Raw genomic sequence first — 57,916 nt, 5'->3', positions numbered from 1 at the left:
AGTATCTCAAATTTTAAGTTTTAGAGAGAGAAAATATCATAAAACTTCAAAGAGAGAAACTATATCAAATTTTAGATAGAGAAAATGCTTAAAATTTTTAGAGAGAGAAATTAGTTGAAAAATTTAGATAGAGAAACTATCTCAAATTTTAAGTTTTAAAGAAAGAAAGTATGTTAAAAGTTTAGAGAGAGAAACTACTTGAAAATTTTAGAGATAGAAACTATCTCAAATTTTATGTTTTAGAGAGATAAAATATCTTAAAATTTCAGAGAAAGAAACTATATCAAATTTTAGATAGAGAAAGTACTTAAATTTTTTAGAAAGAGAAACTATTTAAAAAAAAATAGATTGAGAAACTATATCAAATTTTAAGTTTTAGAGAGAGAAAGTATGTAAAAAATTGAGAGAAAAAAACTACCTGAAAATTTTAGAGCGAGAAACTATCTCAAAATTTAAGTTTTAGAGAGAGAAAACATCTTAAAATTTTAGACAAGGTAACTACATCAAATTTTAGAGTGAGAAAGTACTTAAAATTTCTTAAAGAGAGAAACTATCTTAAAAGTTTTTGAAAGAAACTATCTCAAATTTTAAGTTTTAGATAGAGAAATTACCTTAAAATTTTAGATAGAGAAACTATATTATATTTTAGAGAAAGAAACTACTTGAAATTGTTTAGAGAGAGAAACTATATCAAATTTTAAGTTTTAGAGAGAGAAAGTATCTCAAAATTTTAGAGAAAAACTATATCAAATTTTAGAGAGATAAACTATATCAAATTATTTAGATAGAGAAACTATCTCAAAAATTTAGAGAGAAAAAAAAGATTTGTATTTCCAAAAAAAAGTTATTCTAGGCAATCCAAACAGGGAATTTGCATTTTCTTGATTTCTACCGTAATCTATCCAAAGAGCATACACGATATTCCAAGAAATGTCAATTCTAATAATCCATAAATCTCAATACTAGGATTGACTTTTCCCCAATGATCTAAACGGGCCCGTTTAGCTCCTTGGATTCAAATTTCTAGAAGTCACTTTTCTGGGAAAAGTTGGGCCAATCGTGTTTGGTTCACTTAGAATTGACATTTCCATTGGAATTGAGATTTTCATGGGATTCCTTAATGCTTATTTTAAACCTAAATTTTGGAAATCTCAATTGACAATTCATGGAAATGATTTTGCTCTTGAAGAATAAAAAATATCAAAATTTTAGAGAGGGAAACTATCTCAAATTTTAGAGAGAGAAAGTATAAAAAATTTTTTAGAGAGAGAAATTATTTCAAATATTAAGTAGAGAGAATAAGTATATTAAAATTTTAGAGAGAGAAACTACATTAATTTTTGAGAGAGGAACTGCTTAAATTTTTGGAGAGAACTATCTCAAAACATTTAGAGAGAAATTATCTCAAACTTTAATATTTAGAGAGAGCATATTAAAATTTTAGAAATTAGAAACTATATAAAATTTTAGAAAGAAAACTACCTGAAATTTTTTAGAAAGATAAATTATCTTAAATTTTAAGTTTTAGAAAAAGAACATACCTTTAAACTTTAGAGGGAGAAACAATATCAAATTTTAGATAGAGAAAGTACTTGGAATTTTTAGAGAGAGAAACCATTTAAAAAATTTTAGATAGAAAAACAATCTCAAATTTTAAGTTTTAGGGAGAGAAAGTACAGTAAAATTCTAGAAAGAGAAACCACTTGAAAATTTTAGAAAGAAAAACTACCTCAAATTTTAAGTTTTGGAGAGAAAATATTTTAAAACTTTAGAGAGATAAACTATATCAAATTTTAGATAGAAAAAGTACTTAAAATTTTTAGAGAGAGAAACTATTTAAAAAGTTTTAGATAGAGAAACTATCTCAAAATTTAAATTTGAGAGAGAGAGTATATTAAAATTTTAGATAGAGAAGCTACATGAAAGTTTTAGAGAGAGAAACTCTTAAAATTTAAGTTTTAGAGAGAGAGCATCTTAAAATTTGAGAGAGAGTAACTATATCAAATTTTATAGTGAGAAAGTACCTAAAATTTCTTAGAGAGAAACTATCTTAAAACTTTTAGAAAGAGACTATATCAAGTTTTAAGTTTTAGATAGCGAAAGTACCTTAAAATTCTAAAGTGAGAAACTATATCATTTTAGAGAGAGAAACTACTTGAAATTGTTTAGAGGGAGAAACTATCTCAAAATTTTTATAGAGAGAAACTATCTCAAATTTTAAGTTTTAAAGAGAAAAAGTATCTCAAAATTTTAGAGATACGAAGTATATAAATTATTTAGAGAGAAAATATTTCAAATTTTAAGTTTTTGAAAGAGTATTAAACTTTTAGAAAAATTTTTGGAGCTCAAAATTTTTAGAGAGAGAATATTTCATATTTAAGTTTTTGAGATAGAGTATTAAAATTTTAGAAATTGTTTAGAGAGAAACTATCTCAAATTTTTGAGAGAGAGAGAGAGAGAGAAATGATTTGCATTTCCCAGAAAAATATATTTTGCATTTTTTTGATTTCTATCAAATTCAATCCAAACAACATACACCAGATTCCAGGAAATATCAATTCTAGTAAATCTCAATTCCCGTATTGACTTTTCCTAGGATTGAAGAATCCAGAGATCCAAACGGGCCTTAGCATAACACAATTTTTAATTGTTTTCACCTACTCAATAAAATTTGAATCTTTTATGGGATCCAAAGATCGTATTAGATGAAATCAAAAAATGAAAACTGAGGTTTTCTTTTTAATTTTAACTCAATTTTCTAATTTGATTTCAGTGGTTTTTCATTATGGTTTTGATTTATAGCCCCATTAAATGAAATAAAAAAAAAGTTTTGATTTTTTTTGTCACCCCTAAATTTGACTTTTTTTCTCAATTTTTAAAAATTTTTAATACCGTGGCGCCCCATCCGAGTCTTGAGACAGTCGATCCAACTCAGAACCGGGTTGGTGACTGAATCAACCCACCTATCCAACTCCTAAACCTTGTTTGGCAATTCAGTGATAAGAATTGAAGTTAAGAAGTAGTGCAGCAACTGTCAACAACTAACCACTCAAGTTCAAGCCAAATTCCAATCTACAATGTATCTTCGTGGATGGTGTGTCAATTATACACATAAACCTTATGAAAAACATAAAATGAAGTATAAACAAGATGACATTGGGGTTGCTTCCAGTATTAGAAGTATAAGAATAATATAATACCTCCCTCATACTAATAAAAATGTGTATTTAATGATAAATGGAAATCTGTCCAGGTTCATCGTTGATTGCTAGTCTTAAGAATTATTATTAGGTATTTATGATACTATATGCATAAAGATTGGAAAGAAACATTCTTAAAGGAAAAAAAAACCAAAGTCCAGGTATGAGAGCTCTAAAATCTAAGACAAAACAATAGATAAAAAGAAAAAGAAAGATGAAGCCAAAAGCATATTTAAGGAACCAGTGCATACTAAAGAAACCATAAAAAGAAAGTAGAACTTAAACAGAATAACTAGGTCCTGCAGTTAGGAGGCAGAAAAGAGTCAACATGGGTTATAAGGATTAATTGAGGACTCATGGGAAAGAGTTGGGAGGATTAATTCAGCTCTCTCTCTCTTCTCTGATTTATCGGTTGCCATATCCAAGCTTTATGTTTAGTTATTTTTGTTGGATATGATGATATGTACAAATCACCATTACCACCATAAGACAATCCCTTATTATGTAGGATAGAGATTGAGATTGATTAACTACCCAAAAAAAATTGAGATTGATATTGATAAGTTTTCTAAATATGTTCGAAAATCTATTGAAGTTTCCTATTGATTATGGATTTCTAATACATATATAAGGAATTAGCGGTAAATAATATTCATATGCCCTATTTAGAGCCACCATATGGGAAATGGGGTTTCCCGTAGAAAGAGAGGCAGAGTCCTATATTGAAATGCAATGCCTCCACATAAAGAGGAGCAAGCTTCTTAGAGAGAGAAACATCTCCATCGATGCCTCCTATCAAGCTAGAGGCTGGTTCCGTATTGAGAAGCAATTCCCATAGAGATTTTGGGTGCTCTCTCTTTATAGTGAGAGAATCTCTCTTTATAGTGAGAGAAAGTTGGGATCGGTCTCAATGATATCTTCATGGATTGTGGTTACTTGTGGAATGCAAATTGGAGATCTGCGGGTGACATTGGGCGGAGGGGCCAGTCTAAAACAGTTACTTGACAGGGTCTGTTGAGGGTTAAAAAAGTAACTCTGTGTCTCAAAATTTGTGATGTAACTCTTGGCATAGGGGATTTCGGTTTGTCATGCTCGTGAATGTGCCCTTTTGAGGGTAAACTACATAAATATTTATGTTCTTATGGTGTATATGTTTTATGCTTTACTTTTCATGCTCTTATTATGGCTTAGACTCTTACTTCTTTGTTTCTAACCAATTAATTTTAGGATCCTAGTTAGACCTGGATATTAGGGGTTCTTTTTTCGTCATGTAAGAAGGTTTTTAAATCCTAACAGCTTTTATGTACAATGGTGGAAATAGGTACTCTTTGATAGGGTTTTCGTAATCTTTAATGGACCTGGCCTTTCTCTTGGTGCTTCTCTAATGTTTATGAACCGAATGTTGCATCTGAGAAAGATAGTTTTGTTAATTGCCTTGTGATATTATAAGTAGATAACATATTCCATGGTGTGGGACAGGGGATTTTAATCAAACCAGGGGATTTCATGAATCATTAACTGCTAGCAGGATCACTTCGACTGTGGTTGCATTTGATAACTTTATAATGAACAATTGCCAAATGGATTTTAATATCATTGACTCTCTGTATATTTGGACCAACAAATCTGTTACCCAACCACAAATGTCTAAATTAGATCGCTTTCTTGCAACAAATCTCTGGGAAGTAAAATTTCCTCCATGGTGAAAGCATTGCCCCATCTTGCATCGGATCACACCCCTATCATGTTTGACACAGGGTGGGGATGTGTATGGCCCTTACCCTTTCTCTTTCAAAATAATGTGGTCGGAGGAAAGTAGCTTGTGGGAGATAGTAGTGAGCATATGGAATAACACACATAATCAGCTGCAAATTGAAACTTTTGAAGCAGACGCTCAAGGAATGGGGGAATAGTAGGGTTGGAAACCTGACTTCAAACAACATTGAGCTTTTCAATAACATGGAACAAACTAACGGGGGCCTAAATAATGCACAAAAACATGCATGGGAGGGCTTAAGAAATAGTTAGACAACCTCTTAAGAATGGAATAGACATTTTGCTATCAAAATGGATAAAAGAAGGGGACAATAGCACCATATACTTTCATGCAATTACAAACTCATGAAAAAGATCAAACAACCTTAGTGGTTTACAAATTACTAGGGGTTGATCAAGTACAATAACGCTATGGAAGAAGAAATTATCCTTCATGATCGGAAAGCACCTACTTATGAATCTCCTTTTCCTTTTAATCTTAAATGTGTCCCTTTCAAGACACTCCTACAAAATTCTGCTAGGACATTAGAGGAGGAGTTTGCCATGGAAGAACTCAAGAAAACCGTTTTTAACCTACCTAGAGATAAAGCCCTAGGGCTTGATGGCTTCCCCCTAACCTTCTACCAAGACTTTTGGGATGTTGTCACAGAAGATTTGATGCAATGTGTTCAACAATTCTATCATGATAGGGTGGTATTCAAAACCATAAAGTCTACGTTCTTCACTTGGTCCCAAAAAAGATAACTTGGAATCCCTATAAGATATTGAAAAAAGTTTATATAAAATTAGAGCCCACCAAAAAAATTCCACTAGAAGAGGTCGTTTCGAAGCCTAAATATCCTCAAATTGATCATCTTGACACCAACATGCATGGACAATAGAAAAAAAATGGATTTCAAGTTTTGCAAATAGTGCATATTATAACGCATTTTTGTACCGTCAATTTCAAGATTTTCAAATTTTCATAGATCTGTTCGATCTACACTATTTTTTAAGCTTTAAATTTTATAATTAAAGATGAATCTTGCTTGGCGGGAGGATGCTTAGGAGTAGTAATTCCACATTTATCTCTCTTATCCCGAAGAAAGATATCATAACAGAAATAGGCGATATTGAGACTATTAGCCTCTTAACAAGTTTTTACAAAATTATTGCTAAAGTCCTTGCTAAAAGATTAAAGGTTGTCCTCTTTTTATTGTTTCTAGAGAACAATATGCCTTCATTCATAACAGAATGATTTCTAATAGCATTCTTGTTGCACGAGAATGTCTCCAGTTTTGGATCTCTTGAGGGGAGGGCAGGGGTTGTAATCAAGTTGGATATGGAAAAGGCATTTGATAAGGTTGATTAGCAAGTTCTCCACGAAATTATGAGATGCATAGGCTTTAATCCAAAATAGATTTCGTGAATCATGGGTTGTTTATCCACAACTTACTTTTCATTCTTATCAATGTCTGCCCTAAAGGTTTCTTCAATGCATCCAGGGGTATTAGACAAGAGGATAATCTATCTCCTTTATTATTCATTTTGGTCACAGAGGGTATTAGCTTGATGCTAAAAAATGTGAAAAGAAATGGAAGATTTTCGGGGTTCCTTGTGGATCCTAATGGGCCTGTTATTTCTCATCTTTAATATGTTGGTGACACTATAGTTTTTTTGTGATGCATATCCTATTCAAATTAAATGTCTTTCCTAAACCACTGTCAGTTGGCTCTAGGACTTAAGATCAATTTCACATCTCATAAAAAAGGGATGAGGAGGTAGGCGTGGTTCTCAAATCTGGAAAGGCATTTACTGTTGTAAAAATATTGTTCCTAGCATTGTCAAATAGGTGGTTGGCAATGGTGAGGATATTTTCTTTTGGTTTGGAGATAAACCTCTCTCGTACCACCAACCTGAACTCTTAGCTAGAGTTTCTTCTCCTACATATAAAATTTCGAAATTAATATCCTCTTCCTCTTAGGGACTGGTTTGGAACCTAACCTGCAACTACAATAGGATGCCGAATTTTGTTATTACCCAGCCTCAAAGTCTTTTGCAGCTAGTTGAAGTGGTTTACATCTCACCTAATAGCTCAAATGAGGTTGTATGGGAAAGTGAGGGTGATAGTCTTTTCACTATAAAGTTAGCTAACAGATTGCTCTTCTTTGATCGTGTCAAATGGTCCAATAGATTTCTCCATGTAGTTTGGAAATGGCATGGCTTATTCCTTTGAAAGTCTTAAGCTTTCTTTTGAGTGGCCTTACAAGAAAGATGTCTTACAGTTGATAATCTTCAAACGAGGGGTAAAATACTACCCATTGTGTGCCTGATGTGTAAGCAAGAGGAAGGGACTGGTTATCACCTCTTCTTACATTGTTCTTTTGCTTCGCAAATTTGGAATTGACCTTTTCAAATTTGGGTTTTTCTCTTATGCTACCAAAAAATCTTATCAGTATTGTTAACCATCTTAACCCTAGTAAGCTTGCTGTCCAAGGGAGTTCTTATTTGGAAGTTCTATGCTACTCTTTAGCAGATTTGGCTTGAACGCAATAGGAGAACCTTTGAGGGAGTCTCTTCGGATTTAGAAAGCATTACGGATAGAATTTTACAAACCCTTTAGGATTGCTTCTTTGTCACCAGTGAAGGCAAAGGAATCTCTCAAGTAGACATCTTTGTTAACTTAAAGAGTTTAAGTGTTAGCTATTCTCCGAACTATTGACCTTGCACCTCCTCCGGAGGGGAGGGCTCTCTCAAACACAATTTTAATGGGAGCACATTTGGCAACTCAGGACTTGCTAGAATTAGAGGTATTTTAAGAAATCATGATGGATCTATAATCTTTTCTTATATTAGCTTTTGTAAAATTACTACGGCTAGCCAAGCTGAGATTTGCTCGCTCCTGCAAGGATTGGAAATCATTGTTAGCGAAGGAATTGTGAGTGTCAATATCGTTGAACGAGACCCCCTCAATGTAAAAAAATGGTGTAAGCAGGAGCAATGGGTCATGTGGTCTCTTCATATCTTTTGTCTAAAAATCTACGATATCAATGCTACCTCTAGGTTATGTATCTCTTTCTCCCATGTCTCGAGAGGCCAATGATGTAGTTGATTGATTAGCCAAATACGGAAGTTCCTTGTCCTTTTTGTCTGTTTCCAATGTCTTATTCCAAATTTACAATCTAATGCTTTTACAACACCCTATCAATAAAAGTCATTGAACTTGTCAAAAAAAAGAAAAAAAGAAAAAAAAAAAGGAAAATGATTTTGAGCTATAAAAGAACTAGAGACTCACTCCAACTTCCAGAACAAGTCTAAATCATTAATGTTGGCGAACGGCCGGATTTAGGATTTTAAAAGCTCAAAATCTTCTCTCTTTTTTTTCTCCGTTTTCTTTTTATGAATAAATCAAAGATGATTTGAAAATCTTCAAATCATCGAAATCTCTCCGACCAAGTCTTTTGCCCAATGCACAGTTTGGTCCACTAGAAGCACCATAGATGAGAATAAAATATCTGTGAGTTTGCAACTGCTCAAGTATCATTGTGGTCCAATTAGATGAGCATGGAAGAAGTGGTAAACATAATTTGAATACTGAAAGAATATGTAACCCAAGGAACCTACATGCTATAGAGTACAAACAAAATTCAATGACATCAATGTTGACATAGTTTACAACTTGATTGTTGTTGGGGGGCGCCTAAAATAAAAGTCTTATGGCCTGTTCCTACGCCAATCATAAGCTAATAGTAGTCTCCCCTATGTGTGTGTGTGTGGTTGGATTGAGGGAGAGGGGGGTTTGAACCTTCAAATTTGTCTCAACTTATGCAACGAAAATCTTAAAAATAATGGAAAAATAATAAAGAAAGGCAAAGTATAATTGGAGTTGTACTTCCAAACCGAAAAATAAGCTGCCGACCCTCGATGGTGACTCCTGTGATGCATGCAAAGCTTTATTCTAAGCTAATTAATAAGGAGGTCGTAATGTGTGCTCTAGTGGGAGCATATGTATATCTACGCCCATAGCTAAAATAATTATTTGGGAGGATTTTTGGATCTACAATTTAAAAGTCGACTTTTAGAATCGTCAGATGAGAATTTAAGAAAGGGAAAAGTTTATATAGAGCCGAGGCTCTAAACAATCAAATTTAAGCCTACCACAAAGAGGTTGTTTTGATGTTTAAATATCTTCAACATCAAGATATATGCATATGAAAAAAAATAGATTTCAAGTTTTGGAAATAATGTATTTTACAATGCATTTTTGGACTGTCAATTTTCAAAATTTTCATAGACCTGTCGATCTACACTGTTTTTTAAGCTTTTGAAGTTTTGAAACTTTATAAATAAATATAAAAATATGTTTTTGAAGCTTTAAGCTTTATAAATAAATATAAAAATATATTTTAAGTCTATCACAAAAGATTTCTAATATTGAAACTACATTTCTCGATACTATTTGCAGGATTGTTTAGAGCCTAGGCTCCATACGAACTACGTTTCTCGACACTATTTGCAGGTAAGGGCTCTAGGCAAACCGCACCCTTTAAGAAAAAACTTTAGTTTTTCATGTCTGCCATCTTCTATGCCTCAGTGGTCCTGCCCCCCTATGCATAACATTTCAATTGTCGTGCCTTGTGCGACGAGTATAACATTTCAACACGTTAATACACTCATCGAAAAAGTTATTAACGTGTCGTTAATAAGTTAATAACATTATCACTCATTAACGTTAATGAGTTATTAGTTATTAACATTAAAGTTATTAACGTGTCATTAACAAAAATTCCTTGCTTTATTATATCGTTAATGGGTATAACGTATAATTCATTAACATTAAAGTTATTAACGTGACGTTAATAGCTTGAAAAAGTTAATAACGTTATCACTCATTAACATTATACCCATAATTTATACTTATCGAAAAATTTATACTTATTAATAAATTTTTTGGATTTTTTTAAGGCCGAATCTGACCGATTCTCGATCCGAAACGCCGATTCATTGATCCAGATGGGTTTTTATGTTGCCAAATCCAGGGCACCGATCCTTTTTTTAAACCACTGGTCTGAATATTGGATAGGACATTATTTTTTCTCGGAAGATATGTATTGTGTATGATTTTTTTTTTAAAGTATGGTTTAGAGTGAGGAGCTTGCATCCTTAAGGTTTTTAGGGTCCTAAAAACACTCTTAAATGGGGTTCACTCGAAAGAATAAATCTAAGTTATGCTCCGGCTGGAATATATAAATCTAAGAAAAAGCTTATACAAGGTTGCAACCGTATATTGTAGAAGTAACGTGCATCTCAAAAACTCCAGTGGAAAGGAGTGTTCTGAAGTTGAAAAACCTTCTACTTGATCATCTCGAGCTTAAGATGTAAGGATATAAAGAAAAAAGGGAATCTCAACTTGAAAAAATAACGCATCTTATTACAACTTATCTAGATCATCTATTTCCAAGATTTTCCGAGTGCTAATAGACATTCTCAATTTGTACCACCTTTAAAATTTTCAATTTTATAATTGGGGTGGAATAAAAATTTTCAAGCCATCATCATAAGATTTTGTGACACTAAAACTATATCTCCAAACAAAATTTACAAGTACGCTTCACTTCTACAGTATGAGGAGGCAGCCCTATGTGAACCTCACCCTAATCTTTATGCTTTGACAATAGAAAGGGTAAAGAAGGGCTTACTTAGCTCAGTCATGTCCCACCAGGCCATATTCTTTATCTCTGAAAGCAACAGGGCTTCCCTCTTGGCTCTGTCCTAAGGGAAGGGAGGTTCTTCCCTTTCTTTACTTCTTTTTGTAGGGTCCCTAATGGTTGTTCAAGTGAGAGATTCTATGGTATCTTCCTTGTTCTGCACCACTTCATAGTAAAGAAAGATTGTGAAAGGACCCTTCTTTTCTTTGTATAGAAACATACAAAACCAGAAACCTCTTTTTTTAAAAAAAAGAAACACAGAAGACATATATATATATATATAAAATGAGAGATTGAGGAAGCTGTAGATGGGGTCTCGGCTCCTTGTTTTTTTGCTCCTCGTCTTTGGCCCCTTTTACCTACTAATTTCTAACAGGACTCTCTCACACACACACAAATGTATTTGTGCCTGTGAGTGTAAACAGTCTCCTGTAGTAAAATTTATCAGAAATTGTATCAAAATAATTCAAGAGATTACGTATTTAAAACTGTACCTATATATTTTGATTTAACATCAAAATTCCCATCAAACTATTCATGTCCAATACTTGAAAAAAGGTTAACTATTCAGTTGTTAAAAAGTTACTTTTGCCAAATTTTGTTTTTTAAATGTTCCTTGTAGTAAACTTTGTTAACCTTCTATCCAAATGGACGTAGCTTTTGCAGTAACGGTGTTAGTAACGATAATGACGAATGTTTTAATGTTCAAGAAACATGAACTATTAAGATTTGCATTGTTTCGAACTTACATATAACTGTATCTGCTAATGGGAAAACAAAATCATTAAATTTTTCTGATATAAAATAGAGTATATTTGAAAATACCAGATATTATAACGCAGTTCGCTGCGGACATAACGGAAGCTCCTTTTGATATGGGTAAGCTCAAATTTCGTACTGGCCGGTGAAGATTTTATGAAACTATGATGATAATACCACCAAAGCTTAGGACTACAGAGGATTGTATATTTTTCTAGGATAGGTTTTTTTCAAGAAAAAACAGATGGATGGGGCTTGTATAATGCATTTTATAGGATTTATGTCACCCACTGGTTTCAAACAAGGAGAAGGCCATAAAGCTCAAATTTGTCAATATTTTGATCATATTGGGTAATTTTGACTCATAATGTAGACCGTCACATATAGCTAGTTCATGGTCCAAGGCTGGGCCTATGCCCGTAATAATTGCTGATATAACCACTATGTAAAGGCTTTTTTGAGCCTTGGCTTCACTTTACATTAATTAAGGACCATATTAGGTCGAGCCAAAAGATTTCGTGCTCTTGCAGCGGAATTAAGGACCATTAAAAGATACGGGAATTTATGGCCTCACTGAGGATACGGTTGTAAATAGAGCAGAATGACAAACCAGGATTTGTGTAGCCAATCTCAATTAAATTGAAAAAAGGCTATGATGATGATTAGGTCGAGCCAATAGATTTAGTGCTCCTACAACGGCATATTGTCTATTTTTTCCTTCATGCAAAACGCAATCTAGGAGGCTAATTTTAGGACCTCAGGGGATGTAACCTCTCATCCTAATGCCTATCTCTAACCTCTCATCCTAATATGAATTTTGTCTTTTTTTTTTTGGGCAAGTCAGCGGGGGAGAAGGCCCTCTACACGTTTTTCATTAACTAAAAGTAGAGAAGATACAAATCCCTATTATAAGGCAAATGAGCCACATCACAAGTTAAAGACAAATAAATGAAATCTGGCCGTCTAATGAAACATCCTAAGATTAATCAAACACTCTAAATTTTCAAAGGATGAGATCAATGTGTTGAAAAATTCAAAATCCGACTTTTCAGTTTTGAAAATAATCATATGATGATTCTGGATGCCAAAATTTCATATGAAAATAAATCCTCACAAGTACATCTTTCACCAAAGGAGCATAGGGGACACATGCAATGCACTAGAATTGTTACTCGTCAACTTCAATCTCACGTAAATTCAAGTCATACCCTATTCATAAATAACAAGTAAATGAAAAGGACCCCTTAGTAGTGGAAGGATTTTTTCAAAGTAGCTCTCTTTCTATGATGGAACGACAAAGAAAGAGAGAGAGCACTATGATTGGAGCATCTATGGCTTAGGTTTTGTTGTGTGGGACCCAAAATTAGTTGCTTGAAATGGACATTCCCATTGTGCTAAAAAGATCCCCCAAATCATGGAGAGGGACCACCATCCAAGTGGTAGTGGACCATGGGACGTGCCACCCCTCAAATGATAAAAAAACATTGGAGTGGGCCCCTGCCCCACCTATAAGCAGCTTACCTTGGAAGTGGGGTGGGGCCATACCTTGGCATTCTTGCTAATGTCCCTGTTCCACGCAAGCCCGACAATGACAACAAAGGCCTTAAGTAGCTTAGCCAAATACAAAATAAACAAGAGTGCGGTTTGTATAGAGCCTAGGTTCTAAACAATCAAAGGCGAAGGAGCACCATAGTCCTTTTTAGTGTTTTAAATCTTGGATCGGTATGGTCGATTGTTCGCTCCATAGTTCCATATCAGATCATTGGGTCGGCAATTTACATCAATCAACTCCATGTCAGACAATTGGGTTGGCAATTTACATTAGTCACTTCCATGTCAGATCATTGGGTCAGCAATTTACATAAGTCTGAGTTGGTCCGAATCCGAATTAGGGGGTGGGGGGAGGGGGGAGTGGGGTGGGGGGGTATGTGGTTTGGCTCGCTAAGAAAGCATTATATAAACTACCTTCTAGGAAGAGGTTCAGGCTTGCATAAGTTCTGATTTGGATCGACGATTCCTGTTTTAAAATGGATTTAAAAGTTGAGGAATTAGCGAGATTTATTGGTGTTTAGATCAGTGAACATGGGGAAGAATGCATATGCTCCAGCACAATGATGATTGGCCAAGCGTTCTTGGGAGTGTAGCTCATTTAAACAGGGGAAATTAATCAAATTGCACATGAGTTATCAACTATATAACATTTCCTCATCCAATAATCTCCAATAATGGACTATTTGAAATTTGATCAAAATAATGATGGGTTTTAATAATTAGATCAAAAAAACAAATGAGATTTTAAATTGCTCAACTCTAGGTCTAATTTGCTGCATCCAATTGAGATGCCTCCAGCTCTAACATGTCTCTAGGCTTTCTTGTTTCTAGCCCCGGCTTTCGAGTTTTAGGTTTGTTATCCAGGAACTTAATCAGAGATACAGTTGAGGCTTAAATTGAGGCTCTGATACCACTTGTTATTAGAATATTAGAATATTTGATACGTAACAAGAACATGTCCCTTTAAAAACATAAATGTTCATGATTCATTAGGATGTTCTAACTCAAAATTATGTGGCACCTCTATGCTTTAATCTTTTTCATTTTCTTCCTTAAAAAAGTTGACTTGTTCCCATTTTCAAAATAAGAGAATTTGGGTCCTTTTCTTATTTGACATTTCCTTCAGTTTACACTTTACAGTTAGCAGGCTTGAGATCAGAGTCACAAGACTTGGCCAAATAAATAAAGGACATCGAAATCCCATAATATTGGGAACCTCATTTAAAGAAAAATAAAATAAAATAAAATAAGGAATTTATTAGGCAGCAGGATATATTGCATAAGACTCGTTGGGTATTGGAGCTGATTAGAGTTAGGTACACCCATGTTATTATAGTAATAAGGTTTCTTCCGATATTTTAGTACATTAATCTTATTAAATTATTTGGGATCTATTTTGAAAGTTTTGAAAGAATTTACTTAGAGAAAAGACGGGTAAAAAGGCATTTCTCATGATGATTGAGGCATGGTTTTGGGCAGTGATATTTTAGTATATTAATCTTATTAAATTATTTGGGATCTATTTTGAAAGTTTTGAAGGAATTTACTTAGAGAAAAGACGGGTAAAAAGGCATTTCTCATGATGATTGAGCCATGGTTTTGGGCCGTGATCTGCACTTGCTTAACGATGAGCTGATGACTCTAAAACCCCCTCATATTTTTTTTTCTTTTTTAAGCTTGTTTAATGAAGTATTTGAAAAATCGAACCTTTAAGCTTGTTTAATGCAGTCTTTGAAAAATTGAACCAGCATCGGAAACCAGCTAGGGTCTGGTTCCGAGTAATGGGTAAAAAAAATCTAAAATAAAATAAAATGAAACGTATATTTAAGGCATGATTAAATAAAACACCTCCAACTGAAGTTGAAAATAAGTTTAAAAAATAGATTTAAAAAAATCGATTTGTGCCCAAGGGTTTTTTTGAAATTTTTAAAAATATGGGAAAAATGTAAAAGTAAGTATTCACCACTAAGACACTTTCCAATCTTTGACAAAATGATAAAATAAAAAATAAAAAATACATTACAAACAAATCTCTTATTTTTTGAGATTTTATATAATTTTTTTTTAAGTTTTTTAAAATACCGGGCCCTATCACCAAAACTGACCAAAACCGAAACTGGCCAATGTCCAATTCCGATCTAACCGGCCGGTTCCGAGGTGAACTAGCCGATATTGTGAACATTAGTTTAATGTAGTGCCTGGTTTTGATCTAACTGGTCGGTTCCGAGTTGAACCGGCTGATATTGCTAACATTGGTTTAATGTAGTGCTTGGTTCCGATCTAACTGGCTGGTTCCGATATTGCGAACACTAGTTTAATGTTTTGTTAGGTACTCTTAAATCCCTACCCCATAAACCCTGATTTTATTTTATTTATTTATAACATTTTATTCTTAAATTCTGAACTGTTAATCTAGCATTCCGACGTAGCTTTGTAGGTGAACAATCCACCCCATGAATCCGGGTTTTAAAACACTACAGTCATCATGCTATGTATGGTTTAACCCACCATTAGAACATTTATTAAACAATTAAACTAGTTTACCACTTGGAATCTTTTTCAAAATTCTTCAGCATCATCTTCATGATAGTGCTTCCTAGCTTTTGACACAAATAACACATGACTTGTTTTTCTCTTGATTTAAAAAAAGGGTATCGTTTCCTTTTATAAGATTGGGAAAGCAGCAGGAGATCATATTCAAATGAACCAATTATTCATACATCAATTCTCCGTTTTATCTCCCTCCTAAAACAAAAGAACAAACAAAAAAAGAGTTGGAACAATGATACTGTCAAACCTCAACAGTAAATCCCACTCAATGAAAGTAAAAAATCCATGAAGATTTGAAAAAGAGAAAGAGGACTTGGCACACCAACTTAATAAAATAAATATCTCATCCTATTTATTTCCTCAAAAGGGAGAATTATAACCCCTTTTTTTTGCAAGAATGACAATTATGTCCCCACACCGATGCGGACACCAACTGTCGAGATCCCCAGCCAAGCACAAGCCTGCTCCGAGCCTCTTCGACTCGAAATCCATCACTGAACAGGCCAACCAAGAGCTTGGCCTGACAGTGATTGAAGAAGGTCACTGGCAGTGGCTTGAACCCCACACTCCCCATCCACTCAGCCCAGCTTCCACCGCGGCCATGCTGTTGATGATGGTAGGCCAGAGAGGCCGCGATTCTCGGCCCCAAGAACACCCTCTCGACCATCGCCCTTGCCCTCCCTTGCTGCGGAAAGCTCGCCTCCAAAGAGTCGTAGACTGCAGAGTAGTGGTGCAGGAGCTCCATAAACCTCGCCTCGAACCCTTCGGTGCTCGACATCATCTCCTCCTCCACCAAGGTCACGACCTTAGGCCCGAGCTCCTTGGCCCCGTTCAAGAATGAGGCCACGGAACCAGGGGTCCTGTATGTCGAGTGTGGTAGGTGAAGTACACAATTGGCCACTAAAGCCTCGCCTTTTACCAGCTTCACTGCATCAGGCCTGAATTTCTCGTCCGGGTCGAGCCTGCACTGGTGGAACGAGAAAGGTTGCCCAATCGAGGCAGCAAAAGCCACAAGCCGACGTCCAGTCTCCTGAACGGTTGCCAGTGCCCGGCGCCCTGACTGCCCTCCACGCGTCACTGCAGTGATCCTCAAGTGCGGCACAGGGGCCGGCCCCTGCGTGCGTGATGACAGTGCCTGCATAAGGGAAGCCCATTGGGCCCCTTCAATGATGTCAAAATCCAACACATGGACTCTTCTCTCTGAGGTCACTGCCTCAAGAATAGCTTGATTGGCAGTGAAATGAGCAAACTTTATGCATGGCGACATATCCTGCAGCAACTGGAATGCTCCCATGAGGTCAGCTTGGGGGTCGGGCCACGAACCGGGCTTCGGACCGTGGCCCTCGAGGAGGCACTGGAGGCCCTCGGTGAAGTAGGCCGCGAGCCGCTCAATGTTGCAGCCTTGGGTGGGCGAGACCAATTCCTTGAGCCGAACCAATATCACCCACGCCAAGTCCCTGCTCTTGGCGGCCCCTGTCACAGCCTCGGCGGCTGCCACCAGAAGGTGCACCAGCCTCAGCCCTTTACTGTCATCCCCCTCATCCACCGGCCGCGCCCCCCACTCATCATCTGACACCACGCCAAATTGACTCCCGCCATCACTCCAGCTCGGCTCATCCATCATCGACTCCAGCAGACCATTCACCTCCCATTCCTCCTCGCCCCCAACCATCCACTCATCTTCGTCAGCAATGAGCGGGGCTCCATCTTGGTAAACACTCCGGCCATCGAGCCCGCTCAGCTCATGCTGCCACTCACACATCTCCTCCTCCAAAGTCGCAGTACTACACCCCGAGCTCGCAGTGCTGTTACACTTCACAAGGAGCTTCTCAGGTCTGAAATCAAACCATTGATGCTCATTTTCGAAATCGAACACAGCTTCCATCTCTCCGAGCCTCAGAGGGGTGGGTGGGTTGAGAGGGCAGTGACCCTCCAATTATAAGTGTGGAGAAAGGGGAACGGGTCCGGAGCAAGGGACAGGTCTAATAGGGAAAGGGAGAGAGATTAATTAAAATAATGCTTACATTAATTGGGCCGCGCCGGCTACTTCCAAAGGGGCTTAATCTTTCTTTAATCCGCCATTATAGAACCCGAAAGGGACCATGGCTTAGGAATTATCAACCCGAAAGCTCTGCCCCCTCTCTCTCTCCACTCTGTCTTTAACTTTGAACTGGGGTAAGTGGCCGTTGCGATTCGGTTATCGGACCGGCTTCTACTTCTATCTTCTGTCTCGGTCATCGAAAGTTACTCTAAAGATAAAAAAAGGGTGTTGCCCCAACCAAACAGCAATCTATTCTATTTTTTTTTATCAATGGAGCCTTTCACCGTTTGATTTTAGATCCGACGTCTCAAAATATTAGTTTTTTTAATACAATTTTTTTCAATATGAAATTTGGTAAATACAATCTTTTCATTGGGAGCACCTATAAAAAATATTAATAATAATTTTTCGATAAAAAATAATGACCAACATACCTTTTAAAATTTTTAGTGGTATTTTAGTTATTTTATTTTATTAAAAATATATATTTTTTAATTTTTTGTTAGTGCGAGTTTAATATAGGAATGAACGTTTAAAATTTGGTGTTAAAACAATTTATAGAAAAAAAAAGAAAAAAACCACAGTATAAAGACTTGACATTATGATTGAGACGATCCGAACCCCTTATTAAAACATAGACGGTTGAAATTTTAAGGGAACATAAAAAGCTATCCTATAAAAAAAAAAAAGAAAAAATTAGAGAGAGAATTGAAAGTCTAGAGAGAGAAAGAGTACAGGTAGGACGTTGTTACTCGAGAGGGAGCAGCGCAGTGCACAAAAGTTAGAGACCAAAGGCGCGTCTACCTGCGGTTAGGGCGCGAGCCACGTGGAGGGGCGGGTCTCGCTAGGCCTGATTCTTATGCGGCCGGGCTCCGTGGGAATGGGGTTGGAATTTCTGGGATTTTTTATGAACAGGTGTCCGGTCGCAATTAGATTATAACAAGGGGGTTGATTTGTTACAGGACAGGAGTTAAGTAACGATTGGTCTAAATGGAGATAGTGATTAGTGGTTGATTAATTGCTTGTTAAGTAGTTGGTTAGTGAGGTGTCAGTGGGTTTAGGCACAGAGGATGAGGATGAGGATGAGGTTTTTAAGTAGAGCGCTTTGCGTTTGGAATCTGGATTGCTTTGTTTTGTTCTTCACCCTGCAAAAATATATTGTGATCCAATCAAATTTCCCGATACCAAACCATGGGAACCAATGGAAAAAGTGGCGTATTGGCCTGGCCCTCTACTCCCCAAATCCCTCGTTTTGTACATGGCAGGAGCCGCCTTGAGACCTGAAATTGTGTGTTTCATGGATCTAAATTTCTAAGTGCCTGCCTGTCTACTACCCATACTAAGGGTTGGCCAACCTTCCGCATGTCAAATTCGAGGAAATAACAAATAAAACAAGAGGTCACAACACAAGCAATAGTCAATAGGGGTGCCAATGGACCCGACCTCGGTTCCGGGTATGAGTACAAATTTTGGATCCGAAAGGTCAAGTCTAGGTCCAAAATCTAGACTTGAATACTATTCTGGTATGGGTCTGACCTGAATAAATGGGTATGTGTGGGTATTCATAAATGTTGCCAATATGTTTGTTTTTTAAGAATTTCCAATTATTACATAAAACAATAAGGAATGTGGGTATTCATAAATGTTGTGTAATACTATAAATGTAACAAATAATATAGGTATATGATGGTGAAAAATGGGGAAAAAAAAAAAAATGAAGCTCATAGTCATAGGATGGCAATGGACCCAATCAAACTTGAAACCTATCGAGTAGACTCGACCTTGGATCAGGGTATGTGTTCAAATTTTGGAGAAAGGTCGAGTCGAGGTCCAAAACCTGAACACGAATAATATTCAGATTTGAGTCCAGGTCCAGTCAAACCTAACCCACTGCCACCCCTAATAATAGACAAGAGCGCCTCCTCTTACTTCACTATACACTTGGCGTATAACCACGACCGCCCTCCATAGGTCCAAACAAGGGGTTTATATAGTCCTTTTTACTCACTATTGTGATAAGTCATTAATGTTGGGTTTATGTGGCCTTTAAAGGCGGTAATGAAAAATATTTATTATAGTGGAACATAAACTCAGTAGGAGTGTAGTCCCTCGAAGACCATACTAAGCAAATGATATTTACGGATAACGGACTGTGCTTGACGATCAAGGCCAGTCGATTGAAAAACCAAAGGCACCTGGGCAGAAAAAATAAACCGAAAAGATTTTTTGGGTTAGCCCTTGATGAGGTCGAAACTTATACCTAGATGAGTGAGCCGAGGGACCGTGTGACCCTTGTGTGTGATGGTAGGCCTATAGAGGCGAGGGCCAAAACCTCATCCTTGTTCCATCACACGACATGCATATAGATAAATCGTTCGGAAAAGTTACATATCCACCTTTGGGTGAAGCATATGAATGTACGAGAGATACCCCTATGCACCATAGAGCTGTGGTCACATCAGGTCATGGTGACCCTGACTTGTCTCTGGGGGAGGACCTGTAATCCACAGACTGAGATTGCGACTCCTTGGCTCATCGACCAGATTTTGGCGATCCGCTAATGAGCCCCTGCTTGGACTGTGGGTCATGGGAAACACTAGGTCGGTTCGATAAAGCAAGTGTGGTCTATAGTCCATAGTTGAAGGTGGAGTACCCCGTGATCGTTGATTGAATTCCTGAACCATATGGATCCACTTCCCATCATATTAATTAAATTGTGTTGATTTTATTATTAAATTATTTTAGATTTATTATTTGAATTTTTGTAAGTCATTTGATATTTTATTTCTTATTTTTGGACTTCGAAAAATGAAGTTATTAATTTACAAAGTTATAATGTTTTAAAATTCATTTTGTTTAAATTTTAAAATATTTATTTTTTTAAAAAAATACATGAGGCCCATAGTGTATATGGGCCCACCATGTGGGTATTAGGTAGGGCCCCACATGCCATACATGGGTGGCACGCCCCACCCTTGGATACCTTATCTTATCGCTTTGTCTTCAAGTTTGTTAAATATGGTAACTACATCTTGCAGCATGTGGTCAAATATTGATTAGGAAATATTGACCATATCTTATCTTGATTATTGAAGGAATATCCTGACTTGATATTTTTGAAATATTCTTATGGAAAATATGAGATGAAACATGCAATTTATGGTATGCACTATATTTTTAATGGATTTAATTTATTTAAATATATTGATAGAAAAATGGTTTAAAGAAAGGGAGATAATGGTTCATACACCTTACATAATGTTGATGACCTATCTATAGAATGGACGGCTCAGATCTCTCATCACACAAGTCACCTTGATCAATTGTCCATATTCAATATCAAAAAAGATGCAAACTATAGGCAACCCTAAAGAAACCCTAGACTTAAATTTCACTATAAATAAAAGTATTCTCCCCCATTTCAACACACCTCTCTCTCCCACAAACTCTCTCTCTTTGTTCCCTAGGGGCCACGCCCCTCTCTCCCTACTCTATTATTTTCTCCCTCTATTCTCTCTCCCCTAAAAAGGTCCCTCTTCTTTTCTCTCTCTACTCTCTCTCTCCCCTAAAAAGGTCTCTCTTATTTTCTCTCTCTATTCTCTTTCCCCTAAAAAGGATCTTTCTTATTTTCTCTCTCTACTCTTTCTCTCTCTCCTAAATCTCTCTCTCTTCTAAAAAGGACCCTAGGGGGCATGCCCAATATAGAGACTCTTTCTCTCTCATGATCTAATATAAGGGTTGGAAAAATAAGAGTCTGAGCCTAATTATTTTGGAGTTAGGGTTTTGTAGAGATTTAGTGACGGTTACCTAGTTTAGCCGAAATTAGTTTTTTCGGTTTGAGATGGACGCTAGATCGCTGATCCCACACCATTGGATGTGGTGACTTGGTGTGGGGTATAAAAAGCCGGTGTGGGGTGTAAAAAGCCCGATTGAGGTAATCTCTAACATCTTTTCTTTTAATTGTTTATTATTTTATTTTATATTCTCAAGTATAGTATTAAGTTGTATGAATGGTATTAAGTAGTTGAGATTTATTTTATTGATGTGTTATTTATTTTTGAAATTTCTATTATTTGTAATAAGACCACCTGTGAGTGATCTCGTTGCCAAAATTATAAGGGGTGATTATTATTAAAAAAAAATTGTATTTTTCCGACATAAGATTACATAGGTCTTTCTTTCAATTAAGGGCAGCACAACATTCGCTACCAACCTTCCTGGTTTGCAATTACATTGTCCACTCCCAAGCCTTCATGCATACCCAAATGGCCCAATTCAAGGAGGTGGGTGTTTTCTTTGTAGGGCGGGGGGAAATCAAACCATGCATGGTCAATTACAGTAGCTATTGAGCCCACTCACTCACTACACATTCACTCCCTCTCTCACAAAGCTCTAGGGGTGGCAATTGGGTCAGGTCGAGACTAGGTCCGGGTCCAGCATCGATCCTATTGGGTTGGGTTCGGATCTAGATTAGGGTTCGAACCCAACCCGTAACTCTATAAGTTAAATGATACAAACTATATATTATGAAATAATTGTTTTAATTTCTAGACCTAGATTTACAAGGCTAATGACTATTACATACACCTATGTCTAGGATAGTTACATAAATTCAAATACCCAATCATGACCATCACGGTCTACATACCTGCCAGCTAGGCGTATGCGATAGCTCACCTCTTTCACTTGGTCCACACCAATGTCCCATTGGGTCAAGCGATCTAAGGTTAAGCCAACCAAGCCATTATTTGGATTAGTCTTAAGCCATTTTTTCACACCATCTTGCCCAAGGTCTCGTACCAAGGATCCTTAGCCACTAGCCCATACTCTCGCACACCATGCACCACTGCCACACCATCTTGATATCTGCCCCGGTCAAGCCTGATGTGGGCTTTATCTAGTAAACTCCACCAAAGTCGCACATGCCGGCGCACGTACCACTTAGCCTGCAAGCATAATGCTAAAGAAAGGGATGTTACGGACAGGGAGGGTAGGAGAGAATCCGAGTGGGCAAGACGGGTCTCGGTGCCCTCCACACAGGGGCCAAGCACTTATGGGCCCAAGATTAAGGTCCTTGACCAACTTGCCAGAACCTCTTGATGGACAACCTGATCAACCCTTTTAAAATAGGGTGCGGTTTCCGTAAGGTTGCAACTTTAAACAATCCATTTAAGGCACACCTTCAAATTTTATCATAACATATAATTTTGATGTAAAATATTTTTAAGAATATCTCATAATCTATTTTCAAATCTAATTATAACATTTTAAACTCCATAAATGATTAAAATCAGGTAGATCGGTAAGCATATGAAGCTCTTGAAAATGGACGGTCTAGATAATGTGTTCTAAGATGCACCATTTCTAGAAGTCAAAATCTGTTTTTTTCATGATCACACATCTCGATGTCGAGATGATCAATTAGAGGGTTTTTCAACATTAAAACAACCTTTATTGATGGATATTTTAGGTGCATCCGTAGTTCTACATTTTAAGGTTGCAACCTTATATAAACTTTTCCCTTTAAAATATCACAAAATCCACTTTCACTTTTTCTCCTCTTTGAAAATTGTTCATGAGGTGAAACCGGTATTGGCAAAATTGAATAGGAACGGTTAATCGGACATGGGTGGGTAAACCAGCCGATTCAACCGCTCTAATTAGGCAAGTTCTAGGCGGTAAAAAAAATGTAGAAAAAAAATATAAAAAAAAGTCTACTAAAATATGAAAAGCATATAAAGAATGAATAAAATAAAAAATATTCAAATGAAGTTGAAAATTAATAAAAAAAATGAATTTTAAACCATTTTATATTTTCCAATGGCTATTTTTAAATTTTTTTAAAAAAGATGGAAAAATATAAAAGTGAGTATTAACGACCAAATTTTTTTTTAATCTTTACCATAATGTAAAAAATATTTAAAAATGTGTTATAAATCAAATTCCTTATTTTATAGAATTTATATCTTTTTTTTGAAATTTTTTTTTGGGGAAATTATCGCTAATATATCTTAATTTTAATAAAATGGGAAAAAAAAACCCAAAATTTTCAAAACCTCCTCCACACCCTTTTTTCAATTTTGTGATTTTTGGACGAAAATACCCTTTACCTTAGTTGTTCTACAGTAAAGGTATTGATAGAATTACGGTACTTCGAGTACCGTAATACCTTGAAAATATATTATGGTACTTATAGTACCCCAATACCAATAACTTCAATTAGCATTAGGGTATTTTAATTAAAGTCTATGGAAGCCAATTACGGTACTTTATGTACCGTAAAAACTAAAACTCATTTTACCACCGTAAAAATTAACCCATGTTATACGGCAACCTTTTCTCCTTATTATAGTTATTTATTTCGTCTCTATTTTTTTTTTATGTTTATTTCTTATTTCTCTCTTGTTTTTTTAATATTTATCTCTTCTTTCTCTCTATTTTTTTTTATCTCTTATTTCTCTCTCTAAATCTTTTTTCATTATATTTATCTCTTTCATCTTTATTTTTTTTATATTTATCTTTTATTTCTCTCTCATCTTTTTAATATTTATCTTTTCTTTCTCTCTAATTTTTTTTATCTCTTCTTTCTCTCTCTAAATCTTTTCTCTCCCAAACTGCGGTATTTAACCGTGTCCAAATTGGCTCGCAGAGTAAGATTGTAGAAAGAGAAATAAGAGATAAAAAAGAATGAGAGAGAAAGAAGAGATAAATATGAAAAAGAATTAGAGAGAAAGAATTAATAAACATAAAAGTAATTAGAGATGAAATAAATAAATATAAACAAAATGAGAAAAGGGTGTAAACACTTTTTTTATTTATCTATTTCATCTCTAATTTATTTTATGTTGATCTATACTTTCTATCTCTATGAAAAAAAGGTTTACGACCTTTTAAATGTCTCTATAACATAGAGATAAAAAGAAAAGATCAACATAAAAGAAATTAGAGATGACAAAGATAAACATAAAAAAGGTTTACGCCATTTATTATCTTTATACTTATCTATTTTATCACTAATTCTTATCAATTTTTTCTCTCTCTAATTCTCTTTCATATTATCTCTTTCTTCTCTCATTTTTTTTTATATCTTCTTTCTCTCTCTACAATCTTACTCTACGAGCCAATTTGGACACGGCCAAATATCCTTGGGAGAGAAAAGATTAGAGAGAGAAAGAAGAGATAAAAAAAAAATTAGAGAGAAATAAGAGATAAATATTAAATATAATGAGAGAGAGAAATAAGAAATAAACATAAAAAAAAATAGAGATGAAAGAGATAAATATAATAAAGAGAAAATGTTTTACGCCATTTGAAGTGCCGTATAACATGGGTTAGTTTTTACGGTAGTAAAATGGGTTTTAGTTTTTACGGTACTTAAAGTACCGTAATGCTAATGGAAGTTATTGCCGTATTTTAAATACGGTATAAAATGATACCTATTAAAGTATTACAGTATTACGATACATTAAGAACCATAATATATTTTCAAGGTATTACGGGACTCGAAGTCCTGTAATTTTATTAATGCCTTTATGGTAAAAAGACTATCTTAAATGGTATTTTCATCCAAAAAGTTGCGAAAATTGTGAAAGGGATGTAGATAAGGTTTTGAGAAGTTTGGGGTTTTTTTTTCAATTTTGTTAAAATTAAGGTATATTAGCGATAATTTTTCTTTTTTTTAAATACCGGTTGATCACCCTAACCGTCCAAAACTGGAACCGGCCATTCCGATCTAACTGAGCAATTAACAGTTAGCGATCGTGCGATTTTGAAAACAATGGGTGAAACAAATATTCACCCAATATGACCAGCAAGTTTCATATAGAAGAAGCTCTTACTGCGTGGTCAGGGCTCTGATCCAATTGTACAATTTACTCCTGTAGAAGTACACACGCTCATATAAATGATATTTTTTGTTGAAAGTTCATATAAATGATATAATTCAAAACAAATAAAAAATACAATTTCTAGTTTATCATTCCTAGCCTTGTGGTACCCAGCTGAAGGCAGCAGTTATTTTCATTTTGTTTTTTACTTCAATTCGATTATTGCTGCCTTCAGTTTATGATACTTCTAAATAGTTCTCTAATTAATTTTCTTCTAAAAGATGAGTTTAAAAACTGATATGTTTACAAGAGTTCTTTTCTAGATAATTTGATTATCAAATTGTAATTTAAATATTGTTCTCAGGAGAGCTCGTCTGAAACGAGTCTCCGATAGAGTTGGGACCTCCAGAGTCAACTTGGACTCGATTGAGGTACTCTCGGTACCTTGCTGACGACGAGTTTGATGTACAGAATTAGGGAATGTGGTACCTGTACAATACTCAGGCGAGCTGCTATATTATCGCCCGAGTATTCAGCGTTGAATCAACAATTAAAGGGAACCAGAAATTTACCACCCTTTTCCATTTCTCTCTGATATACTTATTAAAAACCATAGAATCGAGAAAAATCTGTGGATTTCACAGATTCTGTAGATAGAAAAATTGGGTAAGGTTTTGGCTGATTTTAAAAGTTTTTCAATTCTTCAAAATCAACCATTCGTCTTCGATGAAAAATTAAACCCTACGCCCACTTACCTTTACGATCTTTTACCAGCGAAGGCTATATTTTCCACAAAAAAAAATACGAAGACTCGGGATTTTGCAGTTTTAATTTTAAATTTATATCCAAAATTTTCAAGGATGTGGGTTTCCTAGGTCCCAACTCCCAAGTCGAAACCTTAAATTGCTTTGGGGATTCTAATTGGGGCTTCATAAAGAAGCTTTAGCAAAGACATGAAGCATCAATCATACTGAGCACCACGAAGATTGGGAAATCAACCTCGAAATTTGGGGTAATTTTGATTTTATATTTAAATTCAGAAATTTGTTTAATTTTTAGTATTATTGAGTCTAGTATTATTTATGCTATTGTCAAAAAAAAATTTTATTTTGTGGCGTTTTATGCAAAGATACATATATATTGGCTATGTATCTTTTCATTTTTTGTGTACGCAGATTTTTTATGATTGTAACATCACCGACCATAGTATTATTATTATTTAATAATATTATGAGACAGATTATTTTGTGATATAACTTTTTGTGTGCATGCACCTTGCCTCATTCTCTTCTCAAGAAGAATGGTAGTTCGAAGTTTCTGAATTTTTTTTTTTGTATAAACTCAAAAGGTTATTTTTTTCTAAACACAATGGTATGTTTTATCTGTCCTTCGTTTTCTTCTTTTGGTTTTATGCCTCTTAAGAACTATTTTTTTGGGGTGCTATCTATCGGATGAGTTTGAGTTTGAGAGACTTCACAGCAAATTTTTTGTGCCAGATTTGTCCATGTGCATATTCTTTGCATTATTTTTCGATCATTCACAAATATTTACTTTCTTCACTTGTAAATTATTTGAAATTTTCTATTTTTAAGGGATTTTTCCCTAATTATATGAAAATCCTCTCTCACACACTCGGACTTGCTCAAGTTACTCCATTCGGACAGGGGCTTCACTAAGCCCCAGCACAGAAATGTAACATTGATTAAAGCATAGCAGCAATAAGTTCGCCATATCCTTCTGTATCCTTCGTTAATCATCATTATTGTCTAAAAGTTTCACCGAAAGCTTCTTTACGAATTCAAACAAGAAAGACAAAAGACCATCCACTAGATGCATAGTGAGAGATCATAAGGCCATCTTCGTAAAACAATTGATTTTTATACAGAACCAGCAAAGACGAAACTCAGTAGGAAAATGAAAGAAAAGGAGTAGGGTTGAGAAATGAGCATGGCCATAAAAAAATTGAAAAAAACAGCAACGGTTCGGGTAAAGGCCCGAATGGGAAAACTGACCAAACCAAACAGGCTCATGTCAGACTGAACATGGACTCTGCCACATGGATACATCCATAACGAGCTCACGGAGCTGATCTATGACAAGCTTGAGATGTTTATTTTTGTTTGCAAGTTCCTGCAAGTTAAAATGACGTAAGAATAGTAGAGGTAGCTAAAAAAGATAGCGATAAAAATATTTCAAAATGGTCTTCGATGTTTTTGTAAGCTATAAACACGTTTTCCGAGCCGCAAATTAGAGCATAAAAGGAACAAATTAAAAATCCAATTAGGGAGAAGAAATTAAAACAATCAAGACCCATCCAACTCATCAACGTTAAAGAAAGATAAAAACTGGGGAGATGGATATTGAGGCCAAGTTGCCAAAAAAATCACATTCAGATATTTGTGAAATTATTAATAGATAAAGACCATATAATAGTTCACGTCAAAACTTAATTTATCATTATATATAGCAGTATCAATAACTTTATGCCAGGAAAATCCTTGAGTGTACTTTGTCTAAGTCACAATTCCCACAATTAAGTACCATTGACGGCAATAAGATAATCCCAGGTATTCTAAATAAATAAATGTAGAAAAGTTCTCTTTGATGATATCAGTTATCCAAAAGAAAATTGTTCCTAAGGTTCAAAGAGAATTGGAATGAAGACATTACAAGAATTATAGGTACCAGTTTAGAAGCAATAAAAGAGGCACTGGAAGAATTCAACCAACATTTACAAAGTCAAAATTTCAATAATGTGGGATACAGAGGTTTACTAAAAGATTAGACTATTGAAGCGACTACTTTCTTCTTAAAACACCGCGCTAACCTATAAGTCACCATAACTCTAAGAGATAATAAGCTATGTCTCGAAGGACATTATGGGGCTCTCCTTCAAAAGGGGAGAGAGCATAACCTTCTTTGAAAATGAGGTTTTAGAATTTAAGTAGCATTGGAAAAATTCGGAATATTGACAGACGAACTCTCGATTTCTTTTATGGTTTACTGCCCATGGGAAGTAAATGAATGTAGAAAAAACGTTCCTGATATGCAGTCTGGAGAAATCAATTTCATTAGATGTTATGAAGCTATAATATAACTAAGGCTTCCAAAACCTCTTTAAATTGCTTTATTGAGCCATCAAAATAAGGGGTAACAAATTATATACATAATAACTCGACGGTCTGGAGATTAATCAGGTACCACAAATGAAGCATGGATCTATGAAGTCCAGCCATGGAAGGTTTATAACTGATTTTCTCATATATTGTCCACTCAAAGTGAATGGAGTTGCCTCATACAAGGACTTCTAAAGCTAGAGAAGTAGAAAATTTACTACAGTGGTAGAGTTCGGGAGAAATCTAAGGCAGGTCCTTCAGTGAAGGTTTGATGAATGATGATGATGATTAGAAACCCATTATTTGTAGTTTATGAGGCAATGAAAAGAAAAAGTATAGCTATAAAATATGCACGAGACATAAATTAAACCAAGTACATAATTTATTGGAGGAAGAGACAAGAGATGGAAACCTAAAGGACACATACCACACAAACGTACAGCACAAATAAAGAAACTTATAATGTCATCCTCATACTAACCAAGTTTCTTCACAACATTTTATGGATCTTAGCATCCCATATCTCAATGACCTAGGCAACTGCTTCAAGCTGCAGAACGTGAGCGATCTTAAAATTTTCTTTAAAAATATGATATTTCTGCCCATTTTTCAAAAAGAAAGGTTCCATTTTTTGTGCATGTATAATTCCTGCAGAAAAATGTCAATATTTTTTGAAAGAGACAAAATCTTTAGTTTCTAATGCATTCCTTAAGAGGGGGTTGCGGCGGGGTCAGTTGGGGTTGTTTGGAATGCATCCCCTAATACTCCCCGAACCTCCCATTCCCTTTCCATTGAGAGGGGGAAACAATCAAAATGCCATCAAAGAAGAGCATTTAACCTCAGGTGAGGACAAGATGAGGTGTGTGTCTGGGCTCAAGGCAGGCACCCACCTCCGGCTGGCTGACCAAAAGCTGGCATTTTGCAAAGGAGGAATGGCTTTGGTCCACCCCACCTTGAGGCAGTCACTAAAACAATTGTATAAGTTTTTACATTCTCTCCTAACTCTCCTATATGCCTACAATCTTTAATATTTTTATAGACACCTCACTTCAGAGTGACATGCAGAAAATGATAAACAATAGTGACATGCAAACAATGGTTGTGCTAACTATATGCAATGGCCAACTAGCTATAATGAAAATTTCAAATTTTAGATTGATGTATGAATTTTTCTCATGAACTTCCATTTCTATTGCATAGATAAGTTCAGAAGGACTTTGGATCATATTTGGCAGTCAGGAATGGTGACTAATGATAAGGCAACTTCATGGAAATATGAATTTGTTTACTTGGGTATAAATTTTCTTATAGGACTTCCATAACCAAGACTAGTTAAATACATGCAGTTACAAACAACCTTACAAATTGATGGCTGCCTGAAAGGACAAGTATATGTCTGACAAGGTGATTGCCTCATTCAACATGTGAAACTGCTTTGAAAACAAGCTTAATCTTTCAAACCAAAAGGTTGCCATATCCATATGCCACCTACTCATCAATTAGGGCATAAATACGCTCAATCATGCCACTCCACACCTACTAGCAAACAGAACGTTTTTTTTGGGTGAGACAGTGGGGAGAGGCCCCTACCTTTGGTAGGAATTGAGCGTTGCAAATCGTGAAGCGCTAACCAGTGTTTCAAAAGTGCTAGGCCGCTCCTAGGCTGTCGGGGGAGGCCAGGCCGCCCAGCGCCTAGGCAGGCGCCTAGAACCTGAGCGATCCAGTAGAAATATTTTTTTTTTTTGGGTTTTCTCTCTCTTAAATAGCCTTTAAAACCCACAATTTTGCCTCTTTAGTATTAAAAAAATGACCCAAAAATACCCTCAAGGAGCCGCAGTTCCGCCCCACACCCTGGGTGGGGCGCAGGCCCTGGGCGGCCGCCTAGGCAGGTTCAAGCGGGCGCCCAGGGAAATCCGCCTAGGCGGCCGCCCAGGCGCTGAGCGGTCCTCTTTTTGAAACAATGGGCCGCTAACATTCTGTTTGCAACACCTACTAGCAAACAGAATCTTACTACACTTCAAGTGCTTCATGTGCATGTGTAATATCAGGTTAGATGCCAAGAAGATAGAGCTCATATTGTCACCCCAATCTATAAAACCTACCTGCACTTTGCCGACAAACTCATCAAATCAGATTACCTCAAAACCAAGGGTACTCTTACAACCTATACTTTCAGTTCATTGATGATAAAAGACCTCTAGGGATTGTTTCATGCTTACTTCAAAAAACAATCCTGCTGTCCAATGAAAACCATTACCTCATAGCAACCTCCAATTATGTAAAATCCAAGCCAACCTACACCTGAGGACCCTAAAATATGAAAATTCATATCCCTGATGTAAGATATGTTGATACTTATTGCAATCTTTTCTTTTCCTGAAGTTTATATAAACAATATTCTTCTCATAAAAAAGAGGTGTAGAATCAACCTCAAGTGAGTCGCATATAGCTCCTATATTTATTGAGTATGCATGCTAAGAGTGGATCAAATTCAACCCTGAAATTGTCAAGCAGTTCCTCTCTGACAAGAGATTTGTCCCTCATAAAATTGGCCAACTCTACCTCATATGGATAAAAATTCAGGCTGGAAACTGTTACTTCCCCAAGTAAACTTTAAACAGGATTAAATGGTCTGTTAATCAACGACACGATGTCATGTCAACCTATGCAGAAAAGTCGATGCAATAATGTTTCAACATATGAAGATTCAAAGATCACAAGTTACCATCAATATGTTAAGGAAGTATCAAATCTTTCCCAGTAGCTTCATTGGAGGCAATAAGAATGATCCTTGCATGTAGAAAAAAATGCCAATTTGTCATTCTTGGTGAGAAACAAGTCATCCACATAATGTAGCATCATCTATCAATCTCCCTAGTAGTACTCAATGGACAAGTTTATGCTTCCACAAACAAGCACATGCAGAAAGGGATTCTCTGGCACAGCAGCATGAATTCCAGATTTAAACCCTGCATCAATGCAGCATGCAGCAATTTGTTTTCTCCTTGGTTCATTGGATCATCTCAAAAAGACAACCAACTGACGATAGGGATTATGTCCCTCATTGAAGCTATATATCGAAGGCTGCTATAGGTTTCTCTTGTATTTTATGAGGATTTGATCTTCGGTCCTCACATGGTGTACCTCAAGAAATATGGGTGTTGGGGCATCTTCAAAATATCTAACTCATTCTTTCTTACCAAGCCAAAAATATACAAAGACTTTAAACATAAAAGTATGTCACAACCCTATGCTTGTCTCTCTGGTCTCAATGCCTTGGCTTTCTAAACGGACACTGGCTTGTTAGCTTGCGACTATCCTAGGCTAGCTTCACTACTCAACCCCCTCTCTATGGCGACCCTTGACCTTGTCGTCATCAATCCATAAATTCCTCTCCTATCGAAGCCCAATGCTTGCCATACCCTTCTTCCCTCCCATTTCTCTCCCTCTAGAAAACCCCTGCTTTTGAATGTTTTGCAAGCTTACCAGGACAAGGGAATAGGCCTTGAAAGGAACATTCCTCGGTCAGAGTGGATTGCTGCTTAAGGTTCAGGAGATTGGGGGCTTGTTTTCCATCTGTCGAGTTTTTAAGTGATCTGGAGTCTTATAGTGGAACGAGAAGTCCCATTCCACTATCCCGTTTCGTACTCAAAACTATAGGGAGATGATGAGCTTTCGATCTTTTCGTCAGCATAGAACTAGGAAAACCAAGCGAACTTAGCTGGAAAACCCGATGGCATGCAATTTGTCCCTTTGAATTTGAGAACTTCCTGGACCCGGCTTGGATAAGCCTTAGTAGATCCTGCAAAATTTGTAGTAATTATCATATCATCGTCATATAAGAGAATGATCACAATATTTGTAGTGCTCACAAGCATACGAAGTGATCCACTGTTGTCCATCCATTTGCCTTTATTGCAAGATAAAAACTTTGAAATGAATATTTTAGACCGTAATAGATCCATTCAGAGTATTCCAAAAAATGCCAAGCGGTGCTTAAGCGGCTGGGAGGTTTTAGGCCACCCAGCACCTAGGCGATCGCCCAGAACCTAGGCAGCCTAAGTTCAAAAGAGGACAAGTGGTGTCTAGTAAACTGTTTTAGGTCCAGATTTTATATGAAAAATGCATCATGCATCTTTTATAATCTAAATAAAATAAAAAATAAAATACCCCACCCAATGGGTATTTTTGCACCTAGGCGGGCGTAGTCCCCTTGGCACCCACCCAGGTACCCTGCGCCCGCCTAGGCAAGGGACTAGGCAGGTGCATAGGGTCCCTAGGCGGGCATCCAGGGAAAGCCTGTCTAGTTGGTCCACCCGGGGCCCCCCTAGCCCACCTAGGCCGGCAATGCTATTCATACAGATTTTGCGGGATCCTTTTGACTAAAACCAAGAGGCTGCTACATATACACTTCTTCCTTTAACACTCCATGAATAAATGTCTTCTTTACATCAAGCTGAAAAAGAGATCAATCATATGTGACGGCAAAGGGTAGGACTACCAAACCATAACAATTTTAACAATTGGGCTAAAAGCTTCTTCATAGCTCAATCCATGTTGTTAATTGAATTCATTAATCAAGCTATAAATCGCTCAATACTGCCATCTAACTTGTATTTTATCTGGTACACCCATTTTTTGCCGTCAACATTCTTCCCAACTGGCCTCTATTCAAAACATTGCCTTCATTCTGCAATTATTGCTTCAACCCATTTTGGACCCCTTTTTGCAATATAGTAGTTGGCAGGTTTTCTTTTGTTGAAGGACTTCAGAAATAAACACTTGATAGTATACATGTTTTGAATACTTAAGATTATTTCTTGAGGAAATAAATCCACATATATACTGTGAAAAATCATCATATTTGACATAGGATGAAGAAGTATGCAGGTCCCCACACATCTGAATGAATTAATTCAAGGGGCAAGGAAGCTCCTTCAGTTGCAGGTCCCCACACATCTGAAGGAATTAATTCAAGGGGCAAAGAAGCTCCTTTATTAGAATTGGAAAAGGAAGTTCGGGAATGTTTACCCAACCGATAAGCATGACACAAACAAATTATGATTCTTAGATAACAATGGGATTGAATCCTCTTTAGCCTCTGATTGACTACGGGATCAGCCTCAACGAATTGAACCCTCTTTACTTAACCTACTGAGTGACTCATGACTACAATGAACTAGAAGATGATGTCAAACATTGACACCCTCATTTATTTGAAACTAAGAGAACAACAATGGGAGCTTCCTCGATTCATCATTCAACTCCAGGAATGACCAACAATGGGAGCTTCCTTGCCCAATGGTTAGCTTCCATCAATTTTCTATGGCAACAACTTTGTCTTCATTATTATTTGAACGTTGTCCAATAGTAACAGCCACTGTGGTATGATTTCAGAAACCACAAATTTGACTTCACACCATGCTATACCCTGGATTTGCATTCTGTGCGTAGTAATTGCACGCAGAAAGAAGGCCATGCCCTTGGTTATTTGGAAATGTATGGAATCTGCCTTCAACAACTTCTATCGCCACGACCCCGTCAACTTCCACCTCATCCACCATTAAGTGCTGTAGGGTTGCTAGCCATGATCAACACATCATAAGAATTTTGGTGTGTTTCGGTGTAAGTTGGCCATGGAAGAGGGACTCATGTTGTAGTAGCAATCGGTGAAGCTCTGAAAATGTGGGAAATGGAGGCTTAGCAGTGACTGAGGTGACAAAATTTTGTATTCACCCTAGAGCAGCAAGGACATAGTATACTTTCTCTTTATCACTGACAGGTTACTGAATGATGGCAAGCTGAGCGCCAATCCCTTTAATTCTATTATAATATAATAAGGAAAATTACATAAAACCCCCAAAAATAGACTAGGCACTTTACCCCACCCTAATGTTTTTTGAAGGAAGTTAACTATACCCCCACCCTAATTTTTCTTAGTATATTTTTCCCAAAAATCAAGTTTTATAGCAAATACCCCCCAATACAAAAAGTTCATTATTTTTTTTATAAAAATACCATTCCCGTACATAACAAATCATTTTCAGATCCCAATAAAAGAAAACGCCGGACTGCGGTTGTATATTGCCAGACCCATCCATTCTGCCGAACCGGAACTGTACACTGCCGGGCCGCCTAGTCCAGACACAATTTTCAATTTTTCCGGACCGTAGCTCATAAATACTGGAGCGCTCATTAATCCAGAAACAAATGCCGAACAGCCTCTTCCAAACTCCGGACCACCATGGTGAAGTGCCGGACCGTTCCAAATCAATGACTTAAGCACCGGACTGCCATGGTCAACGTGTGAAATAAGGGAGGCGTATTTTAGTCTTGTTTTTTTTTTTTTTTTCTTTTTTTATGAGTTGGGGGTATTTGCTAGGAAACATGGTTTTGGGAAAAAAGTTACTAGGAAAAGTTAGGTTGTTGTCCATTTTGGGGCGTTTTATGCAATTTTCGCAATATTATATGATGGTTATCTTTTCTTGCTTGCACTACTGGAGTACTAATTACATACTAAGAGAGTTGAAGAAATAAAACAAGGTCACTGAAGCAATAAATATTATATTCTCACTGCAATTAAAGTTTACATAATTGCAGCCTATGGGAGGGTCTCAAAGGATCATTACTCATAGATAAATACCCAACAATGGGCAGCCCATTCAATACCTCGAATTCCATAATCTGAAGACGAAACACCTTTTGAATAATGTTCTTGAAATATTTAGAAAACTCAACTCTTCTACCTCCGTTAGTACTTTTTAGTTAACATTTTGGTTTACAAATCAAACTCGTAATGTTTCCAAGAAGTTCAAAAGAATGAAGATCAATAAGACCAAGATACGAAAAAAGTACACGTTAATAAAGGGTTCAAATAAATGGCTATTATAAAACAAACAAAAACCATAACAATTCTATTGCTTGATTCATGCATATTATTCAAATGATTACGAACGAATAGCATTACCTTCCTCAAATAAGCAGCACGTTCTTCCAGGCTCTGCAACTCTGATTTCTTTCCGCTTGTATCTGGTGATGACCCAGTGGGTCCTGCGCCTTGAGGTACCTCCTGCATCGACAACAACAACAAAGGGGGTTGTAGTCTCAATGTCATTTGTAACAATTAGAGTAAGATTCATTCCTCTCTCTCGTAGTCTCAATGTCATTTGTAACAATTAGAGTAAGATTCATTCCTTTCTCTGTCATAGTCTCAATGTCATTTGTAACAATTAGAGTAAGAGTCATTCCTCTCTCTCTCTCTCCCTCTCTCTCTCTCTCTTTCAAAATCATTTGTGAGAAAACAGTGAAATTCAATCTTCAATTCTCTCTCTCAATCATTTCTACAGAGGAAGAATAGTTTCTCTCTCTGTGACAAGGATTGCCAGTGGGAATTAGGGTTACCGAGTGAGAAGTGGGAATGGCAGAGAGGACTGCTCTGAGAGAAGCAACAGCACACTTGTAACGGTGTCGGGCGTCTTCTAGGGCTCCACCGCCTGGTTCATGGTGGTGAGAAGAATCGGCGGCATCAGCAGTGGACCAGAGAGAAGGGTTGCAGAGCTCCTGGTTCATGGAGCATAGGATCTGGTAGGCCGCTGCAATGGTGTCCTCCAAATGCCTCTGCCCTTCCACCGCCAACTCTTCCGTGCTCTTGCGGGACAACGATTCCTCCATCTCCATGCTTACCAAAGTTTGAAGTTTGAACAGCTAAATTTACGGTTTTGGGGAACGTTTTACGCCTCTTATGACCCCCATTTGATAATTGAAAATCAATGTTTATACTTTATTTTTAGTTTTGCCCGATTTGATAGCTTCGCTTCACTTTGGCCAATTTCGATCTGATTGGGCTTCCTCGATCGAAGGTTCGGCCTCTTCACAAAATTGTCTTTTAAAAATACAACTTTTAAAAAGACTTCGGTATACTTTTCCTTCTTCGGCCAAAGCATATAATTGTACTATTTTCTATTGAATTTTTATTTTTAAATTTTTTATTATTTTAATATATTTTTAAATATCTAAAAATATTATTAAAAAATTTAAAAAGTTCTCAAGTTTTTTTTTGAATCGATCAAAGTTCCTAATTGTTTTATTTTTAAATTTTTTATTATTTTAATATATTTTTTATTATTTTAATATATTTTAAATATGTATTTTATTAATATGAAAATTTTAAAAAATTTCCAAAATCTTCAGAAACTCCAAATTGCTTCATTTTTTTGGAAAGACTTGGAAGCCAATCTGATAACACGGGCTCTATTAAGAAGCTATGAAGGATGGGGTTTTTGAGTTTAGCCGTGTGGATCACCTCTCAGATCTATTCTTAAAGACAAATTTTTAATTTAAAATGTTAAAGATTTATGATCTTAATTAAGATGATCATGAATATGAAAAATAAAATACAATAATGCAATTTTTAACATTTAAAATATGATTGTTTTAAGGATATTTCTACACCGTCATTATTTACTTTTAGGTCGGGCTTTTTCACAACATCGATCTCTATGATGGACGTTGGTCTCATGAACAACTTTTTAATCCATGAAATCATTGAATTTATCGAAACCTCGGGTTATGGAAAATGAGGGAAATGTTTCAAAATAAGTAAGACCTCACCTCATAACTCATTGAAAATTACAATTCAAACATTGGGAAACATCCACTTCGATTATTTCAGTTTGACCATTATGGTTGTGAAAAAAAAGGAAGCTTTCAAACTCTAAAAGGAATATATATTGTAACAAATTATTTAGACCATCCATTTCACCTTAAAAGTAGATGTTCACAAATCCGAAAGACACTATCATTTTTTGAGTTTCAAATTTTATTGTCGATATTGAAAATTGATTTTGGAGTCATCATGTAGATTGAGTTTCAAATTTTATTATGTGTTGGAAATTTATTTGAGTGTCATCATGCAGCTTTCCATTGCCAAAAGTGCTTTTCGTACAAGGATTTGAAACGAGGCTCTATTTTGTTTTCATAAAGCTTACTATATAGAAACTTTGTTTTCTTTTCCCAAACTCTCTAAAGGATTTGAAACGAGGCTCTATTTTGTTTTCATAAAGCTTACTATATAGAAACTTTGTTTTCTTTTCCCAAACTCTCTAAAGGGTACGATTTGTATAGAACTGAAGCTCTAAACAATCAAAGTAAAGCACACCTTCAAATCGTGTCGAAAAATATGGTTTCAATACTAAAAATCTTTGTGATAGCCTTAAAATATATTTTCATCTTTAATTATAAAATTTAAGGCTTCAAAAATATTATAGATCGAACATATCTATGAAATCTTGAAAATTGCCGATACAAAAATGCATTACAAGATGTACTGTTTCTAAAACTTGAAATCAAATTTTTATACAAAAATGTGTTACTAGATGCATTGTTTCTAAAACTTGAAATCATTTTTTTTCTCATGTCCATGTATCTTGATGTCGAGATGATCAATTTGAGGGTATTTGGGCACCAAAACAACTCTTTTAGTAAACCAAAACAACTCTTCTAGTAAAATTATTGAGGTGGGCTCTAATTTGATTAGTTAGAGCCTCAACACTGTATAAATCTTTTCCTTCTGTAAACTGTAAAAGGAATGCAACACACACACCAATCAATCATGAGGGAAGGGGGGTGGTGATCTTTTCCATCTTTTTGTGAGATTGTGCTGCACCCTTATCTCAACATTTGGGAGAAAATTTGTCTTAAAGGAAAAAGTAGAGCAAATTTGACTTTTATGGGCAAGAGAGAGAGAGAGAGAGAGGGAGAGAGACAAGACTTCTATATCCATTGTACTACGTTAAATTCATCGAATAAACATAGCAAGTACATTCACCAACCAAAATTTTCGTATCAACAAATGCAGATATACAGGAAATACATCTGAAAAGCATCACAACCGCTTTTCTTTCTCCCTCTTGATTAATAGAAACCAAGCTTCACTCATCGAGTCATTGCGGTAGATCATAGAAAAGCTTTTTTACCAGGGGATAGTACTGATGATGGCCTCTCAACGGTTCTTGCGTTTTGCTTACCCATCATTGAAGACTTGCCACTAGGATCAGTCAAGAGAGTTTTCTGAAATGTCTGAGAAAACCCAGTCGCTATTATGGTCACATGGATTTCTCCATGATATTTATCATCAATTACAGCTCCAAAGATGATATTTGCTGCCGGATCAGCCAAACTTGTCACAACCTGCATTGCAAACAAATCCTGAGATTTTGTTTGTAAAAAAGGAAGAATGCACACCACAATCAAGTATGGTATAGTGTACACTACTCCATGGGCATCCTCCAGCATTCCAGATGATGAACAGTGGAGATCAAAATTAGTGCAGCGCACGGGGAGATTCACACAGGTATAGTCAATCCCACAAAATCTAGCAGGGTGATGGACGTCGGGTGCATTTAAAGGACCACACATCATGCTCCAGGATTTTATTGTATACTTTTCCTTTCAAATAAATGACAAATTCCATCATGGAAAGAAAACAATCTCATGCAATTTTTAAGGTCACATGTCATACAATAATGCATAAGAATTGCCAGGCTAGAGCACCTTCTATGCAAAGATTTAATTGAAGCAAGAGACTATTAAAAATAATGCTACAAATGGGAATTCCATCTGAGGAACTAGATGATAGCATGCCACACCCAAAAAAGAAGGGAAGAAAAGAAAAAGAGGTCCTAAACCAACCAATAAAAATAGAAACATAATGCTGCAAGTATAAAATAAAGGTAAAAAATGACAATCACTCCATCTCAACCACAAAAGGCTTGCCTCCGAGCAGACACAATCAACACAAAGGCCAATATTGCTTGGTGTAATCACGTTGGGTGGGCTATCCAGGAAGAACATGATGTAGCTAGGAAATTATTTTTTTATTAGATTATTTTAGTCACTTGCGTTTCCAGAAATTTTAGGGTAAAATTGGAAGTTAAGAAATTAGGATTTAGGTATCTTAGGAGTCAAGTTAGCTGTTAGGGTTTTTTTCTTATAAATATACGTTGTGTTTGTAAATACAGATAAGTTGAATTGAGTTTATGTCGTGGGAAAATATCTTTTGGGGTGATTCCCAAGAAGCCTAGTGAAGAGCTGGATTCCCCTGCAAACCAAGAGAGAGGGCATTTCCTCTCACCTATCTACACTAATTAGTTTTTTTTATTTTCTCTTATGTTTTCCTTACATCATTTGGTGACAGAGCCTCAAGATCAGTACAGAATTATGACATTTAAGCCTATGTAGACAACACCGATCCAATCTTAGAGCATGTGTCAATTTTATGAGAATTTACAAAAAAGGGAATTATTCAACAAATTCAAGCAGCACATGCAAGACAAATGTCTCGAAGAAGTGGAAGATCCAACCTCTAATCCAACCATGAATAATACAACAAATTATTGCAGTAGCCGATCACGCTGTAAAGCATGAAAAGTGGTTGAAAATGGAAGAGAAATCAAGGTTCTGCACGAAATCCCAGAGTTCCACTGCAAATTCCACGTTAATTGTTTGAGAAGAGGTTATTGAATTAGAGAAAATGTTTGGATGAATGGCGGGTATCCATTATTGAGTTAGAGAAAATGCTTCAAGAGGCCTCCGACGGATGCGAGGACATAAAAAAGCTCAAGGTTGAGCTTCTCCCAACCATGAGAGAATTGAGTTTGGGTCCAGTAGAAAGATAATTCTGGGGAGGATTCTAATTGCAACTTAGGGCGAGGGTCAAATTTCTCAGCCTTTAGGGTAGATTCCACGCAGACCCAGAGAGAGGATATTTTCTAATGTATTGCTTTATTATTTGGTTCTTTCTATTTCCTCTCTTTTTCCTACATCAAAAAATAAAAATCCTATCTCAACAGTGCCAAGTTGCACTTATAGTTGCAAAACCTTGCACTTTGATGGCATTCCCCCCTGATGACTAATAATCTCGCAAAAACCATTATATAATTGCTCTTGGCATTTAGTCACTCTGCCCATTCCCTAACCATAACCTAAGACATCCCAAAGTGTTTATGATAACTGATATACTAAAATGCACACAAACCTCCAGGGGGCATCAACCACCATAACATAATCACATTAAGGGAAAACACCAGTCACAACAAGATGAAGCAAAATATGCCCCATAGACACAAATCCATATATGTATAATATGTGGTGAGGTGTAAGTATCTGAAAACCAGTTTTATCAGAACAAAATCCTTTCTACCCCAACCACATCTACAAGCTGCTTGAGTGGTAAATCAAAAGAAAATCATCCTAGTCTCATCCATGAAAACCTCCAATTCCAGACATCCATATATCACATGAGGTACAATCATTAAACTCAGAATCAACCACCTAACAGGAGGAGAAACCAAATCTGTACATTCACTTGTGGTTGTGGATATAAGGATTTTTAAGAGGCCCACCATACTAGCACTATATTTACCTAACAAGCGTTACTTTGGAATATAAGTGCACTTGGCATCCAGTTCAGACGTTTTTGCCAACCACCTACAAGTATCGTTAATTAAAAAAGAGGAGGAATCAGAAATCAGCTCTCCTAGGGACTAGCTCTCACTTGAGCGAAAAAAAAAAACAACACTTCAGAGTCATTTTGTTAGATTAACTATGCCACACAATCTCCTTTTCCGATCCTTTCCAAGTCCTCCAAATGGATGATCAAAACCTTTTTCCTCATGTCCTCAGCATTTATACCACATTGAAGCTATACACATTCCCTTAGTATCGAATCTTCAAAAGGATGGTGAGAATGGCCCAATCCAAATACTCATCTCAAACCTTCCAACAAGACTACCAACCACTCTCCCTTTATGAAACTCAAGTTTATTATTGTCAATGTTTCCTGTAGGATCCTTTTTCTTTATTTGTTCAGCTATCACACCACATTAAAGCTCATATTCCCTTAGATAGGTTCTCAGAAGGATAGAGTGTTGGACACAATCTAAATCCTGTCTCAATATTTTTTTTCTTTTGAAACTGTTTGACTTATCCTCTGTCTCAATATTCGGAATACACTACTACCCAACTCTCCCTTTAAGATTCACCAGTTCATTTACGTCTATGTTCTCCTAAGGATGAAGTAAATGCACATTTTCCCAATCTTCCTTTCTCTATTACCAGCCCCGCTGCTGACTGTCTAGCTATGAACTCTTCCCTCATTCCCATCCTAGTTAGATCATCAATAGCAAGGGAAAAAAAAACAAATTCTGATTCCAAAAGAAACTCATAGAATGCAATGCATGGTCCACATCTGTGCAATCGCCTAGGCTAACCTCTCTTCAAAAATTAGAATGACAAATGAATGCCAACAGAGCATGGGAATGACAACTAAGAACACAAACAGATAATCGCATTCCTATCAATTTAAACCACCATAAAATCAATGAGGTTTTCCAATGTGCAACTTTAAGAAAATGGATAGTATTTGCTCATCCATTATTATAAGATAATCAGTCACCAGTTCACGGTTACACAAGGAGAATCAGCGAAAGAATGCATTTTTAACGTATTTCTAATTACACTTCATTTATCAGTTATTTTTTAATTTTTGTCAACAGGGCAAGAAGGTAATATCAAACCAAATGAAACTTCATGGGGATATCTCATATGCTCAGAAGCATATATAAACTAGTTCCCCAAAACTTTGTACAGCTTATGAAGTCAATGCTTCTGCAAAGACTACGGAATTTCATAGGAGACACACTTTCCTTGTCTTCATATTGGATTACAAGGGAAAAAAATAAAAAATAAAATAAAAAATCCTAGCAAAAATAAATTAAAAAAGTATGAGCAACATCATAAGAGTGTGCTAGCTAGCTATAAATTTAAATGATTATGTTTATGACATTCTGCGAACCAAACAAAGAATATTTTCTTGTATTATTGAGTAAACTTCAGAATTCAAAGGATGCAAGTTCTCAGAAAATCCAACCTTTCTCAATGCACACGTGCTATAATTTACAATATACCCAACATCAATTGAAAATGTATAGCACCTAAATCCTATATCCTGATTAATCTTGACACAGAGCACATTCACAGCATCACAATCACAGAAAATATAGTCCTACAAATAGCAATATCACCCTAGGATCAATTAGAACATGAGAAGAGCGATTGTTTCAATTCTTATTACCAGAACACAATATTATATGAACCTGAAGGCAAAGCAAATCAATTGGCCTCTGGTACAGATTTGGTACACAGTATTTGAGGAGAAATAACCAGCGTCCTAAAGAGAGAAAACTAAATAGTAATAATAGTAATAATAACAATAATAACACAAATTCAAAGCTGTTAATGCATGTCTACCTGTGACACTCTGTTTACTTCTTGCAACGTTAGGTCCTTTCCACCAGTGATATTGTACATTACACCAGTTGCCCGCTCTATTGACCTTTCAATCAAAGGTGATGCAGTAGCCTGTTGTGCTGCTTCTTCAGCACGATTTTTACCAGTAGAAACGCCAACTCCCAACATTGCAGTTCCTGAGTCCCTCATTATAGCCTTTACATCAGCAAAATCCACGTTCACTAAACCTGGAATCTGCATTCCAATATTTTCAAGTTTAAGAAATGCCACACATCAGAAACAATCTCTTGAAACGAATCTAATTGAATCAGCATTCAATACAATCCAATAAAAAATCGAATTCAATCAGAGAATATGCCAATTGAATAAAAGTAGCAAAAAAAAGCGTGTCCCAATGTAATAATGAGGGATGCAGCACATACAGTAATGATATCAGAGATTCCTTGAACACCTTGACGAAGTACATCATCAGCAAAAGTAAAAGCCTCCTGTAGAGGAGTCTGTGGAGGTACAACATCAAGCAACCTGTCATTCGGTATGACAATAAGTGTGTCCACACATTTCTGTAGTTTCTCAATTGCCTCCAATGCCTGTGAAGCACCAATATTTTCAACTAAATCTGGAAGTACATAGATAATCATGCATACTCTATAAGTACCAAAAAATTTCATGTGTACCATAGAAATTGACATATAGAAACATTAAATCGATACTAATCTGTGGATAATAATAATACAATATTGACTGAAGGACTAGGCACATTGGATGGAATCATGCATACGATAAATAAATAAACATTCCAAGCTATTGCACTTAATATTGCAGAGATCAAAATTCCAAGCTATTGCACTTAATATTGCAGAGATCAAAATTCCAAGCTATTGCACTTAATATTGCACAGTTCAAGAAATCGCAACAGCTGGGGGAGTAAATAAAGGGACACCATAACATGCACCAGCGGCATATATGGTACACCACCAACTGTTCCTCATAAATGGTGGAGAACAACCATACCCAATGATCATCCCAAGAAACTAGGGATAATTTCCACTGTCCATCATCAGAAACAGATGATGGCCCCATGGTATACCATGTAACCATAAACCACCACTGCATGTACACTTTCCTGAAAAATAAATGTGTTAATAGCATTTCAACGCTGCCCCCATCAAATTCCATGTCAGTGAAGAATCCACATGAAAATTCTATAAGAACTGTAAACAAATAGGAGGACGATCACTCAATTTAATAAGAAGGAATAGAAGGGAAAAATCAATGCAAACCTGAACAGCCCTTCTACGACCTTCAAAACTAAATGGATAAGTGACAACACCTACAGTCAGATAGCCAGCCTCTTTAGATAAATGAGCTACAACTGGAGCTGCTCCCGATCCGGTACCACCTCCCATCCCAGCTGCAATAAACACTAGATCGGAATTGGCAAGAACTGCAGAGATAGCATCCTTTGATTCCTCAGCAGCCTGCTCACCCAACTCTGGATTCCCACCAGTACCTGTATTTCTGAATAGAAACAACATCAGTGATAGGAGGAAAGAACCCAAAGAATGGAAAGCTATTGAGACAAAAGAATAAGGCCTCACATGCAATAAATACAAGAAAAATTCTACATCTTTGTGAGAGTTAGTTAATATCTGGTGCTCTAGATGACTTCTACACCTCCACCAAGAAATCATCATACCTAACCCACGAGTCAATTGTTCTCCAATTTGAACCCGGTGCTCTGCATTAGAAAGAAGCAATGCCTGAGCATCTGTATTCACTGCATAAAATTCAACTCCCTGGTGATAAAGATAAGATTATCATGATAGGATCTGAACTACAAGTCTATGACAACATTTGAAAAACAATTGATAAAATAAATACTGCAAAAGGATCCAAATTACGAGTCAATGAGATTAGTACAATTCAACAAGAAACTGCATGTTGTATATCATACAAGAACTTCTGACAAGCCTACAATACATTTCCTTCTTGTCTACAAGTTGCATCAAGAAAATGTTGAGTATGTCTCACTGAAGCTAAATTTGGGAGTCAGATCGTATCCCACACCTAATTGCTAAGCTATGATAGTTACAGCATAAAGTAATAACAGCAATAATCAGACAATAATCTTTATTTACCAAGGATGCAACTCTAGGATAGTCATCAAGGTCCTAAAATGCATAACATCTCAGTCTCTCATGCTGCAACCATCTAACAGGCTCCAAATACTTAACAAAAAGGAGCAAGATAGTGCCAAACGATAATCTGTAAAAGGGCACAAGCTCAATGCAAACACAACAGGACCAAGGAAGTTGCAAGTCATAAATTTCATCAGTTAATTTTTTTTTGTTTTTCTCTTCTTTTTTTCTGGCTAAGTCTAAATAAGCGTGATATAGTGATTATTCTAACTTCTATCATGACAAATAAAATTTACCAACATCTTTATACTGAAAGAGCTAGCCCACATACCAAAACATTAGTTTAACACATTGGTTTAATAGTTATAAAGAAAAACTACAGAAACATCTGTTTTCATTACCATCATTAGTGTAAGACAACCATACTTCGGTAATCTACAAGCTTTGTTGTGTTCAACAAACCCAAAAAAACACACTTAATAGATCTAGGTCTAAGTTTGGGCCTTTCAAGGACAGGGAGACTTACCAAGGTTGCATAAATTCCAAACCTTGAGAAATCCTAAATGAGGTTTCATTTCTTTTCAAAGGTCATATCATGTAGCATTAAATTTTAAATATGACATTCTATTCAAAATGTTACATGTTGACATTAAAGCCTCTCACCACAAATTAACAAGGAGGTTTGAGTTGATGAACACAACATTCACCATAACCACAAGTGTGTGATTTTTCCTTTCAGTTTCAGCTAAACCATTTTGCTGCGGTGTGTATGGGGTAGTAATTGGGTGAATAATTCCATTTTCTTCAAAATATTTAGTGAAGTCAATGGAGCAATATTCACCACCTCTGTCGCGTTTGACAACCTTGATTTTCAAATTTAATTGGTTTTCAATTTCAATTTTGTAAATCTTGAATTTCTCAAATACTTCTTCTTTATTTCCAATAAAATAAACATAAATGTATCTTGAGAAATCATCAATAAAATTGACAAAGTATCTCTTCCCACCACTAGTTTATACGACTATTAGATCTCAAATGTCCTTTTTTCTCTTTTTGAATATTAGATCTCAAATGTCATTATGTATCAATTTTAGTCACCTAGAACTTCTTTCCGTTTTAGGAAAGCGTTTCCTTGTGATTTTTATTATACACACACATCACACCAATATGTCCAAATTCCCACACATGGGAATTAGGTCTAAAGTACTCATTTTTCTCAAAGCATGATATTTAGCATGGCCTAATCTACCATGCCATAAAGAAAGAGAATCAAGCCTATACACAAAAGAAGAGGGACATGTTTCATTATTTATGTTAAGCTTAATCTTGCCTTCAGAGGCATATCCCACACTATAAAAACACCACCAGTAACAAGATAAACTTGTTAGACTCAAAGACAAGTATGAACCCACTTAATTAAAAGATATGCAAACACTAGATTTCTATTGGCTTCGGCATCATGATACACACTGAAAAGGGTGAGAACTTTTTTCTCAAACGTGATTTCAATTCAACCATCCTTTTACCAACTACGTTGGGAGAGGAAGAACTGCCCATATAAAGGATAACATCGTCCCCCACCATTTCATAAGTCTCAGATACGTTTCTACCATTAGAGACACATGTAGCTCCTGAGTCAACCCACCATTCTATAGTGGCCCCCATCATATTTACTTCAAAGATCGTGGCAACACATCTTTCTTCAGTTACATTGGCTTGAACCTATTGCTTCGTTCAAAGCCTGCAAACTTTCTACACCTGACAGGCTTTGCCGCAAAGGTAGCATATCATTGGTTTCTTTCCCTTGTCCTGAGTTGTCTTTGGCTTTGGAGCTTTTTTGTTTGTCTTTTCTTCTTTCTTTTCTTTGATCTTGATTCCTTTTCCAGTCCTTCAATTCTTCCTTTTGGGCACATTTGATAACTGAAAGTTCCATCTCCAAAAGCTAGAATTTCAACTGTAGGACTTCCATTTTTTATAGCAAGAAGTTTTACAAGAAACTAGCATTAGGAAGGATTGGGTTCTCAAAAAATTATAAAAGCCGCAACTTCCATCCCTCCCATGGAAGATGGAAGTTCTCTCTAACCATGCCCTTTCTCTCTCTAAATCCAACCATGCCGTTCAGATCTCTAACTCTCTAATTGAGCATTTTTTCGCTAACTCCTCTCTCTAAATTTGCCCTTTCTCTCCCTAAATGTGCCCTTTCTCTCTCTAGCTCCTCCCTCTCTTACCGTACCATTTATCTCTAAATCTCTCTAACCATACCCTTTCTCTCTCTAGTTCCCTCCCTAAATCATCTCCTCTAACCATGCATCTTCTCACTCAACTCCTTTCTTTCTTTAATCATGCGCTTTTTCCCTCTAACAATGACCTCTCTCTCTAACTTCTTTCTTTCTACCTCCATTCTCTCCACCTGTGCCTTTCTCTCTCTAACTCATCTCTTCCACTAACCATGTCCTTTTTCTCTCTCAAAGTCATCTCTTCACCCTGCCCTCTGTTTCTCTAACTCATTTTTCTCTTAACTCCTTTCTTTCTCAATTCATGTCCTTACTCTCCATAAATCCTCTCTCTCTATTTCTACACTTTCTCTCTCTGTGAAGCTATGAAGCCTAACCTCTTTGAAACTTTGTTAAATCCCATGAAGCCTGCTCTCTATATATGAGAACTTCCAAACAGGTTATCAAACAAGTATTCCAGATATCAAAGGTTCCAGCTTCTACAAACCTAAAACTATTTGGTTCTAAAGAATCCCCAGCTTCCAGTTACCAAAGATGCCCTTTCAGACCTTTAAGTACATGTGCTCTGGAGATCATCTTGGACTATGCTCTTTCATATTTCAATACATGATCTCCTCTTCAATTCTTAGATAAGTCATAAGCTAGTTCGAGTTCAAATCCTCTGACTTATGCATCAGTTTACTTTATAATCTTTCCAAGAGGGGGGCAAATTATCCATTATCACGCCCACATGGAAGGACTCATAAAATTTGATGTTATTCAATTGAAATTCAATCACTATAATATTAAACTTACGGATCTGAGCCAACATCGATCTTTCTTCTATAATCTTAAAACTCAAGAACCTACAAATTAGATACTTCTTTCTTCCACCATCTTCCTTTTTGTATTTGGTCTCTAGAACTTCCCATAAGTTTGTTGTTGTCACATTCCTGAATAAAGGTCAAACAAAGAATGACTCAAAGCATTGAAGATTTGCCCTTTATATATGTAATCATCTTCTTCCAATATTTCAAAAAGTGCTAGGTGGGTCCTAGGCGGTCTAGGGGGTCCAGGCTGCCCAGCGCCTAGGCGGGCGCCCAGAACCTAGAGGGCCCAATTGAAACAAAAAAGGACTCTAACAGTATATATATTGTATAAAATATAAAAATTAGGTATTTAAAGCATATCAAAATTCAAAAGTATACTACACATTAGCACACACTCCATAAGCATAACCATAAGTCGGTTCATAACTCCATATCCAATTAAAACATAAAATTTAGCAACCAAATTACCAAACCAAAGTTACCAAATACCAAACCAGTGGAACTACAAATCCACTATCCACAATACACAACCAAGAGGAAGAAAATAAAAATGAAAGTAATACTTGAAAACTCAAAAGAATCTTCAATCAATGTTCAAAGTTTAATCATCATTCATCATCAGAAAAAATAGGGTCAGTTGCATTTACATCATATGTATCGGAGTCGTCACCCTCCTCGACATATTGGTCGTCCTCCTCCATCACTTTTGAATCTGCCTCTTCTTCCTCCACCCTCGTCCTCTGTGCAGAAGATCTAGTGGCCCTAGGAGGGTCGGGTGATGTCCCTGAAGCATCCATGACCATGTCTCATGTCAATCCTTCATGCCCCACGACCTCATCATCATCAACCAACAACTCCATAGCATTGTCCATATTTTTTGACCTGAGGGGGTCTCTCTTAACTCTTTTAGCAAACTTGTCCTCCAAGAATCGATTATACTTGATATAAATTAGGTCATTGAGCCTCTTTGATTCAAGCATGTTCCTTTTCTTTGTATGAATGTAACAAAATCAATGAAACTAATTAATATAAATATTAAATAATTAAAATTATTAAATATATAATAGTAATACTACAAAACAATCAAAACTAATAACTAATTAACTACCTACTAAATTATTAATACAGTTATAAAAATTACCCTTACCCCTTCAAAAGTACTCCAATTGCGCTCACAACCGGACGAGGAAGTGGTTAAGTATAAGATCCGAATGGCCAACTTTCGTAAATTTGGAGAACTACACCCATGTTGGCTCCACCAATTGGCTACAAAGATATAGAATAAAATCATAAATAAATAATAGAATTATAAAAATGAAATTTGATTACTTGAAGTCTTGAACTTGATGAACTTAAGAATATTATTACTACTTGAATCAATTTTGGTACTTTGCCTCATCGCCATTGGAACCCCAAAGACTTTAATGAGCACTTGTAATTTATCAGCTCATCAACACATATAATATCCTGGATATCTTGGATCAGGGGCTAGCACATCTACAGATTTATTAAATCCAGTTATAATTGTGTCATTTGTATGAATATTTTTGTCAACATAAAAAAAAAACTGGGTTCAAATAATAACCAGCTACATGCAATGGCTGACGTAGCTGCAAATCCCACTTCTCATCAATAATCTCCCAAATAGGCTTATAGCAGTTCTCATCATCATCAAAATTTTGAGCTCCCTCTCTCTTGCATTTCTCCATAGTCTCATATATGTAACCTATAGAAGCCTTGTCACTATCAACCATGCGAAGGACTTTGACAAAAGGAAAAAATACCTTAAGAGGGCCCTTCACCCCTCGCCAAAGAGCCTTAGAAAGGATAATATCTCTCACCTTCTTTTCAACTTGATTCTTGGACCACTTGCATGTCTCCAATCATCCGAGGTAAACATCTACCTCAATTGCACTATCATCGAATGTATGCTATCTAGGCATAAGTACCAGGTCACAAATCTTGTGACCTCAAGCCTCACAATCTCTTTCTTCTTTGTAAATCTACGCATTATGTTGAGGATGAGATGGTGGCTATAAATGAAATTTGTAACTGACTTTGCCTTCTTCACTGCACTTAATATCTCAGTTAAACCGCCAAGAGCCTCAAGCATGAGGTCTATACAATGTGTTGCACATGGTGTCCAAAAGATTCTAGGACAATAGGAGCAACATTGTCTATGACAACCTGTACAACAATATGCTCCCCAACCTCCTTGATTCCCTTCTCTATAACTTGAAATGTGTAATGGGTATCATGGATATAATCAGAAGCATCAATAGACATCAAAAAAACAGTCCCCAAAGGACAATTCACAAACAAATTCATCTGACTTCTTCTCTTCCTATCACTCCAAGCATCAGCCATGATAGAAATTCCATACTGAGCCCATGCATCCTTCTTAACTTCTACAGCATCCTTCGTGACACTTACCGCTTTTTTAAATGAGGCTTTGAAAGCTCATATGGGGTTGAGGGTTTCATCCCAGGCCCAAATTGGCCAATTGCCTCTACCAAGGTATACAAGCTGCTTAGGCGAGCGATATTGAAAGGAATGCTCGTCTCACAAAACCATGTAGCAATAAAAAAAACAACTCTATCTCTCTCTTCCTTCTTCATTCTATTTTCAATAGTGGTTTGCTTCTTTGTTTTCTCTCCTGCAACCTCAAGATCAGGCTGGGGAAAAAACTATCCATAGGGCCTCTAACCCGAGGCTTCTTACTTCCCGAACCAAAAGCAATTACAACTCCCTTACCCTTCCCTGGTTCCCCCTAATAATGGATTGTTCTACCTCTTGACATCTCTCCCCATCCTCATCACTATCATCATCATCATAACTGACCCGAAACCTAGACCTAATCTCTATTATGGAGGCAAATTTCTCATCTTTTTTCATTTTTACCATACTCAAAAAATTGTTAATTTCCTCTTTAACAACATCAAGAGTCTTTTTACATGGAGCAACATCTAATTTCCTCTTTAACAACATCAAGAGTCTTTTTACATGGAGCAACATCTCCTCTGATACCAGCAAGAAGTTTCTTGAACCGGTTTATGACCCCTTTTGTATCCCTCGAACAAAACTTGTATGTTATGCAATTTTTATCATTAGGATCTGAGTTGTAGCCATAGTTCCAACAGGGATCACCACTCCTATTAGATCCCGAATAAGACATCTCAAAATAACACAACTTATACAGGCAATAACAAAAATCACTTACTTTGATTGCTCAATCTCCAAACTTCCACCTCAAAGATGCTTCTAAAGACTCAAAATATTCTAAAAAACCCTCCAATAGATTTATAAAACATCACAAATTAAATATAATATCAATAGGTGATGTTTTGATCAATTTCTCATAAATTTGAGAAACCCCTTTGATCCTAAAGAAATCACCAAAATTTGGTTTTCTAAGGTTTTTCTCTTTCTAAAATGGTCTCTAATATGTTTTAGGTTACAAATAAACCTAAAAACAAGGAATTTAGCCCTTTAGTATCCAAAAAAAAGGACAAAAAATGCCCCTACCAAAACTGTTTTCCACTTCTGAGCGGGGCGGAGTCCCTAGGCGGCTGCCCAGGTCTAGGCAGCTTCCTGGGCGCCTAGGGGGGCACCAAAGGATTTCTGCTTATTTCTGGCACCTAGGCCTAAGCGATGCTCCCAAGCCCCCAGGACCGCCTAGGCGGCCGCCCAGGCGCTAGGCGGTCCTCTTTTTGAAACATTGTCTTCTTCCCAATGTTGTCTTGCTTCTAATAATTGGGAAGACCATGTGATATTGTTCGTTGAGTCTGACCAGTTGATGGTTCATAATTCTGATTATCTTCAGTCTGAGCAGATGCAAGACCAGAAGAAGCAACATAACAGAGGATGTCGTTTCTTCAATACATAGTCAAACCCTCGAGATCCTCAACAAAACTTGGACCCTGGATTGCCACCTTTTAAACTTTACACCATCCAAACATTCCAGTATCACAAGATCTTGGGTCATGCCTTTCAGTGAGTTTCAAGTATCCATCTCATATTATTGACAACAGTTCAAAATTGCTAGTTTTTCCTTATTCCCTTATACAAATTTAGGTACAGGCCCCCTTTTCCAGTAAGCATTTTGGGAATACTCCTTAACCTAGATAAACCTTAAGGGTTTAGGTTGGGTTTTAGAGCTATATGAGTTATGTGGAGAGAGATACAAAATTAAATAAAAACAAAAAAAATACAAGGGACCTGGAGCCACAAGATCATCCCGCTTCCTTCAAAGTGTTAACGCCCTTGACAAGATTCAATTAGTCATGTCAAGCACACACACCTAGGATACACTAGCACAACCGAAAAGCATCATAAGAATCCAACTTGTAGTCCCAAAGATCTTTTTAAAATCACAGCTCTCCTTTGATTTTTGTATTCAAATTGGTAGGGATTTCGATAAACTCTTGATTTGACACTAATTTCACCAAAAAACTGACTTCTAATAAACAAAAATTTGAATCGAAACTTTCACCCCTAGAGAAAGTTTGAAGACAGAGCAAACAGGGCTTGAGTTCAGTTGGAGAAAATTTGAGCAGAGTAATATACATCTCTGTGTGTGTGTGCACGCTTTGCGTGTACTACAAAGTAAAACCACATGTTAAGCAAAGAAGTAGTTACATGCCTCACTAGAAAGGAAGACACATGATCAATAGAAAATAGGCAAATGGTATTTTAATTTATATTTAAATATATATAGAAAAGCTAAAAACATGTAGAACACCAAGAGGAGACAAGAAAGAAGGGAACAAGCCCTTAAATAAAGAGTAATGCAAAACATGTAGAACAACAAGAGGAGGCTCAAATGGCCTCCTCAAAGTTGCTTGGAGCAAAAAAGTCATGTTCAATCATGAAAAACTAGAATTTTTCGATCGCGGAAAACTTTATTTTGCCACAATGGATAATTCTCTTTTTAAAAAACAAAGGAATGGCCAACATGCAATCCAAAAAATCAATTCAACAAAAAATTAGTTGAAATGCAACAACACATGTATGCTTCCTTGCTCAATGCACACGTGCATACACACGTGTCACAATTCCCTTAAGGGAGACTAAGAACCTAAGACAGTGCACACTGAACAACCTACCTAAAAGACAGCCAACATAAATCACTAATTAAAAGCATGCTTCAGGAAAATTTTGAATAGAATGCTTGTAATAACAAACCAAACCCAAAAATCTAACAAACAAAACAAAAGCACAGCCAACGTGTGCTCAGAACCAGATAATCTAGAGCACCTCAAAACCCCAAATTGTTAAAGAACAACAAACTTAACTGAAAAACACAACCAAAAATCACAAAAAGTATGAGCTCAAAAGATCACCTGAAGGCCACTGCCAATCATTCTATTGACCGCATTGTTGCCGCCGCCACCAATGCCAATAACCTTTATTCTTGCAGTCTCAGACACATTGATAAGAGCACAATAACAACCAGAGAAGAGATTTTGGGGCTTCCGGGTCTTTCCTTTTGGTGAGGGGAGGAGAGAGAGAGGAGGGAGGAGGAGGCTTCGATATGTTTTGCTCGTGTGGGTGCTGGGGATTTGAGTGTGCGAGGGTTTAGAGAGAGGAGAAAGAGAGGAGAGAAGTCCCTTGGTTACGGGAAGGGTTTGTAGGGCAGCGGCGGTGTTGCCGTCGCAGCACTGCATCTTCGTCGATCAGTCACTAAGGCCTCGCATTCACCAACCAAATACCATATAAGCTTCTTTTATATCTATTCCCATTTAACTTGCATGAAGATCCACTCAAGCTACGCGAGTGAAGGAAAAATCCAACAGGATGGTAACCGGATATGGCCTAATCCAATAAATCGCCTGGTTGAACCGGCTCTTAAAAAAATACAAAAACTAATTTAATAAAATATAAAAAAAAATTGACGAAACACCTATTGAAAGTTAATGAAAAACAGATTTTAAATAATCGATAAGAGCACAAAGATATTTTTAAAATTTTCTAAAAAAAAGATGAATAATGTTAAAATAAGTATTAATGGTTCAAACAATTTTCAATCTTTGTCATAATGAGAAGGGTGTAGTTGGCATACAGATGCATCCGTAGGTGTAGAGGTAAGGTGCACCTTCAAATTTTATCATGGTATATAATTTTGATGTAAAATGTTCTTAGAATTATCTCAAAATCTATTTTTATATGTAATTATAAAATTTTAAATTTCAAAAATGGTTAAAATCAAGTAGATCTATAGACATGTGAAAATCTTGAAAATTGACAGTGTAGATAATATGTTGTAAAATGCACTATTTTTTAGACTTAAAATCTTTTTATTTTTCATAGTCATACATCTTGATGTCGAGATCATCAATCAATGGTTTTTTAACATTAAAATTACCTTTTCCGATGGATCTTTGAAAGGCATCCGTAGTTCTACATTAGAAGGTTGCATCCTTATATAAACTTTTTACTAATGAGAAAAACATTAAAAAATGCATTGCAAACAAAATCCCTTATTTTTTAGAATTTATATATTTTTTTAAAAAAATAAAAAACAGGGCAGTTACCAAAATCGGCCGAAACTGGAACCGGACGGCCAGTTCCCGTCTAACCGGACAATTACCGGTAAAATGCGCCCGATATTTTCTTCAATGGGTATGGCCATTAATAAGACAGAATGGCAAAATAAGATTCATGTAGTGGCACTAAATAATTGGAAAAAGGCTCTGATGATGATGATAAACACGATACCAATTGATGCATAGTATAAGGGCGTATTCTTGTCCACAAATATTAGGTTAGATCATAATGCACAGTGTAAGAGCGTATTCTTGTCCACAAATATTAGGTTAGATCATACGAGACTAGTGACACTCGGATCCGACTTGGATCGACAAATAGGCATAAAAGGGGAAAGTAACGTAAATATCTTTTGCCTTTCTAATATAAAGTAATGTTTTAAAAATTGGTGAATAAAATCGAAACTGACCAGTTCAAATCAAGAATCGTCAGCACCAATCTGGTTCTGCCTAAATATCACCAGCTGGGAACTTAGCAGTTCTTACCGGTCATGTCAAAGAACTAGTCCCACTTTATTTTTTAATATTTTTATTTTTTTGTTTCCTAATATTTAATATTTAATTTTTATTTATTTGTTTACTAGGCCAGATTGCCGACCGAGTAGGTTTTGTGGAGGGACAATCTAGGTTACCGAACCATGTTTTTAAGCCTTGATATAAAGAAACCATTTTGTCTTATTCAAATTTTATGCACATGCGTTTTAATTTCTTCCAACACAATCTTAGTTCGAACGATCTTTTTTTTGGCTTAATTTTTTTGTTTGTATTGTAAGTTTTCAACAACAACAACAAAAAAAAAAAAAACTTGGTTTGAAACTTGAAGTTTTGAACCGAATACTCTTACTTTTCCTTTCAATAATAGGTTAGTTTGGAACTTGGACTTCCAAAACGACTAAAAGACCAGTTAGGAACTTTTAAGTTCCAAACCGTCCAACCCTCTAAAAAGAGGCAACACAATGTGCTCCATTGAGTAAAAATTGAAAAATTATTTTTGTTTTAAAATAACTACCTAGTATTTTGTAAGGTTCTTGGGAACCCCTAGGAATCCCAAATATCGGGATCCCACCCAAGATCGTGTACATGATTAGTTAAATGCAAAGTAGATGAATACAACTATGAATCATGTACGAGAAATAAAGCACACATAAAAAGCATACCACCACAACACATGATTTACGCGGTTCACCCCAGAGGGCTGGATCAACGGCCTCAGCAAGTATAAATCTACTATTACAATGAATAGTACAATTTTGGGTTACAAGAGATAATATCTCTTTCTAGACAATGGTAAGAAACCATCATCGATCTTCCCTTCTAAACTCACTCTCCCGACCGAGCAATACCGTAGATCTTTATTTTCTTTCCCACCACAATAACACTATTGAAAAGATAACGTTGAGAGCAACCGAGAGATTTTCTCTCTCTAGAAGTGGAAGCCTTACCAACTCAAAACTCATGAGAATACCGTGCCTCTATCAGAGATCATGTTTCTCTCTCTTGGAGACCATTCTTATTGACAATTTCGAATTCAAGTTTTGAATCACACCCACTCCAGCTTGGATGAAGAGCAGAATAAACATCATTAAAAAGATAGGGGGTAGTAGGGTAGGGTTTACCTGGGGCAGCAAGCTGTGAAGAAGACTGTGAAGTGTGAGATGAGAAAGTAGGCACATTGTCCCGGGCTGAACTACAGACATAGTCATTAAGATATGTCGGTTTGTGGGAGATCCGTTGGGAGCGTCGTGTGGAAAACGATAAGCTGTTAAGGGATGATGGTGAGTGGGTACGTATGGGAACGCCATTATCAGTTGGTTGTTGGTCATCAGAGACAGAGGAATTAGAGTGTGTAGGGAGTGTAGTTTGTGTTGATGAAGATGACTGGTGTTTAGGTAGAACGAGATTATCAATAGTTCCATCATATTGGGCTTCAGGGATAAAAGATAGAGAGGTGGTGGTAGATGGTAAAGTGGTTTGAAAAGGAAAAGATTACATACCTGCTAATGAATTTTTTTTTAGAATTAAGATCATATACCCTATAGCCTCATTGTCCAAGTGGATAACCAAGACAAATACAACATTTTGCCCGAGGGTCGAACTTGTGTCTTTGAATGTCATTTTTATGGGCATAGCAAAGACATCCGAAAACGCGAACATGATCATATTTGGGCTTGCATCGAATGAGTATTTCATGTAGAGTTTTTTTCATAAATAACATGAGTATGCATTCGGTTTATTAAGTATACAACCATTAGAACACGTTCTCCCCATAAAGCTATTGGTATGTTAGCTTAGAAACGCAAGGCACGTGCTACCTCCAAAAGGTGGCAGTGCTTGCGTTCAGTAACACCATTTTGTTGTGGGGTGTGCACACAAATTTCATTGTTGTAATATACCTTGCTCATGAAAAAGAGTTTGCACGGAATTAGATAAGAAATAAGTGACAATGTCTATTCTAACTTGTTTGACATAACAATGGAACTGAGTTCTTACCATGGCAAGAAAGTTTTTCATAAAAGGATATGTTTCAGATTTGAATTTCATTAAGTATATCCAAGTACATCTAAAGGTCATCCACAATGGTAAGAAAATAATGCGCACCTGAATGAAAATAGGAGAGATAACCTCCCCAAATGTCACTGTGAATAAGTCCAAAAGAAGAAATCTAGAAATAAATGGGAAACAAGTCTGTTTAGCCAAAATGCATACATCACAAGGTGCAACAGAACATGGAAAAATATCTAAATAAGATGAAGATAAACTAGCCAAACTATGTCGGGATGGATATCTTTGTTTGCGATGCCAAAGTTTAGAGTTTGAACCATGATGTGCAAGAAGAGCAACTCGTTTATTTCTTGGTGGTTGAACATAGTAATACAACCTATCTCTCATCTCACCCAGTTCAATTAGCGTTTTCATTTTCAAGCCCTAAAAAAAATCCCTTCCCATAACCTGCAAAGGGGTGACCCTAAAAAAGATGGGTATTATGTCAATATCACTTTCTTGCTTCTTAAAAAGTTTGTTTTTTTACCATAATATCATTAATCTTTAGAAGAAAATATGGGTACGGTGATTTGGCTATCCCCAAACCCAATAATCTCTACCTTGATAGCAAAATCACTATAAATTACCTTGACAACCTTTATTAATAGATTTCGTGATTTCTTCTCAATTGCCTCCATTGTAGAATTTTCACAAATACTTTGCCTTTATATTTCTCCACCTCAAACTATGTATCCATCAAGCTTCATCATTCATCTTTTTCTTAATGTAAGCCTTAGCCCTTTACATACCTTGTGCTTTGATACCAATTGTAGGGTTCTCAAGAACCCTAGCTTGCGGAACCAGGAATCCCAAATACCGGGATCTTACATAAA

The 57,916-nt window shown here is 36.3% G+C and overlaps 3 protein-coding genes and 1 long non-coding RNA gene across 11 annotated transcripts; 1 reads left to right on the top strand and 3 right to left on the bottom strand.

Annotated features, from left to right (window-relative positions):
* Positions 1-15,643: 15,643 nt before the first annotated feature.
* LOC18995752 (protein NODULATION SIGNALING PATHWAY 2) lies at positions 15,644-18,254 on the bottom strand. Its single transcript, XM_020668644.2, has one exon. It carries the CDS (start codon positions 17,406-17,408, stop codon positions 15,897-15,899), a length of 1,512 nt encoding a protein of 503 aa, XP_020524303.2. The 5' UTR covers positions 17,409-18,254; the 3' UTR covers positions 15,644-15,896.
* Positions 18,255-27,113: 8,859 nt separating this feature from the next.
* Positions 27,114-36,220, bottom strand: LOC18995751 (mediator of RNA polymerase II transcription subunit). Of its 3 annotated transcripts, none has more exons than XM_006846572.4 (3): positions 35,908-36,220; positions 35,474-35,575; positions 27,114-27,520 (listed from the first exon to the last, which is right to left on the bottom strand). In XM_006846572.4, exons 1-3 carry the CDS (start codon positions 36,181-36,183, stop codon positions 27,422-27,424), a joined length of 477 nt encoding a protein of 158 aa, XP_006846635.1. In that variant the 5' UTR covers positions 36,184-36,220; the 3' UTR covers positions 27,114-27,421. The 3 variants fall into 3 exon arrangements, with proteins under 3 accessions (XP_006846635.1, XP_088721485.1, XP_088721486.1); XM_088865359.1 differs by lacking the exon at positions 27,114-27,520 and adding an exon at positions 30,873-32,308; XM_088865360.1 differs by lacking the exon at positions 27,114-27,520 and adding an exon at positions 33,826-34,183.
* Positions 35,546-35,909, top strand: LOC148782530 (uncharacterized). Its single transcript, XR_016054564.1, has 2 exons — positions 35,546-35,634; positions 35,853-35,909. It is a non-coding gene; the product is annotated as an uncharacterized LOC148782530 (long non-coding RNA).
* Positions 36,221-38,275: 2,055 nt separating the features above from the next.
* LOC18995749 (cell division protein FtsZ homolog 1, chloroplastic) lies at positions 38,276-53,702 on the bottom strand. 6 transcript variants are annotated; one of them, XM_088865355.1, is made up of 6 exons: positions 53,340-53,702; positions 44,415-44,612; positions 44,097-44,334; positions 43,236-43,403; positions 42,814-43,047; positions 38,276-38,694 (listed from the first exon to the last, which is right to left on the bottom strand). In XM_088865355.1, exons 3-6 carry the CDS (start codon positions 44,220-44,222, stop codon positions 38,461-38,463), a joined length of 762 nt encoding a protein of 253 aa, XP_088721481.1. In that variant the 5' UTR covers positions 44,223-44,334; positions 44,415-44,612; positions 53,340-53,702; the 3' UTR covers positions 38,276-38,460. The 6 variants fall into 6 exon arrangements, with proteins under 6 accessions (XP_088721481.1, XP_088721480.1, XP_011624241.1 ...); XM_088865354.1 differs by having other exon boundaries at positions 44,513-44,612; XM_011625939.3 differs by having other exon boundaries at positions 44,097-44,326; positions 44,513-44,612.
* Between the last annotated feature and the right edge of the window lie 4,214 nt (positions 53,703-57,916).

The sequence above is a fragment of the Amborella trichopoda genome, chromosome 4, assembly GCF_054954075.1.
Source record: "Amborella trichopoda isolate Santa Cruz 75 chromosome 4, AtrichopodaSantaCruz75HAP2 v2.0, whole genome shotgun sequence".
In the NCBI taxonomy this organism is placed as follows: Eukaryota; Viridiplantae; Streptophyta; class Magnoliopsida; order Amborellales; family Amborellaceae; genus Amborella; species Amborella trichopoda.
Note: the sequence above shows the minus strand (reverse complement) of the source record. Positions and strands in the feature narration are given on the sequence as shown.

Excerpts from the sequence above, each read along its gene's own strand:
- LOC18995751 (XM_088865359.1), bottom strand. The coding sequence starts at position 36,183 with ATGGAGATGGAGGAATCGTTGTCCCGCAAGAGCACGGAAGAGTTGGCG. Across the intron at positions 35,576-35,907 it reads CCATTCCCACTTCTCACTCG|GAGGTACCTCAAGGCGCAGG; the intron begins GTAACCCTAATT and ends TTGTCGATGCAG. Across the intron at positions 32,309-35,473 it reads GTGCTGCTTATTTGAGGAAG|GATCTACTAAGGCTTATCCA; the intron begins GTAATGCTATTC and ends CAAATTTTGCAG.
- LOC18995749 (XM_011625939.3), bottom strand. The coding sequence starts at position 53,663 with ATGCAGTGCTGCGACGGCAACACCGCCGCTGCCCTACAAACCCTTCCC. Across the intron at positions 43,048-43,235 it reads GAATCTCTGATATCATTACT|ATTCCAGGTTTAGTGAACGT; the intron begins GTATGTGCTGCA and ends ATTGGAATGCAG. Across the intron at positions 38,695-42,813 it reads AAGTAAACAGAGTGTCACAG|GTTGTGACAAGTTTGGCTGA; the intron begins GTAGACATGCAT and ends TTTGCAATGCAG.
- LOC18995752 (XM_020668644.2), bottom strand. The coding sequence starts at position 17,408 with ATGGAAGCTGTGTTCGATTTCGAAAATGAGCATCAATGGTTTGATTTC.